A 72,089-nucleotide genomic window follows, 5' to 3' on the forward strand; every position below is an offset into this window, starting at 1 on the left:
TCGTTACAGTTATACACGAAAGTATATTACATTCTCCCCTCACAAGTGGTTCAAGGTCAAGAACCAAATAATTTTATCTTATTATTATTGATGTGCAGTGTATATTTTAATTAACACCATAATGCATAAAGATGAGTTCCCAAAGTTGAGGATGCAAGTTAGTTTTTCAAACATGAGAGGAGACAGGATAAACAGTTGAGAAAAAGTTACGTAGAATGAATTATTATTTCTATATCTAGATCTTCGAATAAGATAATATGAACTTGAAATTCATAAAAATATAATTCATCTGCAATATATTGCAAAGTATACAAGACGCATTTGCTGACCCAAAGAAAGTAACTATATTCTCACTGAAAATGCTCTTATTAGAATAAGTCCTAGAAGGACAAAGTCTATGGTACGTTTAAAGCGTATAGACAAATCGGTTTCAAATAAATTTCTTGATAAAGAAGATGAGGAAATGATCAAAATGATCATATTAAGGAGACTAGTGATCTAGAAGATCATATGACATAATACTTCATAAAATCTCAGGAGAGATTCAGGTACTTGAAAATATGAATGAAGAGATCGTTATGTTTTTATGAAAAATAGAGGTTGGAATTGATATAAAATATTCGTCGACTACATCTATGATAATTCTAATGCTAAATATATATGGAAGACATGTAGTTTTTGATATGCAGTTCAAACACTTGAATGTATAAAGTCAATGGTGTGTGCAATCACATTTATCTATCTTAGATGTCTATCATGACATGAAAACTTGATATGCATCTAAAGTCTATTTATATGTCTTATATGACTTAACTTATATAACAATCCTGGAGGATTTAAATCGCTTAAAGCATATACAATTCTTGGTCCTGAAGTACCACATCCTAAGTACAATTTGTGCACATATACATCTTGCTATATCTATAAGCATGATAACATGATAGCGAGAATCTTTATGGAGGTATTGAAAAGGCCTTTCCACGGTATTTTATGAAAATATTACATATCTCTCAAGAATGATGATTTCAAGGTGCAACATATTCATTCAAATTAATATGGCTGATTTATTTATCAAATCTATACCAACGATCTTTTGAAGATGGTGCACAAGATTGGAATGTGAAGGCTCAAGGATGTGAATTGATACTCTCATCAGGGGGAGTTAATACGCGTTGTACTCTTATACCCTTACAAGGTTTTATCCCACTAGGTTTTCCTTGCAAGGTTTTTAACGAGGCAACCAAAAGACGTATTGTTAGATATGTGTACTCTTTTTTCTTCTCTAGAATTTTTTCCCACTGCGTTTTATTTTATTTAAGATTTTAATGAGGCACATTATCTGTTGAATAGACATTCAAGGTGGAGTGTTATAAATAGTATTTTATTTATGGTGAATGTCTATATTTTAGAGAGATTTTAGGGCTGTTACTTGGTGGCTAAGTCACTCTTCCCCTATAAATAGAGGGGTTATATTTCATTGTAATTCATCTCATATCAATAAGAATTCTCTCTATGTAATATTCTTCTTTTTCTTTTATTGTTTCGTAACAATTTTAAATAATGTGCATTTTTAATCTTTATAGCCATTGTTTGGAAATATGGACCGCATGTCCTCTATGCTACAAGAACGCGGAATTTTCATCCAGTGAACCACCTTAATTGTAACATTGAATAATAAGAAGAGATTCATAAAACGCACTATTGTGTTTCAATTTATATAAAAAATGAGATTGTTATACTATTCATTAATTGATAACAAAATTACATTGTGATGCATGCAAATTTATAATTGGCAAAGATATCTTTAGGAAAAATTAATACCAAAGGGATTTCCTTCGATGATATCATTTAGTGTTTAATCCGATTAAGGAAATTTTTTGTATCATTATTATCAGTTACCATTTAGTTAGTTATTTAAAATGGAAGAATTTCGAAAATTTCCTTTCACATGAATTTCTTTTAAATCGTAAGAGTGGTAGGTTGAGCAAAATGGCATCCCAGTTTATAAGTAGTAGTGATATATAAACACGTAATTGTTTTCCCCAAGTACATTTTTAATTTTAACCTCAACTATCGAAGTTGATATGTCGTTGATGATGGTCCTATATATGCGGGATTTGAGTCCAAAGAACTGCTTATTAATAAATTAAGTAAGCTTAAATGAATGAGATTGTCTTATAGTATTCAATCACATACTTATATTGTGATCCATAAACAGATTACAAGTAAAGATAATTCCAGTAAGAAATTTATGTCAGAAAGAATACCTTCCATATTCTTTAAGTATGATCCGATTAAGAAAATCTCTTGTACCATTATTTATACATCATGTGGTTCCCCAAATGTTTCATCCAAGAAGAAAAAATAAAAAGGTTGACAAGTTCTTATCATGGCATCATCATCAACAATGGGAGAGGAAACAATGTTGACATTGAAGAGTGGTGATAATGAAGAATTTCACCTTGAGGAATCTTTGGTCTTACAGTCTGATCTTATCAAGACCATGGTGAAAGAGGAACGTGTTTCCACCATCCCATTGCCTAGCATCAAAAGCAAGACGCTGGTTAAAATCATTGAATACCTCAAGAAACATGCGGAGCTCACTGCTACCTCGAACAAAGAAGACTTCAAGAATTTCCAGAAAGAGTTTGTGAATGTTGTCTTAGAAGAACTGCTTGACATAACCGTGGCAGTAAATTATCTTAAAATCAGTGGTTTGCTGGAATTCTGTTGCCAGGCTGTGGCTGACAGAATAAAGGACAAGAGCGTTGAAGCCATTCAAAAGATTTTTAAAATTGAAAGTGATTTCACCTCAGAAGAAGTGGCAGAGTTTAAAAGGGAAACTCCTTGGGCCTTTGAAGGTGACCTTGATGATACCACCAACTAGGGTTTTATGGTAGTGAAGGAAGCATTTATATTTGATCTGAATAATCCTATAGATTTGATTTCTTTCATGTACCGATTTGGTGGATATGTGTTTGATTTTTGAAATAAAGCTTTATGTTAACAAAAAGGTAGTATCTGATATAGTGAAGGGTGTTTGATAGTATTTATCTATTCCTTAAAACCTTTGTATTCGATCATAATTTATATGCTATCTATAGCTACTTTTGTCTTCGTGTTGGTTCGAGTGATATTTGAAATTAATCATAATAGATCTCTTTCTTGTATCGATCAAGCTAATATCATTTGAATTTTGAAGAAAAAAAAGTTATGCTAATAAAAGAAAATTCATATATAATTCTTAATGAAGGATGGTTAAAAATATTCAAGTCCAGAAAACCTTTGATATGTTCAGTATTTCATGTTGGTTCGATTGATATATTTGAAGTAGCTATCATTTGATAATGATTAAGTGTCAATATATCAGCTTGGTGTTAATTCCACCCACACCATCTAGCTATTTCGGCATATAAACCTTTTGTTTTTCTTGAATTTCTCATATTATTGCATGAAAAGGTTTTAGCATATATCTTTCATCAAAGGCAACCAGCAGGTAGTTTATTATGGATATCTACGTGCCATCAAGTAAGTTTCCTTTTAAATGAATTGTTGTAAAATAATCATGTCACGGCCCAATTTACCATGATGTCGCCCAACGTCGCTTTTAGGCAAGCCAACGGTGAACTACCCATTTAATTTCTCATTTTTAATAACTTTAAAGTTTTTAATTTTTATTAAATGCGAAAACAAATAGTAAGTGAGCGTAGTAATGTAAAGTATAACTAAACGGGTAAATAAAATAGTGGATTAAATAATCAAAACCCGTGTGTGTCTATTAGAATTCCAAATATCCGGTGTGCACGAGTATCTAGTAGAATATACAAAACTCTCGTCGGCTAGGAGAAGGCAGAAAAGAAAAGGATAACACTAGATCAAGAAGGAAAGGTGGGCGTTGGTATGTATTTATAAGGTTTGTTTAGCTTTGGTGAAACTTTAACTTTTTCCCCCTCCTCCTCTCATTCTACTAAAAATCAAGTTATGCCTTTCTCACAATTATATTCCTCCCAGAGCGGCATCCGAACACCTCATAAGAAGAGTATGCGAAACTTTGAGGCAAGAAATTGAAGATTCAGTCTTCATTCATAGCTCAGAGACTCAAACTCTCTCTTTTCCCTTGGTCTAATTTTCGATTTGTTCACTCTTCTCTTAGGAAAGTATTTACCTGCACGACTTAAGCTCTTCGTGTATTTGCTCTTTTTTCGCCCACTTTTCTTACTATCTGAGAAACTACAGCAACAACACATGCACTTGAAACTATTGCCTGTGCTACCCATTATATGGATACCACCTCTGCTCCGGTTCCAGTCGTCCTGACCGGGGATGAAGCTATGTGTGGCCAAGGGTAGTTAACTAAACACTCTTCGCCGATAAATTATACTGTGTATAGGATAAATATTATTTGTTATTAATCAAAAAATAGACTTTGAGCACCCTTATATATTACTTGTTATGAATTTTATGGGTTCGCCCGCTGGACTCCTGACATTTGCCAATTAGTCACATTTGTAATGTGTCAAACATTGAAATTTTCAAACAGTGGCAAGAACGTGTTTTTTATTCACTATTCTATATCCATAATGTTGCACAACTCATTGTTCACCCACAGCTTAATTAATGGTGTCCAAGCATGTTTTAGTTCCAACAAAAAGTTTCCTTTAATGTCTATTATAAGTTTTAAAACCCAAAGCTATAGAACAAAGCTTATAAAGAAAAAACAAGAAAAGAATCTTATACCTCAACGGGAAAACTTTAAAGTTAAAGCCTACTTTAGAGAGTCGTCCATATCTCCTTCAAAGACCCATGCATGTTCCTAGAAAATCGTTTTCTTTCTCTTGCTTGAAATCGCATGTAATATTGAATATCATCTCATCTGTATAGCCTCATGCAACTTGTCCTTCATCCTATCTGCAACTATCTCCAATTAGCTTAGGCAAGTAATGTGGCAATAATTCGAGTAAGATGGTGCAATAACAGAAAGTGCTACTTACATGAAACCAATAACTAATGAATGTATTCAAAATCCAAACTAAATGTTTAATATTTATATACTTGCACAATATATCTATTGTGATCTGGCAGACCATGGAATCAGTGGTATAGTGATGTTTGACTATAATTATATATTTTTAGTGCATTACTTACCTTACATTTAGGCGCTTTAATGCTAAATCGTATTATATGTGTGCTTAATTGAGTTTTTTTTATGTGTAGCTACTTTGGAGATGAAATTGGGAGCGAACTAGAGATTTTATATGTATTTTATACACTACAAGATCGGGTTCATGATTATTTAATTATTAGACAATGATTGAAGTTTAGTATTATAAAAGAAGACAAAAGAAAGACAATAACAAATTGAAAAAGAAAGGAACAGAATGAGAAATTAAGGAATGCAAAGTTTAGCAGCTAAGCACAAAGTAAATAAAACTCGGGCAGAAGTCAGGCGACGCGAGGCAATTATCTCGCGTTTAAGCTCGCGTCGCGCAGTCGAGAGCGAGATGCTTCGCTCATTCCGCGAGGCGACGCGTGGTCTGGGTTTCAAGTCTATTTTGTCTTCTTTTTGGCTTTGGATTTGGTTATTTCGTCTACGCCTTTTTCTTAGACCTATAAATAGTCTTTAAACACCATTTTTACATAAGAGTTTTGGGACGAATGGAGAGCACATAGCCGGAATTCATCAGATTCCATCTTTCTTCCATTAAACTTAGTAAACTTTACGTATCTTTGGATGAATTGTTGTTTTTCTACCATGTCTATATGGAGCTAAACTTCGCGTTCTAGGGTTGTGGTTGTCATGAATATTGAAGTTTATTAATTATATTACCGTTAATTAGAGTTATCATCTTTGGTTGTTTCTCTAATTCTGTGCATAATTGCTTAATTGTTTGGTCAGCCGTTGAGTTCTATTTACTATCTATGCTATGCTTGGGAAAGCCGTGTTTAGATTAGAGTAGAATTAGAGAGAGCTTATTTTTGAACCCGTGGCACGGGAAAAGATTTCGCGGTTAGGATATGAATATACCTAACAGTCTTGCTTAGTTGAATACCGTATTATATCCGTTCATGATAGATTCAAGACCATAGGAATATAGGGTTGATATATTATGGATAGATGGATAGTATTGTGAGAACATGCTATTTATATAAACGATCCGGTCAACTAGCAATCATAGATAATGTGGATTAACATGTGTAATTACGAACCTAATAGGATTGACAAACCGACTACAACCCTGGAATCTTCATCTCCTTTGATTAAAATTCAACCACAATCGCTTGCTCCTAATTAATTTAGCTAATTACGTATTTAAATTTCGCAATAGTAGTTGTAATAGGAAAACCAAACTTTTGATTATCTTGCACAGTTAATTGATTTTAGTTTGCTTAGTTAACGATTAATCTAAGTCTCTGTGGGTTCGACATCCGACTTTCGAGTCACTTTATTACGTAACGACCATATATACTTGCGTGTACTTGGGGAACCAATAAGTTTTTTGGCACCGTTGCCGGGGACTTAGTTCTTGATTGTTTATCTAAGTTAAACTTTTAATTGATTTCTGTTCAAGTTTTTAATTTTCCTTATTTGTTATTTTTCTAGATTAGACTTTTACTTTTATCTTTACAAGTTTTGCTTATTTTTTCTTTTTGTAAATATTTTTATTTATATAACAATTTAATTTTTCTCTTAGTGTGTTCATAGTTCTCTCAACATGACATTTGGGGATAAAATATCCAGAGGTAAGGTTATTGATGAAGACGCTTGGTTGACGAAAGACTTTTATGGCCCGTCTTTTTGGGCTTGTCATGACCTGAACTCTGGGAGGTCTCAATTTGAATATGGGAGTAAGGGTTGGTATTGGGACGGATATTCACTATTAAGAGAATATGAAGAACGACGTTATCTTCTAACAAAGTTAGTGAATAATTGATCGAAGGAGAGAGTTGTTCTTGCACAAGAAATTGACAAGTTTGGCTTGGCTTTGCACAACTTGGATGCATATTTGAGTGCAAAGGTTGATCTGTTCAACGCTCAACAATTTAATGATGAGTTGTGTGAAACTGAAAAAAATCTTCTAGACCAAATTGAGGAGTTAAAACGAGAACACCAAGCATTAGACCATATCTTTCTTGAGGATGCCAATGTCGAGAAGAGTGTTCTATAGTCATGTGAGGAAGTAGATAATGTTATATCTGAAGACTCTAGAGTAGGTACATATGAGGATGCAAATAGTGACGCAATTCTAGAGTTGGAACGCATTGGTCCTCATTGCATCCATTTTTCAACATTGTGTTTGGATGATGATATGTGAATTGAGTCATTCGAGCCTTTGGAGGAGTCAACGGACGAGGAACAAGGTGCTTACATTCTGGAACTTATTGTGCCAGAGAGAAAGAATTACATACCTCATCCGAAGGCCAAGAAGTATAGATTGTGAAATTGGTTACTTGGCCTGATTACATTTGTCCCACCACCCCGAGAGCATAGCAAAAAGCATGAAGCCAAATTGGGGGCGCAATTCACAAGTTCAAGATGGAGACAAAAAATGGTTCAAGTCGTGCCGCGATATTAAATCAGGCGCTTGTTGAGATGTAACCCAACTTTATAACTTTTTTTATTTTTTTAATTTTATTATATTATTTTTGTAATGTCTGTTTTTATTTTGTAGGATAAGCATAGGAAGCAAAGCCATTGGAAGAGTGCAAAAGCAAGCTAGATGGTGAGAACTAAGTGGTTGGGTGCCCACACAAAGGACCATGCCTGGAGGAAGTCTGAGTACCCCGTGAGCCGCTATTTCTTTGGCCGTTGGTCTTTTAGGGAGTTTCTTGTCCACCCTCGTTATTATTTTACTTTATTTGTTCATTGGGGACATTGCACTTTTTTAAGTGTGGGGTGGAAGAATTTCTCTAGATAATTAGTAGTAGTATGTTAGAAAAATATTAACTTCTTATTTTGATTTTAGCTTCTTATTTTTGTTTTCATAGTTGTGTAGTATTTTAGTAGCTCCTAATTTTTTTTTTAAAATATGAAAAATAAAATAAAACAAAAAAATCGAATTTTTTTTAGAAAAATTAGACTTTTCCCGATGATGGATCTCCTAGACAGTTTTCTTGAGGGATTAAAGTCTAAACAAAAATTCAAAAATATGTCTTTTAGTTACCTTTAGGTAGTAATAATTCCCCGTAATTTTTCTTTATGCCTCGGTTCTTTTCCATGGGATGAAGTTTGAACCGGGTAGTAGTTTTTTCTTTTCTTTTCTTGTTTTAGAGTAGGACTTAGGAAAAAAATGGAGGAAGAAAGATGAGATTCCTAGGCGCCCTTGACTTGTTTGATAGTAGCATATTTAGGCTTTGGCATGTGTAGTATCTTCCCTATGTGCTAAAATTGCTTATGATGCCTTGATTATTTGGATAGCCTGTTTTGTGACGCATATGTCTCATTTTCTTGACTTATGTTCACTTTGTGCTTAATGCTTAATATCTTGTGGCTCCATGAATACTTGCATTAGTTTGAGAGCCGGAATGAAACCGTCCTTAGTGAGTCATGTGCCATGTGTGAAGTGAGATTTTTATGTAGTCCATGTCATTGTACTTGTATCTAGAACTTGCCCGATATGTAAGTTGAAGCGAAATTTTAGGTGAGACTCTGTTTGAAAAATGATTTTAGGCTGTCTTTATTCTTTTTGAGCTTAATGCTTATCACAGATAAAATCTATTCTTAGTTAACTATTTTGAGCCTATAGACTTTTATTTGGCACCTACATTACAAGCCTATTCCCGTTTGTTCTTAATTAACATTGTTTTGATCCTTTTACATCTTAAAGCACTTTAATTGTGAAATGAGCGCTAAAAAGAGTAAGAAGGGACTGAGTATGAGGTGAACTTTTAAGTGGAACCAATGAAAGGAAGAGATGTGCACTTGTTTTGTAAAAGAATGCACCACTAGTGGAAATTGCAAAAGAGAAAAAAAAATATAGATGAATAAATATCTTATTTTTGCTAGTGGAGTGTAAATAACGTTAGTGCTTAATGAATGAGGGAACATTGTTAGGGATAATTTTAGTTGTGAAATTAAAATTGGGATTGAAGAATTTGCGCTTACAGTTGATTATGTGATGTGTTAAAGTGCTTAGGAGGGTTAACCACTATTCCTAAATATATCCTTCCCATCCCTTAGCCCACATTACAACCATAAAAAAAGTCCTAATTGATTTTAGATCGAGTGAGCTTACATTAGTAGAGATTTACATTAAGGACAAGCCTATGGTACCAATTGCATGCATGTGACTTCTTTTGTGAGAGTGAGTGATATTCTTTGATATATATGAGTCCTTAAAATATATTTGAGCATTTGATTTAAGTGTGTGGATTCAACTTACTCTTTTGTTCTTGTTGTGAGGGCACATGGTTTCATGAGGGATCTGTAATGTTATTAAACTTCTCTAGGATGTTGAGTGTTCAAGCCATGATTGCATTGTGATACTGAGTCGGTTTAGAGGCTAGGATTGTTATAAGAATATCGTCTTTGTTGTGAATATTTTTGAATAATGAAATGAGTTAAGGGAAGTGTAAGTGATTGTATATGCTACACTTTAATTATTTCTATCAACCATGGGCGGTCATTAGTGTAGTGTGCCTCGATTGTGTAAATATAAAATGTTCAAGTATAGTGTGAATTGTTGGTTGACTCAAGGACGAGCAACGTTTAAGTGTGGGGTAGTGATATTTGACAATAATTATATATTTTTAGTGCATTACTTACCTTACATTTAGGCGCTTTAATGCTAAATTGTATTATATGTGTGCTTAATTGAGTTTATTTTATGTGTAAGTACTTTGGAGATGAAATTGGGAGCGAACTAGATATTTTATGTGTATTTTATACACTACAAGAATGAGTTCATGATTATTTAATTTTTGGATAATGATTGAAGTTTAGTATTATAAAAGAAGACAAAAGAAAGACAATTGCAAATTGAAAAAGAAAGGAAAAGAACGAGAAATTAAGGAATGCAAAGTTTGGCAGCTAAGCACAAAGTGAATCAAACTCGGGCAGAAGTTAGGCGACACGAGGCAATTTTCTCGCGTTTAAGCTCGCGTCGCTCAGTCGAGAGTGAGATGCTTCGCGCATTCCGAGAGGCAACGCGTCGTCCGAGTTTTCAAGTCTATTTTGTCTCATTTTTGATTTTGGACTTGGTTATTTCGTCTAGGTCTTTTTCCTTCACCTATAAATAGTCTTTAAACATCATTTATACAGAAGAGTTTGGAAAAAGGAGAGCACAGAGCCGCCGTGGATGCCGAAATTCATCAGATTCCATCTGTCTTCCATCAAACTTAGTAAACTTTACGTTTCTTTGGATGAATTGTTGTTTTGCTACCATGTCTATGTGGAGCTAAACTTCCCATTCTAGGGTTGTGGTTGTCATAATTATTGAAGTTTATTAATTATATTACCGTTAATTCGAGTTATCATCTTTGGTTGTTTCTCTAATTATGTACATAATTGCTTAATTGTTTGGCCAGAAATTGAGTTCTATTTACTATCTATGCTATGCTTGGGAAAGCCGTATTTAGATTAGAGTAGAATTAGAGAGTGCTTATTTTTGAACCCGTGGCACGGGGAAAGATTTTGTGTTTAGGATAGGAATATACCTAACAGTCTTGCTTAGTTGAATATCGTATTATATTCGTTCATGATAGATTCAAGACCATATGAATATAGGGTTGATATATTATAGATAGACTATCACGACCCGAAATTTTAACCTTCAAGACCATGGTGACGCCTAACATTTTACTTGTTAGGCAAGCCAACGTTAGAATAATATTAGCCATTTAAAAAAATTAAATTAATTAATAACAAAGAAACAAATGCAGAAATAAAGTCTGAAATCAAGTGAATAATCCATAATAATAGCGATGTCTAAATACCATCCCAGAACCGGTGTCACAAGTGTGTGAGCTACTAGAATAATACAAATAAAGGTCTGAATAAAAATAAAGGTGTATGAAAGAAGTACATAGCTATGATAAAGTGGAATGGGACTTTAGAACTGCAAACACCATGCAACTATACCTGAAGTCTCCTGCAAATAGCTGAATCCGAGCAAGTCTACTGTGCGCCGCTAGGATCAACTCCGGTATCTGTACAAGAAGTGCAGAGTGTAGTATGAGTACAACCGATCCCATGTACTCTATAAGTGCCGAGTCTAACCTCGACGAAGTAGTGAAGAGGCTAAGGCAGGTCACTTAAATTAACCTGTTGTCACGACCCAAAATCCGTTAAAGGTCATGATGGCGCCGGACACCACTGTCAGGCAAGCCGACACTAAATAGTTAATTAAATTCTCATTTTAATATTTTTGAAATCGTAAATTTAATTCAATTCAACTAGTAAAAGATGAATTTACAGAATAGATACAATGTTTTCCAATTTCAATACCGAACATCCCATAATCATCCCAGAACCCGATGTCACAAGTGCATGAGCATTTTCTAGGAATTTAAAATAAAATATAATAACTGTCCGGAATACAAATTTGGACAGGAAAGAAAATACAATACTCTGAAGGAGACTCTGCTGGCTGTAGATCGTACATAAGATGCAGCTCACCTAAGTCCCCGAAATAACCACGCCTTTGCGCCCACAAGGCCACTAGTCATATATGTACCTGCACAAAACGTGCAGCAAGTGTAGTATGAGTACGTAAATCAACGCGTACCCAGTAAGTATCCCGCCTAACTTCGAAGAAGTAGTGACAAGGGGTCGACTTCGACACTTACTATGTGCTATAAGTAAATAGACTAATATCATTAAATTAGACATGCATTAATTAATACGGTTGCAAGCCCATTATTCTGCAGTAAGTAAGCAGTTCTTTAATAATTAAGAACTCTCCAAATTGATTTCCCATTATTTAACAATTTATCTCAGGCCGAGAAGGAAATATCAATTATTATAATTTCCAAATCAATTAATTAAATCATGCGCAAATCATGCCGAGATCGTACGGACCGATCTAACATAATATTAAACTGTGCACTGTCGGAGGGTCGAACATCGCGAACCATAGATGCATCTATTTAATCTGCCGAGATGTTCGGCCCGTTCCACAAAAGATAAACACATTCAGACAGCCAAATCAAGGATTTATTTAGGTTTGAAGTCCAAAGAAATATCAATTCTCATTAACGGTCAAGTGACTCGTCCAAAATTCAAGTAGGTGAAGTCTAACCTTTGAAATTCCTTTATCAAGTTTCAATATGTTTTGAATGGTTAAAATAACAAGTAGGATGCACGCATCGCAAATATAACGTGATATGGGTCCTAGACTACCCGTACATAATCATAATAGTAGCTATGAACGGACTCTCATCACCTCGTACGTACGTAACCCCCACAAATAGAAGTACATATTAGATTTAATTCACCTATGGGGTTAATTCCCTCTTATAAGGTTAGAAAGGAGACTTACCTCACTCCGAAACTCCTTAACCGGTTCCCAAGCCCTTCCGACGACTCAAACCGATGCCCAACGCTCCAAAACTAGCCAATAAATATACAAACCCATAAATATATACTCTAATACTCATTATAATCCAATTTATAATAATTTCTAACCCCGATCGAAAAGTCGATAAAAATCACCCTCGGGCCCACATGCCCGGATTCCAAAATTTTTCAAAGATAAAGTTTACCGATAGCCTCACGAACTCAAATATATAATTTTATGTCCAATTCCATACTCAAATTCGCGGTAAAAATCCAAAAATACCAAATTCTAGGTTTCCTACCAAGAAGGAGAAGGAGCTCCAAACTCGCTCCAAGACCGGCTCTCATGGAGGAAATGGGGTGAAAATGAGCCAAGCCCTCGTTTTTAAAAGAAGACACTCCCCAGGCTCGTCCTTCGCACATGCGGTTCAAATTCCGCTCCTGCGCAATAGATGCACAAGTGGTAGCTGCCTCGCGCCTGCGCACTCGCAGGTGCGCTTCTCCGGTCCACTTCTGCGGCTCCCCCAGCTCCAGTCCTTTCTCGCTTCTGCGAGCAAATCCGCCGCACCCGCGATCTCGCACCTGCGGCTAAAGTCACGCAGGTGCGATTACACCAGAAGCATTAAGCTTCAGAAATTCTTAAGTCCAAAAATCGATCTGTTAACCTTCCGGAATCCACCCGAGGCCCTCGAGACCTCAACCAAATACACCAACACATCCCAAAACATGTTACGAACTTAGTCGAGCCTTCAAGTCACATCAAACAACGTCGAATTCATGAATCGCACCACATTCCAAGCTTAATGAACTTTAGAATTTTAAACTTCTACATTCGATGCCGAAACCTATCAAATCACGTCCGATTGAACTCACATTTTGCACACAAGTCATAATTGATATTACGGACCTACTCCAACTTCCGGAATTGGAATCTGACCCCAATATCAAAAAGTCCACTCCGGGCCAAACTTCTCAAAATTATCTAAATTTCCAACTTTCGCCAAATGACCCCAAAATGACCTACGGACCTCCAAATCCGCTTTCGGATGCGCTTCCAATACTGGAATCACTGTACGGAACTATTTCCAGACTCGGAATCCCAAACAGACATTGATAACATTGAAATACACCTCAACCCAATTTTCATGAAATTCTTCCAAAAATGCTATCTTCCACAATAGGCGCTGAAACGCTCCCGGGTTACCCAAAACCCGATCCAGGCATACGTCCAAGTCCTAAATCAGCATACGAGCCTGTTGGAACCTTCAAATCCCGATTCCGAGGCCGTTTACTCAAAAATCCAATCTTTGTCAATTCCTCAAACTTAAGGCTTCCGAAATTAGAAATTTCTCTCCAAATCAACTCCGAACTTCCCGAAATTCAATTCCGACCATACGCACAAGTCATAATACTTGAAGTGAGGCTGCTCATGGCCTCAAACTGCCAAACGACGCGCTAGAGCTCAAAACGATCGGTTGGGTCATTACACCTGTACGCATTAATAATAATAATAACATAAATAGAAGTAAGACCGGTAAATCATATAAAACATTAAAGTCAATTCAACAGTTATAATCCCTCAATTTATTTCTATTGCGGCATGCAACCCGCTCTAACAATATAAACTAAAAATAAAATCTGTTGCGGTGTTCAACCCGATCCAACAATATAATCTTTTAATTAAATTCCGTTGCGGCGTGCAACCCGCTCCAACAATATAAATAAAAAACTCTTAAATATAAAAATACTCCAATAAATACCACATTTAATAAGAAATTATTAGGCAACAAAGCATACAATTATTATGATTTATTTAGGAAAGAAGTAATGACAAGTAGCAATTAATTGTGGAAATTAAGGATGAAATAGGCATTTTAATAATTAGTATGCTAAATATCAAGTAGAAATTAAATCACATAAATCAAATAAGCATGTAGCAATTATAGCATGGATTCAAGGCATGATATTGAGCAAGGAATATGAGAGAAACAGTTAATATAATAATTAATTCATAATTTGAAATGATTTATGATTTTTCAAGTAATTATGCAAAACAATTAACTTGACGACGTATAAGCACTTGTCACCTCGCCTATACGTCATTACACATAAAATTCTATTAACAATTAATTTAAGGGTTCTATTCCCTCAAGTCAAGGTTAACCACGACACTTACCTCGCTTTGCAACCAAATTCAAGATTCCAATAAACCTTTGCCTCACGAATTAGTGTCCGGAAGCTTCAAATCTAGTCACAAACAATTTAATATACTCAATACGATTCGTAGGAATTAATTCCTTATGAAATTACTAATTTTTTGGGATTAAAATCTGAAATTTATTTTAAAAATCGACAGTGGGACCCACGTCTCGAATCCCAGAAAAACTCACGAAATACAAACACTCGTTCCAATACGAGTTCAATCATACCAAAATTATCGATTTCCGACATCGGATTGCCTTTCAAATCCTCAATTAAAGTCTTTGAAGATTTCTACCATTCCCAACCCAATCTTTACCCATTTGAACTCAACAATCTTCCCACAAACCTTATTGGTACAAGCATGTATAACTAATACTCTCACATCCAAGAATCATCTTACTAATTACCTATTTCTAGTTGGCTTTCGAAATTGAGGAAATAAATTCTTACTTCTTTGAAGCCTTAGCAACCCTTTGATGCGATTTCAAGGTTTGATTCAAGGAAGAGTAGTGAAATCTTTAGTTCTCCCCTTCCCTCTCACTAGAATCGCTCTCCCTTCTCTCTAAAACACCAGAAATTTCCCCAAATATTAACCCCAATCGAGTTAAATAAAATGGGGTTCGGGTCATAAAAACCCGTTATTGTATAGCCGCAGCGCGCGGGGCGGGGCGGCTATGCAAAAAGTGTCTTGAAATGAAATTTTAGAGCGTTTAGGAATTTCCTACAGGCACGGCGCGCCGGGCTGCGCGGTAGTACAAATTCTGCCAACGTTTGGTAATTTGATCATAACCTTTGTAGGAGTGCCCAAATGACCAACGGTTTCAAGCGTTAGAAATTAAACTCGAAGATATTTCATTTGATAGGTTGTCCATCGCATAACGCCCTATATAAATATAGATATGTTTGTCCAACATTTGGTCCTGTGCGTATTCATTTGGAACTTTAGTCTATTATGAAAATTTCCAACTTGGCTTAGACTTAAGACTTTCCTTAGACCCCATATCACTTATAATATGCCCCGTACACTTATTATCATATCAAATAGGTATCCATCATGTTAATAGTCCTCGAATGGGAAGTAGAATCCGCCCCCAAATACATAACATAACTTATCTCTTCTGTCATCCATTTCAATTTCCCGAATTTTTACTAACTCTCGAAATTTCCAAAAATTTCGCCAGAGTTTCCTTTGTAACTGGGCCTATCCACCTGCCAGAGAATCCTAGAAACCAATCCTAGCAACACATACATAATCCAATCAACTTAACACAACATGAAAACAATACTAACAGTGGCATCATAAGCAATATATTACTAGAAAAAGAACGCCATTAACATCCACTATTCAGGTAATACGTAACTCATAGCAGGTAAGCTCTCAACATCTTCATAGAACACAGAAATGAATGTTTAAATTAAAGATGACATTTTTGGGTCATCACATTCTCCACCTCTAAACAAACGTTCATCCTCGAACGTAATTAGAGAAGTACCTGAGCTGGTGAAAAGATGTGGATATTTGCTTTGTATGTCCGACTCAGACTCCAAGGTAGCTGCCTCAATTGGCTGACCTCTACATTGTACCTTAACTGAAGGATAACTCTTCCTCATAAGTCAAATCTTTGTCCAATTGAACTGAGCTGAAGTCTAACACATGGGACGGATCACCATGATATTTTCGGAGCATGGATACATGGAATACCGGATGAACTGCTGATAAACTAATTGGTAGTGCAAGCCCGTAGGCTACTTCACTCACCATTTCAATAATTTCAAAGGGTCCGATATACATAGGGATCAACTTTCCCTTCTTTCCAATCATATTACACCTTTCATGGGTGAAACTCGAAGCAATACTCTTTCTCCTGCCATGAATGCAACGTCACGAACCTTACGGTCGGCATAACTCTTTTGCCTAGACTGAGCTGTGCGAAGTCGATCCTCAATAATCTTGACCTTATCCAAGGCATCCTGTACCAAATTGGTACCCAACAACCGAGCCTCTCCTAGTTCAAACTAGCCAACTCATGAACGACATCGCCTCTCGTATAATGCTTCATATGGAGCCATCTGAATGCTCGACTGGTAGCTGTTATTATAGGCAAACTCCGCAAGTGGTAAGAACTGATCCCAAGAACCTCCTAAGTCTATAACACAAGCGCGAAGCATATCTTCCAATATCAGAATAGTACGCTCTGACTGTCCGTCTGTCTGTGAGTATCCTGAACCTGTGGGTAATACCAACACTGGCGCCATAGTCAAAGCAGTCTTAAGCTTCTGAAAGCTCAACTCACACTCGTCTGACCATCCAAATAGAACACCTTTCTGGGTCAGTCTGGTTAATGGGCTTGCTATAGATAAAAACCCTTCCACGAACCGGCGATAATAACCCGCCAAACCTAGAAAACACCGTATCTCTGTAACTGAAGTAGGCCTAGGCCAGTTCTGAACTGCCTTAATCTTCTTAGGATCTACTTTTATGCCTTCGGTCGATACAACATGCCCCAAAAATGCAACTGAGCCTAACCAAAATTCACATTTTGAAAATCTAGCATATAACTGATTATTCTTCAATGTTTGAAGCACAATCTGAAGATGCTGCTCATGCTCCTCTTGGCTGCTTAAGTAAATAAAGATATCATCAATGAACACAACCACAAAGGAATCCAAATAAGACTTGAACACCCGATTCATCAAATCCACAAATGTTGCTGGGGCATTTGTCAGCCCAAATGACATCACTAAAAATTCGTAATGCCCATACCGAGTCCGAAAAGCTATCTTAGGGACATTGGATGCCTAATATTCAACTAATGGTAACCAGAGCTCAAATCGATCTTCGAAAATACCTTGGCACCCTGAAGCTGATTGAATAAGTCATCAATTCTTGGAAACAGATATTTGTTTTTGATAGGCCTTATTCAGTTGCCGATAGTCTATACACATCCGCATAGAGCCACCTTTCTTCTTTACAAATAGTACTGGTGCACCCCAGGACAAGACACTGGGTCTAATGAATCCTTGATCAAGCAAGTCTTGTAATTGTTCCTTTAATTCCTTTAGCTCTGGCGGGGCCATACGGTATGGTTGAGTAGAAATGGGCTGGGTGCCCGGAGCCAAATCAATACAAAAATCAAAATCTCTGTCAGGTGGCATCCTTGGAAAATCTGTAGGAAATACATCTGGAAACTCACGGACGACTGGGACTAAATCTATAGAAGGAACATCCACACTGGGATTGCGAATATAAGCTAAATAAGCTAGACACCTCTTCTCGACCATACACCGAGCTTTTACCTACGAGATAACCTTGCTGATCGAATGGCCAGTAGTTCTTTTCCACTCTAATCGAGGTAACCCCGGCATAGCTAAGGTCACTGTTTTGGCGTGACAATCCAATAAAACATGATAAGGTGACATTCAATCCATATCCGAGATGACATAAAAATCTACCATATCAAGAAGTAGAAGATCCATGCTAGTTTCAAGACTCCTAATCGTAACCACACATGAACGATAGACATGATCTACAGCGAGAGAATCCCCACCGTCATGGACACGTGTATATAAGAACTCAAAGAATCAAGAGACACAACCAAATATGAAGCAAAGTAGGAGGACACATAGGAATAAGTAGATCCTAGATCCAATGAAACTGAAGCATCTCTATACATAACTAGAACAATACATGTGATCACAACGTTCGATGACTCGGCCTCAGGCCTAGCAGGAAAAGAAAAGAATCGAGGCTGGGCCCCACGACTAGGAGCTACATCTCTGGGACAACCTCTAACTGGCTGGCCTCCTCCTCTAACAACCTGACCTCCACCTCTAGGTGTCTGACCCCTACCCCTAGCTGGCCGGGCGGGCGGTGGAGAAATCGGTGTCAGTATGATGGCACGAAAATCCTGCTGGGATCTGTTGCTTGACAACCTAGGGCAATACATCCTGATGTGACCAATGTTCTCATACTCATAACACCCATAATGTTGTTGTGGCTGCTAAAGCTGAAGCTGGCCCGAACGGGCCGGATAACCGTTGTAGTGATTCTGGAGCGGTGGTGCACTGATAAGAGCTGGATGTGCACTAAATGTCGGTTGCCCAGAGTAAGGCATAATAGGACCATGACTCCCCGAAGCACCGTGAGATTCCGGAAGTGCTGAATAAAATGGCCTGGGAGGATGACCCCTACCATAAGTACCCCTGCCTCCAGTTGAGGTGCCTATGAAATTACCGGAATGACGAGGCCTCTTATCAGACCCCTGCCCTCTCTCATGTACAAGAACCATCTCGATCCTCCTAATAACATTACCAGCCGCCTGAAAGGAAATCTCACTTTCTGTCTCTTTGGCCATCTGAAGCCTGATAGGGTGAGTGAGTCCATTAATAAACCTCATCACTCTCTCCCCTTCAGTAGGAAGTAAAAGGAGCGCATGATGGGCTAGATCCATAAAACGGCTCTCGTACTGAGTAATAGTCATACTGCCCTGCTGGAGACGCTCAAATTGCATGCGGTAATCCTCTCTCAATGTGATAGGGAGGAACTTCTCTAGAAATAGCCGTGAGAATTGTTCCTAGGTCAATGCAGGTGATCCAACTGGTCTGGTCAATGTATAATCTCTCCACCACCTCTTGGCAGAACCCGTCATCTAAAATACAGCAAAATTGATCCCATTGGTTTCAACTATACCTATGTTCTGCAACACCTCATGGAAGCGGTCAAGATAATCGTGTGGGTCCTCAGAAGGTGTACCATTGAATTGAACTGGAAAGAGATTAGTAAACTTGTCCAGTTTCAATAAGGCCTCAGAAGACATGGCAGGCCTATTACCGGCCTGGGCCACAACAACTGGCTGAACTACCTCAACTGGTGGGGCTGCTGGAGCCTGATACTAGGGAGCCATCTGCTCCGGAACAGGAGTAGTGGGAGTATGTGCTCCTCCCCCAGCTTGTGAGATGTCTGGTACCACTGGAAATGTACCATTTTGAGCCACGCCCTCCATAAGACTCATCAAACGAACTAGAGCGTCCTGAAGCACTGGAGTAGCTATGAATCCTTCCGAAAATTGAACTTGTCCAATCGGTACAGTCTGAACTAGAACCTCCTCCTGAAGATCCACCTGAGGTTATACAACAGGTGCTACTGCTCGAGCTCTATACTGAGCTCTACCTCTGCCTCTGTCTCAACCTCTAGCTCGGCCTCGACCTCGACCTCTACCCCTGGTCATAGTTGCCACCGGGGGCTCTGGCCCTTGTCCGTCGGTAGATGTATTACGCGTTCTCGCCATCTGTGAGAGAATAAGAATAGAATGATTCAATCATCAATGATAGAATAAAATCGCATGACATAATAAGAAAGAAGTGATATTATTCTTAAACTTTATAGCCTCTGAAAGACAAGTACAGACGTCTCCGTACCGATCCTTCAAAATCTACTAAGTTTGCTCGTGACTTGTGAGACCTATGTAACCTAGTGCTCCAATACAACTTGTCATGACCCGAGATTCCCACCTTCAGGACCGTGATGGCGTCTAACATTTTACTTTCTAGGCAAGCCAATGTTAGAATAATATTAGCCAATTTTAAACAATTTTAAATTAATTAATAACAAAGAAACAAATGCAGAAATAAAGTCTGAAATCAAGTGAATAATCCATAATAATAGTGATATCTAAATACCATCCCAGAACTGGTGTCACAATTGCACGAGCTACTAGAATAATACAAATAAAGGTCTGAATAAAAATAAAGTTGTTTGAAAGAAATACACAACTATTATAAAATGGAAGGGGACTTCACAACTGCGAACGCCATGCAGCTATACCTCAAGTCTCTTGTGAATAGTTGAATCCGAGCAAGTCTACTATGTGCCGCTAGGATCAACTCCGGTATCTTCACAAGGAGTGAAGAGTGTAGTATGAGTACAACCGACCCCAATGTACTATGTAAGTGCCAAACCTAACCTCTACGAAGTAGTGACGAGGCTAAGGCAGGTCGCTTATATTAACCTGTACGCATTAATAATAATAATAACAGGAATAGAAGTAAGACCGGTAAATCATATAAAAAATTGAAGTCAATTCAGTAGTCATAATCCCTCAATTTATTTTCGTTGCGGTGTGCAATCCGCTCTAACAATATAAACTTAAAATAAAATCCGTTGTGGCGTGCAACCCGATCCAACAATATAATCTTTTAATTAAATTCTGTTGCGGCGTGCAACCGGTTCCAACAATATAAATAAACAACTCTTAAATATAAAAATACTCCAATAAATGCCATATTTAATAAGAAATTATTAGTCAATAAAGCATACAATTATTATAATTTATTTAGGAAACAAGTAATGACAAGTAGCAATTAATTGTGGAAATTAAGCATGGGATAGGCATTTTAATAATAAGTATGCTAAATGTCAAGTAGAAATTAAATTATATAAATCAAATAAGCATGTAGCAATTATAGCATGGATTCAAGGCATGATATTGAGCAAAGAATATGAGAGAAATAATTAATATAATAATTAATTCATGATTTAAAGTAATTTATGATTTTTCAAGTAATTATGCAAACAATTAACTTGACGACGTATAGGCACTTGTCACCTCGCCTATACGTCATTACAAATGAAATTCTATTAACAATTAATTTAAGGGTTCTATTCCCTCAAGTCAAGGTTAACCACGATACTTACCTTGCTTTGCAACCAAATTCATGATTCCAATAAACCTTTGCCTTGCGAATTAGTGTCTGAAAGCCTCAAATCTAGTCACAAACAATTCAATATACTCAATACGAATCGTAGGAATTAATTCCATATGAAATTACTAATTTTTCTGATTAAAATCCGAAATTTATTTTAAAAATTAACAGTGAGACCCACGTCTCAAATCCCGAAAAAACTCACAAAATCCGAACACCCGTTCCGATACGAGTTCAACCATACAAAAATTATCGAATTCCGACATCGGATTGCCATTCAAATCCTCAATTAAAGTCTTTGAAGATTTCTACCATTTTCAACCCAATCTTTACCCATCCGAACTCAACAATCTTCCCACAAACCTTATTGGTACAAGCATGGATAACTAATACTCTCACATCCAAGAATCATCTTACTAATTACCTACTTCTAGTTGGATTTCGAAAATGAGGAATTGAGAAAAAAATTCTTACCTCTTTGAAGACTTAGCGATGCTTTGATGTGATTTCAATGTTTGATTCAAGGAAGAGTAGTGAAATATTTAGTTTTCCCCTTTTCTCTTACTAGAATCGCTCTCCCTTCTCTCTAAAACATTAGAAATTTCTCCAAAAATGAACCACAATCGAGTTAAATGAAATGGAGTTCGGGTCTTAAAAACTCGTTTTTGTACGGTCGCGGCGCATGGGGAGACTGTGCAAAAAGTTTCTTGAAATGAAATTTCGGAGCGTTCTGGAATTTTCCACCGGCGCGGCACGCCGGGCGCCGTGTGGGGCGTTGCGGTAGTACAAATTCTGCCAGCGTTTGGTAATTTGGTCATAACTTCTTGTAGGAGTGTCCAAATGACGAACGGTTTGAAGCGTTAGAAACTAAAATCGAAGATATTTCATTTGATAGGTTGTCCATCACATAACTCCCTATATATATATGTATATATGCTCGCCCAAAATTTGGTCGTGTGAGTACTCAATTGGAACTTTAGTCTATTATGAAATTTTCCAACTTGGCTTAGACTTAGGACTTTTCTTAGACCCCATATCACTTATAATATGCTTTGTATACTTATTATCATATACAATAGGTATCCATTATGTTAATAGTCATCGAATGAGAAGTAGAGTCCGCCCCCAAACACATAACATAACTTATCTTTTCTTTCACCCATTTCAATTTCCCGAATTTTTACTAACTTCCAAAATTTTCAAAAATTTCGCCAGAGTTTCCTTTGTAACTGGGCCTATCCACCTGCCAGATAATCCTAGAAACCAATCCTAACAACACATATATAATTCAATCAACGTAACACAACATGAAAAGAATACTAACAGTGACATCATAAGCAATATATTACTAGAAAAAGAACGCCATTAACATCAACTATTCAGGTGATACGTAACTCATAGCAGGCAAGGTCTCAACATCTTCATAGAACACAGAAATGAAACATTTCAATTTATAGACGGATAGTATTGTGGGAATATGCAATTTATATAAACAATCCGGTCAACTAGCAATCATAGATAATATGGATTAACATGTTTAATTACGAACCCAATAGGATTGACAAACTGACCACAACCCTGGAATCTTCATCTCCTTTGATTAAAATCCAACCACAATCGCTTGCTCCTAATTAATTTAGCTAATTACGTGTTTAAATTTCGGAATAGTAGTTGTAATAGGAAAACCAAACTTTTGATTATCTTGGACAGTTAATTAATTTTAGTTTGCTTACTTAACAATTAATCTAAGTCTCTTTGGGTTCGACATCCGACTTTCGAGTCACTTTATTACTTGACTGCCACGTATACTTGCGTGTACTTGGGGAACCAACATGTATAGTAGCCATATAGTGTGAAGGTGTTCAATTGAACACCCTTTATCGAAAACTTATACTACGCTATATAAAATATTATACTGTGTATATATGTAAAAATTAATTTTAAATATATGTATTAAACTTTGAACACCCTTTGTGAAAGTCCTGGCTTCACCACGGGTTGGAACTAAGTTGCTGTAGAAACCATCTTGGGACTTTCTAAATCTCATTAGCAATAGTCAAGGATTGAGAGACTTCATGTGCAATAAGTGTCCTTACGTACTAAGTAAGGTGATTTTTCTAAAGCAACACCTTTAGCACTATTCGAAGTAGAAGATGTGAAATTATAAGTTTGAAAATACTTTCTTAAAGTGGCAAATATTCAGCTTCTCCCTAATAATGCATTACGCATCAGCTAGCTATCCCTCGCTGCCTAACTATATAGGCACAATTCTTTTCTTAACCCTAATCATGCTTAAGACATAGAACTGAATGCTTCTAACCCCAAAGTCAATAATAAATAGAAGAATAGGAAGGAATATTTTTGGTAAAGCAGGGCTGATTAGTTCATCTACTAATTGTCGGGTACTTTTTATGGAACCTTTTCATTACTGGGATTGGTTTCACTTTCCCTTAATGCAGTATCCAAACATAATATATATTAAGATCAATAAAATCTTGATTTTAAATAATGCTCATTTCTATTCTTTATAGCCTTTGTTTGGAAATATGGACCACATGCCTTCTATGCTACAACAACGCAGAATTTTCATCCACTGAACTACCTTAATCGTAAAATTGTAATAAATAATAAGAAGAGATTCATAAAACGCACTATCGTGTTTCAATTTATATAAAAAAGGAGATTGTTTTACTATTCATCAACTGATGACCAAATTACATTGCAATGCATGCAAATTTATAATTAACAAAGATATCTTTAGGAAAAATTTATACCAAAGGGATTTCCTTACATGATATAATTTAGTGTTTAATCCGATTAAGGAAATTTCTTGTATCATTATTATTATTTACCATTTAGTTAGTAATTTAAAATGGAAGAATTTCGAAAATTTCCTTTCACATGAATTTCTTTTAAATCATAAGAGTGGTAGGTTGAGCAAAATGTCATCCCAGTTTATAAGTACGTATTAATATATAAACATGTAATTTTTTCCCCACTATTTAGTACATTTTTAATTTTAACTTCAAATATTGAAGTTGATATGTTGTAGATGATGATGACCCTATGCGGGATTTGAGTCCAAAGAACTGCTTATTAATGAATTGAGTAAGTGTAAATCTTTTAGAGCACAAAACTCAGGAAATTAATAAAATGAATGAGATTGGCTTATAGTATTCAATCACATACTTATATTGTGATCCATAAACAGATTACAAGTAAAGATAATTCCAGTAAGAAATTTATGTCAGAAAGAATACCTTCCATATTCTTTAAGTATGATCCGATTAAGAAAATCTCTTGTACCATTATTTATACATAATTTGGTTCCCCAAATGTGTCATCCAAGAAAAAGAAATAAAAAGGTTGATAAGTTCTTATTATGGCATCATCAACAACGGGAGAAAAGAAAATGTTGACATTGAAGAGCGGTGATAACGAAGAATTTTATGTTGAGGAATCTTTGGTCTTACAGTCTGATCTTATCAAAATCATGGTAAAAGAGGAACGTGTTTCCACCATCCCATTGCCTAGCATCAAAAGCAAGACGCTGGTTAAAATCATTGAATACCTCAAGAAACATGCGGAGCTCACTACTACCTCGAACAATGAAGATTTCAAGAATTTCCAGAAAGAGTTTGTGAATGTTGTTTTAGAGGAACTACTTGACATAACCGTGGCAGTAAATTATCTGAAAATCAGTGGTTTGCTGGAATTCTGTTGCCAGGCTGTGGCTGACAGAATAAAGGACAAGAGCGTTCAAGCCGTTCAGAAGATTTTTAAAATTGAAAGTGATTTCACCTCAGAAGAAGTGGCAGAGTTTAAAAGGGAAACTCCTTGGGCCTTTGAAGGTGACCTTGATGATACCACCAACTAGGGTTTTATGGTAGTGAAGGGAAACATTTATATTTGATTTGAATAATCCTATAGAATTGATTTCTTTCATGTACTGATTTGGTGGATATGTGTTTGATTTTTGAAATAAAGCTTTATGCTAACAAAAAGGTAGTATCTGATATAGTGAAGGGTGTTTGATAGTATTTATCTATTCCTTAAAACCTTTGTATTCGATCATAATTTATATGCTATCTATAGCTACTTTTGTCTTCGTGTTGGTTCGAGTGATATTTAAAATTAATCATAATAGATCTCTTTCTTGTATCGATCAAGCTAATATCATTTGAATTTTGAAGAAAAAGAAGTTATGCTAATAAAAGAAAATTCATATATAATTCTTAATGAAGGATGGTTAAAAATATTCAAGTCCAGAAAACCTTTGATATGTTCAGTATTTCATGTTGGTTCGATTGATATATTTGAAGTAGCTATCATTTGATAATGATTTAGTGTCAATATATCAGCTTGGTGTTAATTCCGCCCACACCAGCTAGCTATTCCGGGATATACACCTTTTGTTTTTCTTGAATTTCTTATATTATTCCATGAAAAGGTTTTAGCATATATCTTTCATCAAAGGCAACCAGCAGGTAGTTTATTATGGATATCTAAGTGCCATCAAGTAAGTTTCCTTTTTGTTGAATTGTTGTAAAATAATCATGTCACGGCCCAATTGTCACTATAGGCCATGATGTCGCCCAACGTCATCGCTAGGCAAGTCAAAGGTGCACTACCCATTTAATATCTCATTTTTAATAACTTTAAAGTCTTTGATTTTTATTAAATGCGAAAACAAATAGTAAGTGAGCGTAGTAATGTAAAGCATAACTAAACGGGTAAATAAGATAGTGGATTAAATAATCAAAACCCATGTGTGTCTACTAGAATTTTAAAAATCCGGTGTCACAAGTGCACGAGCATTTAGTAGAATATACAAAACTCTCCAAGAACTAATGTCTGAAACAAAACAGATAATAATGATAAAATATAACAAGAGGAGGCTCCGGATGCTGTAGAATTGAGCATGGGAAGGCAGCTCACCACTAAGTATTCGCGTAATACGGATATGAGCCCGGACAAACTCCAGATGCACTTGCCTTAGAACCTGCACAATATGTGCAAAAGTGTAGCGTGAGTACATAAACAACATGTACCAGGTAAGTATCTAGTCTAACCTCGAAGAAGTGGTGACGAGGGATCGACTTCGGCACTTATTAGTGGGCAATATACATAATGTACAAAATTATTTAATAAGCATAAAATACAATGGCAATAATGGAATAAAAGGCAATAATTAAATGACTATTTATCAAAATAACAATTAAAAGCCCCCAAATATCACATACTAATCTCAACAAGTAAGGGCTTAACATCCTCAAGTCATGACAGGCATATCAAGTGAAATCGGACTCCGAGTGACAACTCCCACAATTTATGCCGAGGTCGTACGACCCAATCCATAATAATCGTGTACATACACCACTGAGGTTGTACGTGCCGATCCATGGATGCATCAATATATATATTACCGAAGTGTTTAGCCCGATCCGCAGGAATGAGAAAACTCTTCGAATTTCAAATTTCATATTTACAACTCCAAGATAAGTCCATGAAAGAATATAATTTTTCATCAATAATTAAATACTCCGTCAACTCTCTAAGCAGTGAAGCTCAATTCAACATAATCTTTAACCAAATTTTACTTATTAAATACAAGCCATTAAACTACCAAGTTGAGTCCAAATAGTGCAAGTAGTGGAATGATAAAGGCCTATGTCTACCCGAACATAACATGAATTTTAGCTACGCACAGATTCTCGTCACTTCGTGCATACGTAGCACCCATAATTTGGTAGAAAATAGCAATTTAAACACTTATGGGGTTAATTTTCTCCTGCAACGTTAGGCAACACACTTACCTCGTTCCCAGGTCCTCTTTCTGGTCCACAAATCACTCTAAAAGCCTCATGTCGGTGCCGAAGAATCCGAAACTAGACAAAGGTTGTACAAACTAATCAATAATTTCTCAGAAGTTCATAATTTAACTATTAGAGTAATTATCCAACCTAATTTGGAAGATTCCTAAAATTCACCTGCGGACCCATGTGCCCAGATTTCGAAAATGTTTGAAGATAAATGTTAACTATGACCTCCCGAACTCAAATATATAATTCATTCCAATTTCCATAACCAAATTCATGATCAAATCTCAATTTTACTTAAACTCTAGGTTCTTCACAAAACTTTACAAGTTTCACTAATTTCCCATGTTTAATCTACCTATAATTCGCGAATTTAACATAAAAATGAGTAGAGTTTACTTACTTTGTGATGTTGATGAGAATCCCCCACAAAAGTTCTCTCAAAATCTCCCAAGACCAAGTGAAAGTGTGGAAAATAGGCTATGTCCCGAATTAAATGCACATTGCTCAGGTCTGCCTTCTTCGCAATCACAGACAAGCTCTTGCGATCGCGAAGGAAAAATTCGCGAACCCAGAAATGTCTTGTTCATGAACGAGATGAACTGAGCCGCCCACTCATCGCGAACGCGTGACTCCATTCGCTAACGCGAAAGGCAACGGAGCTGCCCAGGCCTAGGTCTTCTATGCGAACGCGAAGAGTCGACCGCGAACGCAAGGCCACTGGTTCCAAGCCTCCGCGAATGTGACCCTTTCTTTGTGAAAGCGAAGAGAAAAAGCGTCCAGTCCAAAAATCCTTCATCGCGAACGCGAGGGGCCTTACTCGTTCTCGAAGAAGGAAAACAGAACCACCACACCAGTAGTTCTGGACTTAGCTCCGGGCGGTCCGAAAAGCACCCGAGCCCCCCAAGACCCAGTCCATACACACCAACAAGTCTATATACATAATACAGACCTACTCAAGCACTCAGAATACGTAAAACAACATCAAAACAAAGAATTGCACCCCAAAATCAAGTTGAATCAACTTATGAACTTCAAACTTCTTAACTTCAAACGCGTTGAATCATACTTAGACTACTCAGAATGACACCAAAATTTTCGTACAAGTCAAAAATTACCATACAGACATATTTCCAGGCTCAGAATCTTAAACGAATCTCGATAACACTAAAGTCTACTAAAAAGAAAATTAAAAAAATAGAAAACCTTCAATGAACCAACTTTCAACATTAAGCGCCGAAATATTCCCGGATCACCCGAAACCCTATCCGAAAAAATGCCCAAGTCCAAAATCATCATACGAACTTATTGGAACCATCAAATCCCAATTATGAGGTTGTTTACTCAAACGTTGACTAAAGCCAAACTTGGTCAAACATGCCACTATTAAAGAACTAAGTATTCCGATTTCAATCCGAACCTTTTCAAACCTAAACCAACCATCCCCGCAAGTCATAAAACAGTAAAAACACATACCGGAAGTCTTAATTAGGGAAACATGGATCTAGAAAGCAAAATAACCGGTCGAGTCGTTACATTCTCTACCTCTTAAACAAACGTTCGTTCTCGAATGGGTCTAGAATCGTACGTGGAGTACTAAATATGTGGGGATATCTACTCTGCATGTCTTCCTCAGTCTCCCAAGTTGCCTCATCGACTGGTTGACCCTTCCACTGGACCTTTACCGCAAAAATTTTCTTAGACCTCAACTAGCAAACATGCCTGTCAACAATAGCAACTGGCTCCTCCTCATTACCCAAACTCTCATCTAGCTTAACCATGTTGTAATCTAACACATGTGACCTGTCGGCATGGTACTTTCGGAGCATAGACAAATGGAAGACCGGATAAACTTCTGATAGTGTGGGAGGTAAATCAAGCTCATAAGCAACCTCCCCAACTCACCTCAACAATTCAAATGGGCCAATAAACCTTGGGCTCAACTTGCCCTTCTTCCCGAACTTCATGATACCCTTCATCGGCGAGACTTTCAAGAGAACCTTCTCGCCTACCATAAATAATAAATCACGTGCCATCTGATCCGTGTTACTCTTCTGTATGGACTGTGTTGTGCAAAGCTGCTCCTCAATCAACTTTACCTTCTCCAAGGTATCCTTCACTAAATCGGTGCTATATAACTTAGCCTCACCGGGCTTAAACCATTCGATGGGAGAACGATATTGCCGACCATATAAAGCCTCAAATGGAGCCATCTCGATGCTGGACTGATAATTGTTGTTATAAGCAAACTCGGCCAAAGTCAAGAATCGATCCCACTGACCTCCGAAATCAATCACACACGCTCTGAGCATATCCTCTAGAATATGAACTGTCCGCCCCGACTACACGTCGGTCTGCGGATGAAGTCTGTGCTGAGCTCTACCCGGGTGCCCAACTCACTTTGTACTGCTCTCCAAAAATGCGAAGTGAACTTATTTGAAATAATGGACACAGGCACATCATGCAACTGGACAATCTCCTGAATGTAAATCTGGGCCAATCTCTCTGAAGAGTGCGTAGTCACCACCGAAATAAAGTGTGCCGACTTGGTCATCCTATCGATAATGACCCAAAGGACATCAAACTTCCTCAATGTACGCGACAACCCAACTACAAAGTCTATAGTGATCGACTTCTATTTCCACTCTGGTATAACCAACTGCTGGAGTAGGCCACCTCGCCTTTGGTGCTCATACTTAACTTGCTGGCAATTTATACACCTCACTACATACTCAACTATGTCCTTCTTCATCCGCCGCCACCACTAATGCTGCCTCAGGTCGCGATACATCTTCATAGCACCGGAATAAATAGAATACCAAGAATTGTGTGCCTCCTCTAGAATCTTGTCCCTCAAGCCATCAACATTAGGAACACATAAGCAACCCTGGAGTCACAGAACCCCATCCTCGCCGATAGTAACCTCCTTGACACCACCTCGTAGTACCGTCTCTATAGAATCAAAAGGTGCAGATCATCGTATTGACGAGCCTTAATCCGCTCAAATAATGAAGACTAAGACACAACACATGCAAAAACTCGACTAGGCTCTGAAATATCCAACCTCACAAGTCTTTTAGGTAAGGACTGAATGTCTAAAGCCAATGGGCTCTCCTCTGCTGAAATAAATGCCAAACTACCCATACTCTCGGTCTTTCTGCTCAAGGCGTCCACAATCACATTCGCCTTGCCTGGATGGTAAAGAATGGTAATATCATAGTCCTTTAGTAACTCAAGCCACCTGTGCTACCTCAAATTACGATCCCTATGCTTAAACAAATGCTGCAAGCTACGATGATCGGTGTAAACTTCACAAGACACCCCATAAAGAAAATGCCTCCAGATCTTGGGAGCATCAACTATCACGGCCAACTTCAAATCATGTACGGTGTAATTCTTCTCGTGGGCTTTAGCTGACGTAAAGCATATGCAATAACTCGCCCCTCCTGTATCAATACAGAACCCAGTCCAATGCATGAAGAGTCGCAATACACAGTATACATCCTCGAACTGGATGGCAACACTAAAATCGATGTTGTAGTTAAAGCTATCTTGAGCTTCTGAAAGCTCGTCTCGCAAACATCAGACCATTGGAACGGAGCACCCTTCAGGGTCAATCTAGTCAAAGGTGCTGCAATAGATGAGAAGTGCTCCACAAACCGACGACAATAACCTGCTAACCCCAAGAAACTCCTGATCTCGGTCGTTATGGTAGAACGAGGCCAACTCTAGACTGCCTCGATCTTCCTAGGGTCCACTCTAATTCCCCCACCTAATACAACATGCCCCAAGAATGCCACATAATCTAACTAGAACTCGCACTTGGAGATCTTAGCATATAGCTTCTGTTCCCGCAAGGTCTGAAGCACAACTCTTAAATGATGCCCGTGCTCCTCCATACTACGTGTGTAGATCAATATGTCATCAATGAGGACAATGACGAAGAAGTAAAGATTTGGCCTGAACAATCGGTTCATCAAATCCATAAACATCGTCGTGACATTGGTCAAGCCAAAAGACATCACCAGAAACTCATAGTGGCCACACCTAGTCCGGAACCCGTCTTTGGAACATCTGAAGCACGAATCTTCAGCTGATGATACCCAGATCTAAAGTCGATCTTAGAGAACACTCTAGAACCCTGCAACTGGTCAAACAAATTATCAATACGCGACAGCAGGTACTTGTTATTAATGGTAACTTTGTTCAACTGGCGGTAATCAATGCACATCCGCATAGTCCCGTCCTTCTCTTTCTCAAACAACACTGGTACAACCCAAGGCGACACACCCAGCCTTGTTGACGGCCAATTTTGACACTCCCTTTTAAAATTAATTTATTCACGCTTAACAACTTACAATAAATACTTTGGAAGTATTTTTCTATTTATGAATATTTATTTTTATAAATTAATTAAGTATTAGTTTAAAAATTAATCACATAGTACTAATATTGTGTAATTACAAATGTATTTATTATTATAAAAATAACTTTTGTATATGGATTACATAGGTTTTATAATTTGACAAAATTACACTTATCCAATGAATTAGGTTACTATGTTAATATTTTGAAATTAGTGCTATAATTCGAAATATGTGTCATTTATAGATAATTAATTAAAATAATTAGTAACATATAGTAATTATTATTTCACCATATTTTTATTGAAATTGTTAAGTTTATTTAAATAGATTTAAAAAGGGTTAAAGACGAAAAGGCTACAATTAAAATTCTTGAATGAAATGTAATTTGGCAATCTTTTAAATTAATTTTGGCCCAAATGCAAGCCCATGTCCGAAAATACCCAACCCAAACAATCCTCTCAATCTCCGTTGGCAATACTTGCCGTTACCTCTCAACCAATCACGACATGCCACGTCACTCGTCTCCCACACTCACAAAACAAACACAAATCATCTGTGCAGTCCATTTTTTAGATCAACGGTCCACAATTTTAAATCCATTTCCTCTTTAATTTTAAAACGACTTAATCCTCATAGTTGGATCAATAAGATCTAACGGACACCAAAACTCACCATAAAAATTGTAAAATCGCTAAATATCAGGACCGTTGATCCAAAAGATCAACGACGCAGATCAAATCTCTCAACCATAACTTAGAGACAACCAACCCCCATCTCTCAAAACCCTAATCATTTTCCCTTTGGACCGCCGTCCTTATTTCCTTTTTTTCTCTCTTCTCTCGTCTGCCCTAAACTCCATCAATCAACAGACCTTGCACAAATTAGTGCAAGGTTGTAAAATCAATCACAAATCATCTCGTTTGCCTCCCATATCCACAATTCTCGCTGAATCTTTTCCTATTTTATCACCGAAAATCAAAACTTTCAAATCCAAATCCTAACCTCAGAGATGAAACTTCAAATCGCTACTGACATGTCAAATCCATGGCATGCATGGTTGTTCCTTTTGTTCCTGCACTCTTGGTCCCGTCGTTCTTTCCATTTTCTCCATTCGATCTCAAAACCTTAATTGAAGAAATCAGACCAAAAAATGTAAAACTTCAAACTCTCCTGATTTCTTCTTTCGTCCTTTCAAATCAAAGCAAACAGGAGAAGTTAGCTGGCTTCATCATCAATAATCGACACTCAAAGGTCAAATGCAATGACCTTTGGGTATTTGGGTTTTAAGCGATGGTTCTTTTTGCTTCAACGTTCAGCCTCTCATACCTCTCCACTCACTTAAACTCAAATACTTATTTCTCTTATGTTCTCTCTGATTTTACCCGACTATGCTTACATCATCAATTCATCGTCAGTCTCCACTATCCTGGTTTGAATATTGAAACTCTAAAGCCTTAAATGGCACTATAAATAGTAGTCTTCAATGCACTCACCTAACATATACCAACCAAGAGAACCTAACACCGAACACACTAGGCACAAAAACACTAAGCATATTACGGTTTCTAGTCATAGATTTTCTTACTGTCTTCCTCTCTTTTGTTTAGTTTTTTGCGGGTTCAAGCTTGAAGTTTTCTGGGATCTTTGAGAAACAAAAGAATTCATTTGGTATGTTTCCCTTAAGAAGGTTAGCACCTTTATCTCCCTTTTCTTCTCTCTGAATGATTTAGATATGTTGAAGTTATGTTTTTGTAGATTATAATTATGATGGATATGTTTGACATGTTTGATATTTACGTTTTTTTAAGTACGACAACCTTTTATGATCAACTTGTTCTATTATCAATTAGGTAAATGGCAATTATTGATCTTTGTTCTGAGTTTTTCTACTCTTTCCATGCCTGAATTCTTACATGTTTATGTTCAATACAAACTTCGTAGTTCTCAGTAACTTACAATAAACTCACCTCTGTTTATTGCATTTCTGTAATTTTGTGAGTTTTGGAAACTAAGTTTACTACCTGATAGTTATTGCTAAGATGAAACCTGAACTTGTTCAAGACGTATATCTCTTTACCTCTTAAACTTGAGACTAAACTTGAAGTGTTTCTGCTTGTGTTTGTCCAATTATTTTACTGAGTTATCACCATAGTCTTTTACTTTGTTTAGCTATCATTATTGTTGAATCAATCATGCTCAACTAAACTTCATGCCTTTTTCCTTCATTGATGATTCTGCTGAGATTTTATCTTGTTTCCCTACACCTTATTTTCCTTATGGTTGATTTCATTATTTGGTAACCTTAACTGATATACTCCTGAAAATCCAATATGCCAATATCACCTAACTAAGTTGAAAGAACTCAAGTGTTTAGATGCTTCTCTTCTCTAAATGTGTATCCACTGACTCTGGGAGTAATTTCTGGGCTATCACTATAACTTTCTCATGATCATGCTCAATTGTTGTATGCATAGGAAACTATCTCATTTGCATCAAGTTGTTTTCTTCTCATGAATCTTTGCTGCATGTATATTCTGTAAGGTTAAACTATATTCCTCTTCTCATAGTAAGTCATGAATTATTTGGATAAAGTCAACTAGTAATTGCTGCACAACTAAGCTTGTTCGTTCCATAGTCAGTTGAGATTTTCACACATATGTGCAATACATCTCTGTCCTTAATCTCTTTGAGCCCCTGTTGAATTTCTGTAAAGTCTGCACACATCTAGCATTAGCTTATCCTCCATGAAATTTGGATTTAGACATACTGTTATAGTCAATTGATAGTTTTAGGAATTGAATCATGGTCACTCCATACTTACTTGTTAGGTTAGACCTATGTTTGAATTGAACTTGTTTGATACAATTTTTCCATTTCATTTCTTGATTTGCATCATCAATTTGGTTCTGTAATGTGTATGAGATCACTATCTCACTTATCTTACCTATGAAGAGTTGACTGATTGTTGCTAGCCTCCTTGCTTAACTCTATAACACTATGTTCTGATTTGAGTGATGCATAGTCCTCCTCTTTATTATTAACCTGAAGTTGAACTTGACTCTTACACCTTATGAAGCTCCTTTGTTGTTATTATTTGAACACATTGACTTGCTAATACTGTTAGAAACATGACCTTGTTGTGAGCTTAGGAGTCCCATATTTGAACGTATGAAAATGCAATCATGATAAGAGTTCAATCCCATGACTTTGATAACCTTTCTATGGCACTAGGTGACCATGACTGTTGGTTTGAATCTTCCTTGATGTCTTTAAGGTGCCAAGTAATGTTATCAATACCTATTTGAATATCTTATGCTTTAATGATTCACTCCTGTAATGGTGTGATTATGAAGCCTCTTTTTATCTGTGTGTATTCTGGACTCAGCCCCCCCCCTTTAGGTCTCCTTGATATTTTGTTCCCTATTTTGTATTAATAGTAATTTGTACTTTCTTGTGTTATTTTCATTAAGAGGTAAATATATATTTTGTAAAAGTAATACTTTAGTACTTAGTTTGCATTGGAAGTGCCTCATTGACATTTAAACCCTTAAGGAAAATATGTAGTTAGTGATTAAGGGTATTTGGTAGCAGAGTTCGACTCTAGGTTGGGCTGCCCTCCCCGGCACAAGCATTGCCTTCGGCCTTGAGTCCCTTGGGAACTTTGAAATGTCGGGGGATTCAATGGGAGAATCGGCCTCGAGAAGGGTTCCCTCCCTAGCTCTTAATTTATTGACGCATTCAGTTCTTTAAGGGTTTAGTGTTTAATGACAACGAAAGCTTTCCAATGTGAATTATTTACTGAGTAAAGCCACCATATTCATGTATAATTTTCTCTACCATATTAATCTTATTCTTGCTTCAACTATCTATTTGTGTATTTGTTATGTACATCAAAATATTATCCGTAATTAGAATAAGTTATATATATATATGGGATATGTGTCTAATGACCTTCTTATTTTTTGACATGTACATCTATTTGGTCCTCTGAGTTCTTAATGAACTCATGCCCAATTCCAGCATTATTGAATCGCGTCTAGGAGTCCAAAGTCAGCTGTGTTTGCTTTTGTTTACTGCTGGGCCTACCTTTTTAAGTCCCAATCACGGATTCTAGTCCTCTTTCCCTCAACTCCTTTATCATTATTACTGCCTCGTTAATTTAGTTTACTGCTTCTACTAATTTAATGTTTAATGTATTTGTTATGCCTTTATTGTTGTTTTATCTTTTATGTATATAACACTCATATATTAGATCACATACCTTTCTTTCATGCCTTAGTATAATATGAACATAGGCAAGCCTTAAACAATATAGGATTTCAAAGGAAAATTAGTTAGAAGTAGACCCTTAACTCACTAATTATAATCTGCTTGCTAATCATTTTGTTTTTCACTCACCCTTCTTTCTTTTAATGATTCGAAGTCCAGAACTTGGTAAAACATTAGCTCTATTTCAAAAAAGGAACAAATCAGATTTCAGCTTCATTTTCAAAAGGAAAATGAGAACTCCGAAGAATTGTTACCTTTAAGGAATTTTTGGTAAATAACCCTTCTTTGAAAATCCTCCGAATCTAAGGTATTTCTAGATACACTTTCTTAGAAAACATCCTTATAGAATTGTGTAAATAACCACCCCCAAATCAAAGTATTTTCATAATTGACTCCTATTTTATAAACTTATAAAATCTAGACCACTTATATACCAATTTCAAGACTCTTTTAAGATCTCTTATGAACCTCTTCATAAAGTCATATCCCTTTAGGACCTCACATTCTTTCTATCAATATCATACTCAGGTATATAGTAAGCAACATTTCTTATCACTAGGCAATGCTTTTTATAAGTAAATGATCCAAAACTTAGTCTTAATCATATGATGCTACCTCGGTAGATTTTAAGGGGTGCCTAACACCTTCCTCTTAGAAGAACAAGAACCCTTACTCATAATCTCACCAGTTAGTAGACAAATAAAAACATGACTTAGTAATTAAATAGGTACCCTAGTATACCTCTAAATATTAGATGGCGACTCATTTTCATCAACAACAGAGAAACCACAGGTTGAATCCTGTCTTAACCAGTGCAAAATAGGATGCAACAATATGGCGACTCTGCTGGGGATACACACTTAGGTTCTGACCTTAGCAGATTTAGACTAATTTGGCTTCTAGATTTTGTTGTACATTGCTTTGATTATGATCAAAACTACAATTACATGCTTATATACCTTATTTGCTCTTTATAATTACCTGCTCTCTATGAACACTTTGTTGTATTGCTTCTACACACTTGCTTGCTACTGCTTTATATATACTGTCATCTCATCTCTTCTAATCAAGTCTTTGCCATACATTATCACACACAATGGCACACGAAGGTTGTCTTTTACACCCCTCAAAAACCTTCTTTTCAAAACTCTTTAGTTTTAGAGAATGGCTTTGTCGGGTCAACCGACGTAACTTCTCGCAGTTCTCAGTCCAATTCAAAAGTAGGAAACACTCAACTCTAGTAAAATAGGTCATACTATATAAACCCTAGGTTAGTTGGTCCCAAGCACCAACACACAATTATGAAAGCCACCCTGATGACAACGGGTCATGCACCCAGCGACAAAATTTCTGCGGAAAGACAAACAAACATGACAAGACACTTACGGATCTGAACCAAACACTTACCCAAATATTTTTATTCTACCCACCACAAAAAATAAAAATCAACCAGAACATCCCTGAAATTAGCATGGTAATGGGAGCACCACATAAGCTCAAACAGTGGTGGAAGAATATTTGTCTGGAACACAGAGATGAAGTTCGGATACACCTAGGGGAATTAACCGCATTGATGAACATCCGAGAAGACAGAGTACTCACTCACCTGTTGATAGAAATTTGGGATCCGACTAAAGTGGTATTCAAATTTGCCGACTGTGAACTGGTACCAACATTGGAGGAAGTCACAACTAAAGAAAGCCAGTACTGCCAGTTACTATGTCCGACTATTGGTTCTTGGATGATCTAGGTCCAATAACAAAAGTCTCAGAAGTATCGGGTGAGAGAGCCTCGACCAGATGTTCGACAGGTTTGGGCATCATGAAATCTACGAATGGTATTAAGGGGAATTCCAATATGACCAGGTGACATGGGAGAGCCTCAGGCCTATCACTTTTGCAATGGCACTGCTGAGATTATTGGTCTTTCCACAGCGAAGGGGACGTATCAACATCAACTTGTTAACAATGGTCCTGGCTACCTTCCGCATCAATCTTAAAGCTACCTTGGTACCGATGGTATTAGCCGAGATGCTGAGAGCTTTATCCGCCTGTGTACGAGGATACAATTTCTTCAAATGATGTAACCCACTGCTGCAGATTTGGGCTACTGAACACTTTTTTTAATGGGAGGCTACTATCGACTACTTCGTAGGTGTTAGTAATATGATCCACATCTACAATGAAAGAATGAGACACTCGATCTCCCCACATGGGCAAGGAGAATGGAGTGAAACACTGACCAATCTGACAGGAGAATGGATCAATTGAAAACTCTCTTGGTTAGGTGGAAGTGTTATTTTGAGGACTCCCCAAAAGTAGTTCATTGAGTTGATTGGATTAGAAGGCATTCAACTATACTCACCTCTACGGGTCATCAAATAATTTGGCATGATCCAAGATGTGCCCCTTTGGACGAGGACGACTACAATGGCTAGATCCCAATTCCCAGGATAAGGAAACTGTAAGAAGAGTGGAATGACCTAGTAACATTGTCTGTGGGTCAAAATTCATGGTGCACCCCCGAGTACTACGTCTAGATTAGCGAAGAAGAACTGACCCGCCCGAGCAGAGAGGGTATAGCTTGGTTAGAGGATGCAGTGGTTGATTTACATATTTACCATGAGATCCTTCCACACTATCTTGTAACCACATCAATGCATCGTCAGGTGATCCCGAGATCCATTGACCATATGTTGCCACATGCTAAAGAGGATGATCGGGTGGTAGAATGCATCAAGATAGAGTCAAGCACAGAACCAGAAGAAGATCCACATGAGGAGTCAGAACTCAATGATGATGAGGAAGAGTTTGAGGAAGACCCGTAGGAGGATCCAGAAGATGATCCAGAAGAATAAAATGGTAGAGGAAGTGACTAAGGGGATGGTTATTAGAATTGGTTGATTTCCCCTTCTTTCCCCAATTTGTACCCTTATTCCTAGTTCTCTCTTTTACTTTCCAAAAGGGCGAATTGTCTAAGCCCATGCAACTCTATGATGTAATCCTTGTTCCCAATTGTATCAGCCTAAATTATCAATAAAAAATGAAATTGCTTCGGATCTAAATGTGTCGAGTCTAAATGTCTGTCAAACATCCGCTAATTAGGCCTACCTCCAGAAATGAGAGGTCAATGGGAATTTTAGGAACATGCTAGCTGTAATGCATGAATTATCTGCTCTATGTGATTTCGTGCTCGTATAAATGAAGAAACTGACTCTTTCTATTTTTCTTTTCTTTCTTCATATTTTCTTTTGCTTTATTATTTCCCCAAAAAAAGAAGAAAAGAAAGTTGGTTTGAGTAGACTAAAATTGGCGAAGCCACCATATAATCTAAGGTCTAAGGGAAAGATGTCAGCTGCAGAAGATCCAACTGAACATGCTCTGGTCATAGTCGACAGCCCGGGGCGATCGGGGGAAAAAGACAATAATAGAAATGATGAGCATGTGGCCCGAATGGCCCGTGAAATGGAATCCCTAAGAGAAGAGGAACAACATATCAGAAAATTGGCGCACCTAGCCACGACAACACTTCCTCAACCACCCAGATTCCCTTTTTTGGATTTACTCCTAGATCATTTTCCTTCAACATCATTCCAAAACAATAGCACTCCAACCTCAACCTCACCACTCAAGTTATGCCCCCAATAACACTCGCTAACCCTCCAAACCCACTATTCACACTCCATACGTACCACAATATCCTCAGACATCACAAAACCCACCTATTACTACTAATGCAACTACCTTTCTCCCTGACGGAGTCACTTTCACCACCAACTAGCACATACCTATGGCATATGCTGCTACTCATGAGCGGTATGTTCCTCCTATATATGTAATTATCGAACCTCCCTTTAGAACACCCGTCACGGTCAGGGTGCCATATGAAATCAATTAGTACGTTGAGATGGAGAGATGCCATGCGTAAGGAAGAAAAGTTGGTATCTGAGAATTTGCAAATGTTGAGAAGGAAAATGAAGAGTCTCCAAGTTTCCCGAGGAAGTGAAAGCCTTATGATAGTAGGGTAAAAACCCCCAAAGTTCGACACCTTCGATGGGACGGGGGACCCTCACGCACATCTGACGCCTTATTGCGACAAGTTGGTCGGAGTGGGGAGGAATGTGAAACTAAGGATGAAATTGTTTTTAAGGAGTCTGGCGGGAGAATCACTAACCTAGTATACCCGACACGAATTACAAAATTGGAGACTTGGCAAGATATGGCGGAGGACTTCATGAACCATTTTCGATTTAATACAAACATCACTCCTGATAGGTACGTGCTAGTGAACCTGCAAAAAAACCATCTGAGTCGTTTAAAGAATATGCACGACGGTGGAGGACAGAGGCTGCTAGTGTGTAACCACCGATGGACTACAGTGAACTAACCAAGTACTTCATCCGAGCCCAAGAGGCAATATACTTTGAAAGATGATGGGAATGATGGGTCAAAAGATCCCCGAGCTGGTTAAGATGGGAAATTTATTAGAAGAGGGCATAAAATCTGGTAAGGTGCACCTATGGTAGCACTACAAGCGGCCAGCAAGTCCATCCCGTTAGGATCGATTGGTAGCAGAAAGTAAAATAAAGAATAGGTCTCAGTAGTCGTCCCCTACTATCAAACTAACCCATCTCATGAAAGCACTTCTTATTCCCCAAACAACCACTCGACGCCATCTACTTACGCTCCAAACTATAATACCCAACCATACTACCACGCTCAACCACAATACAACCCTCTTCGAGCCAACAACAACCAAAACCCACAACGATCATATGCTCCTGTCCAAACCACTACTCACCAAAATTGGTATGTGTATGTACCGCGTCCTCGTCCCAACTTTGAAGAAAGGGGTCCTAGAACCTATGCCCCGATTGCTGAGCCTCTGGCCCAATTGTTTGAAAGTTTGAGAAGAGAAGGATTGATATACCCAATTGAGGGAAGGGTTATTAAACATCCCTCCCAATAATTGATGCCACTAAGAGATGCGTGTATCATTCTAATGTATCGGGGAACGATACTGGAGACTGTTTCAAGTTGAAAAATAAAATTTAAACCTTGATCAAGAGTGGAGCCATCCAGTGCACTCCAGCATTGCCTAATGTGAACCGCAACCCATTGCCAAATCATCGAAACTAAGGAACCGATATGATCACATTAGACAAAGAATATGACCTGCAGGGAACTATTATCACTATAGGAAATGCAGAAGCCGCAAGGATTCCTCCTCAAAAGGCTCCCATCATTACAGTACAACTAAAGCCTACAGTGACAGTTCAAACTTATCCGCAGCAACCTGCCGGTGCTACTTAGGGTGAAGAAGATTGGGAATACAAAACTGTCCCATAGACCTATCAGCAAAAGGGAAAGGCCAAAATGACAGACTTTGCCGCAGCCCATGATATGACTAGGTCTAGGAGATGCTACGCCCATAAAAAGGTCAATCGAGGAAACCCGGGGAGAGAAACAATTCCAAAGAGGAGCATAATGGACCCAGAAGCTGCTTAATTCTGGAAGAGAATGTCAAGGAAAGAGTTTTCCGTGGAAGAACAGTTGAAGAAAACTCCAGCATAGATATCCATCATGTATCTATTAATGAGTTCGGATAGCCATAAGGACGCTTTGTTGAAAGTGCTAAGTGGGGTAAGTGTACCAAGTAACACAACCAGTGAGGCATTGGCTGCGACAATTGGGAAAATGGTAGAAGAAAACATGATCACTTTCAGAAGAGATCAACTTCTGTTGAAGGCGCAAGTCACAACAAGGCTTTTCATATCACTGTCAAATACGAGGACAAAGTGGTATCTCGAGTGTTGGTCGATGGAGGATTAGGAGTCAACATTTGTCCGCTCTCCACCCTGTGGGAGTTGGGAATTCATTTGAGGGAGGTCAAGGAAAGCCACGTAAGGGTGAGGGCCTTTGACTGTTCGTAAAAGGATGTTATTGGGTAAATTGATCTAACCTTGCAAATTGGGCCGGTCAAATTTCTAGTGCTATTTCAAGTGATAGACATCTCCTCTTCCTACAATTTGCTGCTAGGTGGGCCTTAGATACATATGGTAGGGGCCGTACCGTCTACCTTACACAAATGTATAAAATTTGTGTGGGGATGCCAGGAGATCTTGGTCCACGGTGAGTGGGATCACTTCACCTATTTAGAGTATATTGTTCCATTCATTGAGGGACTAGACGGAGTCGCCTTCCACGATGTAGAAATCATGCAGACTACTGAGGTATATCGTATTGAAAAAAATCTGGGGATGCATTCGCCGTACAGATCCAAGATTGTCATAAGGGAGATGATGAACTATGGATACAATCCAGGAACAGGGTTGGGAGCCACGTTAGATGGGATCAAATAACCAATTTAACACAATGGGCAGAAAAGAAGGGTTGGTATAGGATATCATCCTCCAGAAGGGAAAACTCGTATCGTTGACTCTGGGAAAAAGGTTTTTGTGCTAGATCATGTTTCAAGTCTGGACAAAGTTAAACACCAAGATGATATCATCGACGAGATGGGAAAGCTATTTGTGAATATGATTGAAGAATATTGTGAAGGAACTGGCATCAAGACATCGACTATCAGGGATGTTGAACTAGGAGAAGAGCTGCAAAATTGGACAGACAGTCCATCTTTGGTTCGCCGGGAGTCTTTGTATTATGGAACTATAAAGGTTTTCTTTTGAAAAGAGCATGGTCAATTGAGTCTTGTACCATGTGTGTACCCTTTTGTTATTTTCCTCTTATGAACGCTTAAGGTGTCCCTCCTTTGATGAAATAAAAGAATCTTTTTCCTAAATATCGCAACTCTATTTTGCTACTTTATTTATACCTAGTTTTTCTTTTCAGTAATCAAACCGATAAAAAAATGCGTCCTGCGATTATGACATGTAACGAAAATGCTAAGCGCAATGATCCGAATTGCGAAGAATATGATGAGAGTATGATGCCGGACAATATCGCGCAAGAGATCAAACAGTTTGAGAGTCAGAAGAAGCCCAACCTCAAGGAAACGGAGCTAGTCAATCTTGGAAGCGAAGAAGACGTGAAAGAAACTAGAGTCAACATTCACCTATAAGCCGAGCAAAAGGAAAGAATGATTGAGCTCCTCCAACAGTACGTCAATTTGTTTGCATGGTCCTATGATGACATATTGGGATTAAGCACCGACATTGTTTTGCATCGACAACCTACTGACCCTGCCAGACCGCTGGTCAAGAAGAAGCCCAGGAAGTTCAAACCTGATTTAAGTTTGAGGATAAAAGAAGAGGTGACCAAACAAATAGAAGCATATGTGGTGAGGGTCACCAACTATCCAAGTTGGTTGGCCAACATTGTCCTAGTGCCCAAAAAGTACGAAAATATCAAAATATGTGTGGATTACCGAGATCTTAACAAAGCTAGCCCAAAGGACAGTTTCCCCCTTGCCAAATATCCATTGTGCGAAGAATGAACTACACGTGTTTGTGAATTGTTTTGCTGGATACCACAAAATCCTAATGCACGAGGAAGACGCAGAGAAGACAACTTTCACTACTCCTTGGGGAGTCTACTGTTATAGGGTTATGTCTTTCAGTCTCAAGAATGTCGGCGCCACCTACATGAAGGTCATGACGACCCTCTTTCATGACATGATTCATAAGGAGATCAAAGTGTACGTGGATGATGCCATCATAAGATCTCGAAAGAGTTTAGATCACCTGGATGATTTGAAGAAATTTTTCAAATGCCTGCGAAGGTATAGTTTGAAGTTGAACCCAACAAAGTGTGCATTCGGAGTCCCAGCTGGAAAACTATTGGGTTTTATTGTAGGTAGGAAAGGGATAGAACTGGACCCGTCAAAAATCAAAGTCATCCAGGAATTACCACCACCAAAGAGAAAGAAAGATGTCATGAGTTTCTTGGGAAGATTGAATTATATCAGTCGTTTCATAGCCCAGTCCACAGTATTCTATGAACCTATCTTCAAGCTATTAAAGAAGGATGCTACCATGAAATAAAAGGAGAAGTGTCAGAAAGCTTTCGACAGAATCAAATAGTATCTTTCAAACCCGCCAGTGTTGGGTCCCCCTGAACTAGGGTAGCCATTTTTGGTCTATTTGTCAGTCATGCACAATGCCTTAGGCTGTGTGTTGGGGAAACACAACAAAACTTGGAGAAAGGAGTAGCCCATCTACTACTTAAGCAACAAGTTCACACCGTGCAAGGCCAAGTACACTTTGATAGAATGTACTTGTTGATGGTTGACATGGATTGCTCAAAGGTTAAGGCATTACATGTCAGCATACACCACATATTTCATATCTCGGCTCGACCCACTCAAGTACAGGTTTCAGAAACCAATGCCTACCGGAAAGCTAGCTAAATTGCAAATTCTCCTTAGCGTATTTGATATTGTATACATAACTCAGAAGGCTATCAAAGGACAAGCTTTAGCCGACCACCTCACCGAGAATCCAGTGGATAGGGATTACGAGCCGCTTTCCACGTATTTCCCCGATGAAGAAGTACTATTTGTCGAGGAAGATATAGTAGAACAATACCCTGGGAGGAGAATGTTTTTCAATGGAGCAACAAATTTCAAAGAAGTCGGGATTGGGGCAGTCTTGATTTCAAAATTTGGACAACACTACCAAATGTCAGCAAAGATAAAATTCCCTTGTACCAATAATATGGTTGAATACGAGGCATGCATCCTTCGAATCAGAATGGCAATCGACATGAACATCAAAGAACATTTGGTCATAGGAGATTCTGATTTGTTAATCTGCCAAGTCCAATAAGAATGGTCAACCAAGCATGTCAAGATAATGTCGTACCTGTACTGCGTGAAAGAGCTATGCAAGAAGTTCAAAAAGATAGATCTCAAGCATGTCCCCAGAATTCAGAACAAGTTCACAGACGCCCTTGCAACCTTATCATCCATGATTCAACATCCGCAAAAGAACTACATCGACCCCATCGAGGTAGAAATCAAATATCAACATGACTATTACTTCTATGTGAATGAAGAACTAGATGGTAAACATTGGTATCACGACATTAAGAAGTTCTTGCGATCCAGGAGTACCCAAAAATGCTACTAATGGTCAAAAGCGAGCCCTCGGGAGGTTGACAAATAACTTTTTACTCAACGGGGAAGTCTTGTACAAGAGGACCCCAGACTTAGGTTTGCTGAGATGTGTAGATGCCGCCGAAGCAACCAGACTGTTGGAATAAATACATGCAGGGATGTATGGACCCCACATGAATGGGTTCATGTTAGCCAAGAAGATTTTGAGAGCTGAAAACTTTTGGATGACTATTGAAAGTGACAACATCTGCTATTTGCAAAAGTGTCACCAATGCCAGATTCACAGAGATTTCATATGGGTTCCCGCAAATGAGTTAAATATAATGGGTTAACCCTGGCCTTTCGCCACCTGGGCATAGACATGATAGGACCCATATAGCCTGCGGCGTAAAATAGACTATTTCACTAAATCGGTCAAAGCATCTACTTATAAGGTCATCACAAAGAACGTAGTGGTAGATTTTGTCCGGAACAACATCATCTGCAGATTTGGGATACCAGGGTCTATCATCACTGATAACTCCGCAAACCTCAATAGCGACCTCATGAGGGGAATCTGCGAAAAGTTCAGAATCGTCCACCGCAATTCCACAGCCTATAGACCACAAATGAATGAGGATGTCGAGGCAGCTAACAAGAATATCAAGAGGATTCTGCGGAAGATAGTGGACAATCACAGATTGGTATATGGCACCGAAGCAGTGATACTCGCATAAGTCGAAATACCATCCTTAAGAGTCATTCAAGAAGCAAAATTGGACGATGCAGAGTGGGTACTCGTCAGGCAAGAACAACTCATGCTCATTTTCGAAAAAACAATGGATGCAGTATGTCATGGATAGCTATACCAGAAAAGGATGGCTAATACATTTAACAAAAGAGTGAAGCCTCGCCAATTCACATCGGGTTAGTTGGTTCTGAAGAAAATCTGTCCTTATCAAGAAGAAGCTAAAGGGAAGTTCGCACCGAACTTGCAAGGTCTATACGTGGTCCACAAAGCATTGTATGGTGGAGCTTTAATCTTAGCAAAAATGGATGGAAAAGTCAGCATGAAGCCAATCAATTCGGACGCAATCAAGAGATATTATACCTGAAGACAGGTAGAGTTAGGATTTTGATGTAACAGAACTACGTTCAACCTGACTTCCCACGGAGGGATACATAGGCAACCCTCGTATTGTTCGGTTCCTCTCCTCCTTTCTCTTGTAATATAAAAACCAAATGTCATTTTTTTTATGTTGTTCAGGAACTATGCCGACTTAATTTCCTCAGAAATGAATACGTAAGCAATCTTCATTGGATTCAGTCATATTTTGCAATTGAACTATGTTGTGGCCTCATTCCACTTGGATACGTAGGCTGTCTGAGTCAGACTCAACCATTTTCATTTATTAATCTCATCATTTTGCATATGTTGTAATTGAACTGTGTTCTGACCTAATTCTGTTTTGGATACGTAGGCTGCCTAGGTCAGGCTCGATCGTTCATCACATTTCATCATTATACCGCGATCTACATTCGGACTTGATGCTGTTTTGGATACGTAGGCAACCTGAAAGGGTTCATTCATAACCTTAGAAAACCTCTGTAATGCATTAGCCTTAATTAGGACGCAGTTGCAACAAAAAGAAGTAGCATTGTGAGAGACACCATGAAAGATCGACATCAACGGGATGAAGTTCACATAGAAATATGATTTGCGTGTAGAGATCCTTTCGTAACATGTCATAATCCGTAACGACGGCATTTTCCTTAAAGAGAAACAAGTCTTTTTAAAATATATTCTAAGAAATATATATAATGTAATCTGTTCCATCTACCGAACTTTGTGGCGCAATCATGTTGAAGGCTAGGGCAAATCAAAACCATGGTCGATGCAAACCAACTTTTCCTCTCCCCTACTAAGAAGTTTTCTTTGAATGCTCGATCAGTAGGGACTAAAAGAATCGCGGAGACCACACTACAAATGGACCCACCAATTGCCTAAGATTATCTCTCCTCCTTTTGCTTTACATTTCCAAGAATAACTAAGGCTAACCCTTGACTCCTTTGTAGGTGCTTCGGAATCAAACATCTGACATAGAAATCTGTAAATACCAAACCATCTGCTCAATCAATCATAGAACCCTGTACAATATGCATGACGGCTTTGCTCATCGAAGTCATGTAGATAGAAAACCGTCTGCTCAATCAATCGGGGCATCCTTTACAAATTGCATGTCAGCTTCAACAATCAAATCCTGGTATATAACAAACCATCAGCTCAATCAATCGGAGCACCTAGTACGAATCGAACGTCGGCTTCGCCAATTGGAACCTTGTATATAGCAAACTGCAAACTTAGCCAACGAAAAACAATCTGCAGTACCGCTCTGTCAATCACGAATTCCAGAATAAACAATCGTAAACCTCATCACCAACGTTCTACCAATCGATGGCCACAACATAGCTTCGCAGTAAAGAGTATCTCTTGGGCATGCTTATATTTCATTTCGTTGTTACCTTGAATGTTTTAACATTTTGTTCGTGCAACTCTAGGCATGATTTAGATCACTCCCGAGCGGAGAATACTTTATATTTCAATGCAAGGATCTCCTAATAAGCTAAGACGCACTCTGCAAATCAAGCTCTCCCAACAACCAGAGATATTTCTCAGTGCAAAGCTCTCCCAGCAAGCGGAGACGCACTTTAACAATCAAGCTCTCCCAACAAGCGGAGATAAGTTTCTAATGCTCCGACAGCTATGGAACGGTACACAGGGGCTAACAAATTGAGTCAGGATCAAGTATCCCATCATCCCAATCCCAAAAATGGCTCGCCGGCAGCCACGCATCGTCATTCCTGCATCATTTACATCGCATCTTAATATAGTCTACATTATAATATATTGGCATGTGTGTATTTCATTTTGTTTGGTAGAAAAAAAATACCGCAGTGTGGAACTACTTCTTGGCAACAGACCGAACTACTACGGTATGGGGATAGCCAACCCAGTAGGGGCCCAATATCTCAGCTCAAGATGACCAGTGAGCTCAAAATTTCGAATCATTCAAATCAGGCCGCAAATTCAAGCCATCCTGAGTGACCAATCTTCCATCTCGTCGTATCGTCACAATACGATACTGGGGCAATTCCTGCAAATGCCGCTTCACCAAAGTCCCTACTCCATAACTACATGAGGCCTGATCCTCGTTAAGCCCGAGGTATGTAAGCAATTCAAAGTCAGAATTCTGCCCCAATATTCCTAAATACTTCCAAATTCTTCCTCTATTCAATCCTATAATTCACAATCCTCATTTCCTGCAATACATGCCTAAAAGTCGGGACAAAATTGGCGTTGGTTCAATTTTCTTGCCCGAAAACTCTTTCATCGTCTCCGGTCAAAGAGGGGCAACTGTTGACGACCATTTTTGACCATCCCTTTTAAAATTAATTTATTAACTCTTACCAATTTACAATATATACTTTAAAAGTATTTTTCTATTAATGAATATCTTTTTTATAAATTAATTAAATATTAGTTTTAATTAATCACATAGTACTAATATTGTGTAATTACAAATGTATTTACTATTATAAAAATAACTTTTGTATATGCATTACATAGGTTTTATAATTTGACAAAATTACTCTTTAATTTCCAATGAATTAGGTTACAATGGTAATTCTTGAATCAAATGTAATTTGGCCATCTTTTAAATTAATTTTGGCCCAAATGCAAGCCCATGTACGAAAATACCGAACCCAAACAATCCTCCCAATCTCTGTTGGCAATCCTTGCCATTTTCTCTCAACCAATCACGACCTGCCATGTCACTTGTATCCCATACTCACAAAACAAACATAAATCATCCGGGTCATCCATTTCTTAAATTAACGGTCCATTAGTTTAACTCCATTTCCTCTTTAATTTTAAAACCATCAAAAGACTTAATCCTCACTGTTGGATCAATAAGATCTAACGGACAACAAAACTCCCCATAAAATTATAAAATCCCTAAATATCAGGACCGTTGATCCAAAAGATCAACGGCCCAAATAAAATCTCTCAACCATAACTCAGAGACGACCAACCCCCATCTCCCAAAACCCTAATCATTTCCCCTTTGAACCGTCGTCCTTCTTTCCCTCTCTTCTCTCTTCTCTAGTTTTCCCTAAACCCACCAATCAACAGACCTTGCACAAATTAGTGCAAGGTCGTCAAATCAATCTCAAATCATCTCGTTTTCCTCCCATATCCAAGATACTCGTTGAATCTTTGCCTATTTCATCACCGAAAATCAAAACTCCCAAATCCAAACCCTAACCTCAGAGATGGAACTTCAAATCGCTACTGACCTTTCAAATCCATGGCATGCATGGTTGTTCCTTTTGTTCCGGCACTCTTGGTCCCGTCATTCTTTCCATTTTTGCCATTCGATCTCAATACCTTAATTGAAGAAATCAAACCAAATGGTAAAACTTCAAACTCGCCTGATTTCTTCTTTCGTACTTTCAAATCAAAGCGAGGAGGAGATGTTAGCTGGGTTCATTATCAATGTTCGACACCCAGAGGTCAAATGAAATGACCTCTAGGTATTAAGGTTATGACTGATGGTTCCTTGTGCTTCAACATTCAGCCTCTCATACCTCTCCTCTTATGCAAACTCAAACACTAATTTCCCCTCTGTTTTCTCTGATTTTACCTGTATATGCTCACATCATCAACTCATCGTCACTCTCTATAATCCTGGTTTGAATACTGAAACTCTTAAGGCCGTAAATGGAACTATAAATAGCAGTCTTAAATGCTCTCACCTAGCATATACCAACCAAGAGAACCTAACATTGAACACACGAAACACAAAAACACTAAGGACATTACGATTTCTGGTCTTAGTTTTTCTTACTGGCTTCCTCTCTTTTGTCGAGTTCTTTGCTGGTTCAAGCTTGATGTTTTCTGGGATCTTTGAGCAACAAAGGAGTTCCTTTGGTCTACTGCCCTTAATAAGGTCAACACCTTTCTCTCCCTTTTCTCTTGTTCATCTCTCTAGATGATTTAGATATGTTGATGTTAAGTTTCTGTGGATTATAGTTATGTTGTGTGTGTTTGACATGTTTTATATTTATGTTTTTGTTGGTCTGACAACCTTTTATGATCAACTTGTTCTATTATCAGTTAGGTAAATGACTATTATTGATCTTTGTTCTGAGTTTTCCTATTGTATCCATGCCTAAATTCTTATAGGTTTATGTTCAATACAAACTTCGTAGTGCTCAGTGACTTACAATAAACTCACCTCTATTTATTGCACTTCTGTAATTTTGAGAGTTTTGGAAGCTAAGTTTACTACCTGATAGTTATTGCTAAGATGAAACCTAAACTTGTTCAAGACTTATATCTCCTTGTCTCTTAACCTTGAGCCTAAACTTGAAGTGTCTCTGCCTGTGTTTGTCCAATTATTTTACTGAATTTTCACCATAGTCTTTCACTTTGTTTTAGCTATCATTATTGTTGAACCAATCATGCTCATCTAAATTTTATGCTTTTTCCTTCCCTGATGATTCTGCTAAGATTTTATCTTGTTTCCCTACACCTTATTTGCCTTATGGTTGATTTCATTATTTGGTAACCTTAACTGACATACTCCTGAAAATCATATATGCCCATATCACCAAACTAAGTTGAAAGAATTCAAGTGGTTAGAGATTCTCTAAATATGTATCCACTGACTATGAGGGTAATTGTTAGGCTATCACTACAAATTTATCATGATCATGCTCAATTGTTATATGCATATGAAACTATCACATTTGTATCAAGTTGTTTTCTTCTCATGAATCTTTGTTGCATGTATATTCTATAAGGTTAAACTATTTTCCTCTTCTTATAGTAAGTCTTGATTTATTTGGATAAAGCCAACTAGTAATTGCTGCACAACTAAACTTGTTGGTTCCATAGTTAGTTGAGATCTTCACACATATGTGCAATACATCCCTGTCCTTAATCTCTTTTAGCCCCTGTTGATATTCTGTAAAGTCTGCATGCATCTAGCATTAGCTTATCCTCCATTAAAGTAGGATTTAGACATACTGTTATAGTCAAGTGATAGTTTTAGGAATTGAAGCATGGCCACTCATGCTTCTTAAGTTAGACCTATGTTTGAATTGAACATGTTTGATACAAAGTTTCTATTTCCTTTCGTCATTTGCATGATCGTTTTGGTTTTGTAATGTGTATGAGATCACTATCTCACTTACCTTGCCTATAAATAATTGACTGAATGTTGCTAGCCTCTTTGCTTAACTCTGTAGCACCATGTTCTGATTTGAGTGATGCTTAGTCCTCCTATTTACTGTTAACCTGAAGTTGAACTTGACTCTCAAACCTTATTAAGATACTTTGTTGATATTATCTAAACACATTGACTTACTAATACTATTAGAAACATGACCCTGTTGTGACTTCAGGAGTCCCATATTTGAACCTATGAAAATGCAATCATAGTAAGAGTTTAATCCCATGACTTTAATAACCTTTCTGTGGCACTAGCTGACCATGACTGTTGGTTTGAATCTGCCTTGATGTCTTTAAGGTGCCAAGTAATTTTATCAGTATCTATTTGAATATGTTATGCTTTAATGACTCATTCATGCAATGGTGTGATTATGAAGCCTCTTTTTATCTATGTGTATTCTAGACTCAGCCCCTCCCCTTTTAGGTCTCCTTGATATGTGGTTCCCTATTTAGTGTTAATAGTAATATGTACTCATTTGTGTTATTTTTATTAAGAGGGAAGTATATATTTTGTGGTAAGTATTACTTTAGTACTTAGTTTGCATTGGAAGAGCCTCATTGTCATTTAAATCCGTAAGGAAAATATGTAGTTAGTGATTAAGGGTATTTGGGAGTAGAGTTCGACTCTAGGTTGGGTTGCCCTCCCCGGCACAAGCATTGCCCTGGACCTTGAGTCCCTTGGGAACTTTGAAGTGTCGGGGGATCCAAAGGGAGCATCGACCTCAAGTGGGGTTCGATCCCTAGCTCTTCATTTATTGAGCATTCAATTCTTCAATCGTTTAGTGTTTATTGACAACGAAAGGTTTCCAATGTGAATTATTTTCTGAGTAAAGCCACCACATTAATGTATAATTTCTACCTTATTAATCTTATTCTTGCTTGAACTATCTGTTTGTGTATTTGTTATGTATGTCAAAGTATTATCTGTAATTAGAATATGTTAAATATATATGGGATAAGTGTATAATGACCTTCTTATTTTTTGACAAGTACATCTATTTGGGCCTCTGAGTTCTTGATGAACTCAGGTCCAATTCCAACCTTATTGAACTGCGTCAAGGAGTCCAAAGTCAGTTGTGTTTGCTTTTCTTTACTGTTGGGCCTACCTTCTTGAGGCCCAGTCACAGAGTCCAACCCTCTTCCCCTCAACTCCTTTATTATTATTACTGTCTCGTTAATTTAGTTTACTCTTTCTACTAGTTTAATGTTAGTTGCTTTTTATGTCTTTATTGTTGTTCTATCATTTATGTATATAACACTCATATATTAGAATACATACCTTTCTTTCATGCCTTAGTATCATATGAACTTAGGCAAGCCTTAAACAACATAGGATTGCAAAGAAAAATTAGTTAGAAGTAGATCCTTAACTCACTAATTATAATCTGCTCGCTAATCATTATGTTTTTCACTTACCCTTCTTTCTTTTAAAGATTTCGAAGTCTAAAATTTGGTAAAACATCATCTCTATTTCAAAAAGGAAAAAAATCAGATTTTACAGGAGCAACTCTACGATGCCCTCATCCTCTAGCAGGAGTTGGATCTCTCCCCAGGCCTCTGCCTCGGCCTCTAGCAATATAGGGAGCAGTTCCTCCACCGCATGGTACATCCGCCACTCACGTTCTCACCATATGTGAGAGAGAGATACTTAGCACAACATCAAATGCATGACAGGAGATGAAGAAAGAGAAGTTTCATAACACCCTATAGCCTCTCGAAGATAAGTACGGACGTCTCCGTACTAATCCGCAAGGCTCTATTAGGCCAGCTCATGACTTGTGAGACCTATGTGAACCTAGAGCTCTGATACCAAGCTGTCACAACCCAATTTCCACTATAGGCCGTAATGGCGCCCAACGTCGCCGCTAGGCAAGCCAATGGTGAACTACCCATTTAATTTCTCATTTGTAATATTTTTAAAATCTTTGATTTTTATTTAAATGCAAAAACTAAACAGGTAAATAAAATAGTGGATTAAATAATCAAAACCCATCAGTGTCTACGAGAATTCCCAAAATACAGTGTCACAAGTGCACAAGCATCTAGTAGAATATAAATAACTCTCTGAGAAGTACTGTCTGAAACCAAATAGACAGAAATGCTAACACATAACAAGAGGAGGCTCCGGGTGATGCAAAATGGAGTATGGGAAGGTATCTCACCACTAAGCCTCAGAGTAATGCGGATATGAACCCGTACGAACTCTAGATGCACCTGCCTCAGAACCTACACAATATGTGCAGAAGTATAGCGTTAGTACATAAACAATATGTACCCGGTAAGTATCTAGTCTAACCTCGAATAAGTAGTGATGAGGGGTCGACTTCGACACTTACTAGTGGACAATATACATAATGTACAAAATTATTTAATAGGCATGAAATACAACAACAATAGTGGAATTAGAATCAATAATTAAATGACCATTTATCAAAATAACAATTAAAAGCCCCCAAAAATCACATATTAATCTCAACAAGTAAGGGATTAACATGTATTATAAGTCCTCAAGTCATGACAGACATATCAAGTGAAATCAGACTCCACATGACAATGCACACGAGTTATTCTGAGGTCGTATGGCCGATCCATGGATGCATCCCATATTATATATATATATATATATATATATATATATATATATATATATATATATATTGCCGAGGTGTTCGGCCCTATCCACAGGAATGGAAAACTTCTTCGGATTTCAAATTTCATATTTACAACTCCAAGGTAAGTCAATGAAAGAATATAATTTTTCATCAATAATTAAATACTCTGCCAACACTCTAAGCAGTGAAGCTCAATTAAATATAATCTTTAACCAAATTTTACCTATTTATTACAAGCAATTAAACTAGAAGTTGAGTCCAAATAGTGCAAGTAGTGGCATGATAAAGGCCTAAGTCTTTTTTTAGGCACTTAAATTTCTTTTGTATTAATCACCAAAGAAAGACTGTACAAAACCATAACCATGCTAACTCAACTGGCTATCTCATAGCTGAAAGACAAAACAAGGCGTACCTATTTACAAACAAACTATTCAATCTACTTTATTACTAGCCAAAACTATTGTATGTAACTCCTACCTCGAGTAGCTACTCTAGCATTGCATATGTGTGCTATTTCCCGCACCAGGACATCATTCCCTTAATACCTTTGCTCAAATATAAGTGTGTTTCTTTCTATCCATATTGCATGTGAAATCTCAACATAGATCATTTTGAAGATGCTAGCCTTTTGGGACTTACTTTTTCCTTGTTTGATGATCCACTGAAGATGTTGATCCCAGCAAGTGGCAAACATATGTGATCTTTGGACTCAAGACATTACTTTCTTCCATATTTCTATAGTTTATGGGCATGTAAAAAAAGGTGCTCCCTTGATTCATCCTAAACTTGACACATGACACATTGAGAGGTAACAGTTATTCCCCAGCTAGCTATCCTATATTTAGTTGGCAATCTACCATGGAGCAACAACCACATAGTGAAGACTGTCTTTGGCCTAGCAGTATTCTGGAAAATCAAACATTTCCAGCTTACTCTTGGTAAATCACCTAGGAGCTGCAGGTATATTTGTCTAATGATACTTTTCATGTTGTCATGTATAATTTGTGTCTGCAGCAGAGTTGCTCTGGATCCTATTATTTGTCTCACAGTCTAACTGGCTTGCTAAGGTATAGGAATTTGTTGGAGTTGTTGGTGTTTGATATAATATGTGTTGATCCACCCAATCCATAGCTTGTCCTGTTTATGTGCTAAGTCCCAGTAAGATTTGGCAATAGCTACTTTGTTCCACCGAGGAAGGTTGATGAGGTTAAGTCCACCAGCTGACTTGGGAGTATAGATCTTTTCCCATGCTACTAAGGACTTCTTGGTTATTGTATTAGTTCCAGACCAGATGCAACTTCTACAAAATGCCTCTATCATTTTCAGTACCTTAGCAGGTAAAATTAACAATTGAGCCCAATATGCTTGTATACCAAAAATTACATATTGGACCAGCTGCACACGACCAGTATAAGACAACTTCTTAGCAGTCCAGGAAGAAATCTTGGTTGTGATCTTTTCAATCAATGGTTTCCACTGTATTAGAGTTATTTTCTTTGTAGACAAAGGGATGCCTAGGTACTCGAAGGGTAAGGATCGACATGTAAATCCCAGGTATGTCAATATCTGGTCCTTCACACCTTGCTTTACACCACCAAAATATACTAAGCGTTTTCGTAGATTAGCCTGTAAGCCTGATGCCTGAGAGAATTGAGTAAAGCATTTGTAAAGTGTAGCCACTGAAGAGAGATTACCCTTAGCAAATAATAGAAGGTCATCAGCAAAACTCATATGTGTGATGCTAAGCTTCCTACATCTGGGATGATATTGGAAGTCATGCTCCTTCTTAAGTCCATGCAGTGATCTACTCAAGTATTCCATCATTATAGCAAAGATAAAAGGAGAGATAAGATGTCCTTATCGAAGACCCTTGGCAACATTGAAAGGTTCTGTGGTTTTCCCATTCACAAAAATAGTATAGTTGACAGTCTTAATACATTCCATTATCCATCTGATAAACCTTTCAGGAAACCTAAGCTCCTCCATAACATGTTGTAAGAGGATCCATTCTACTGAATTGTAAGCCTTCTGAAAATCAATCTTTATCATACATCTAGGGATATCTGAGCTCTTGTGTAGGATTTGACTAGCTCATGAGCTAGAATGACATTATCAACAATCTTTCTACAAGAATGAAGCATGCTTGAGCCTCACAAATGATGTAAGGTATTACTTTCTATAATCTAGAAGCCAAGATTTTAGAGACTATCTTGTGGAGGATTGAACAACAAGCTATTGGTCTGTACTCTTTGACTATGGTAGGTTTATTCACTTTAGGCACCAATGTAACAGTAGTGCAGTTTATGGCCTTATAGAGTTTTATAGTTGAGAAGAACTCTTTCACAGCATCTATGATCGGCATATTGATAATGTCCCAAGCTTTATTGAAGAAAATTTCATTAAAGCCATCAATGCCTGGAGCTTTATCATCACCAATTGCTTAAGGCTCTCAAAAATTTTATTAAAGCCATCAATACCCGGCCGGTCGTTTTGGGCTCTAGCGCATCGTCCGACAGTTTGAGGCCTTGAGTAGATTCACTTCAGATATTATGATTTGTACGTGTGGTCGGAATTGAATTTCGGAAAGTTCAGAGTTGATTTAGAAAGAAAATTCTAATTTCGGAAGCTTTAACTTGGAAAAATTGACTAAGGTTTGACTTTTGAGTAAACGACCTAGGAATCGGGATTTGAAGGTCCCAATAGGTTCTTATGGTAATTTCAGACTTTGGCATATGTTCGGGTTGAGTATCGGGTGATACGGAAGCATTTCTGCGCTTATTGTAGAATGTTGGCATTTTAGAAAGTTTAGAATTTCATAAGTTTGGTTTGAAGTGGATTTTGATGTTATCGATGTCCGTTTGGGGTTCCAAGCCTTGGAATAGGTTTGTATCATGATTTTTGACTTGTGCACAAAATTTGGCGTCATTCCGAAATGTTCTGATATGGTTCATACACGTTCGTCGCAGTTTAAAGGTTTGAAGGTTTAAAGAAGGGTTTTGATTGTCAATCCGTAGTTTAGATGTTGTTTGGCATGATTTAAGGCTTCAGCTAAGTCTGTTTCATGTTTTGGGATGCGTTGGTATGTTTGGATGGGGTCTCGGGGGCGTCGGGTTTGATTCGGATTGAATCGGAGTGATACTTTGGCCTTATGCAATTTTTGGTGACAGCACATCTGGTGTAACTGCACCTGCAAGGTTTTTCCATAGGTGTGGAGCCGCAGAAGCGCCCAAGAGGGTCACAGAGTTGGGCGGTGGTCGCAGGTGCAAGAACATTTCCGCATCTGCGATGGCGCAGATACGGCGTCCTTGAGCGCAGAAGCAGAATCGAGCGTAGAAGCGAGAGGACTGCCGCACCTGCGATGTCGCAGGAGTGGGGCCTTTTCTGCAGGTGCGAAGGGGGAGGCCTCAAGTGCTTTCTGTAGAACTATATTTGTTGCCGCAGAAGTGGCCTTTGGCTTTGCAGATGCGAGATTTCGGCTGACAGAAGGGTTTTTTAAAATCGAGACTTAGATCTCATTTCTCTTATTTTCAACTTGGATGGCCGAATTTGGGGAGCTATTTTGAGGAGGTTTTCATTATGAAACACAAGGTTCGTAATTTCCCACTTGTTTTAAGTTTATTTCATGGATTGTATATGGATTTAAACATGAAAAATTGTAGTAATTGTGGGATTTTTGACGAAACCAAGAAATTTGGTAATCTTGGGAGCGAGGGCATCTGTTTGAGGTGTTATAGTGGTGTTGGAGCCAGTTATAGAACTTCAGAGTGAGGTAAGTCTCCTGTCTAACCTTGTGAGGGGGAAACTACCCCTGGGTGATGTGATTGATATGTGCTACTAGTTGTGGGTGCTACGTACGAACGAGGTGACGAGAGTCCGTACGTAGCTAAAGCATGTTTATGTCCGGGTAGACTTAGGGCTTTATCATGTAATATTTGAATTATTTGAACTCATTCTGTCGGTTTAATTAATTGAATTTATAATTGCAATTGATTTAGAAATATATATATATATATATATATTAGGCCTAGCCGTATCACCTTGAGTTATTGGCAAGTTATTTGAGAAACGGTAAAGGTTATATTCACTCTGTTCTCATGTACTGTACTGTAAGCACGTGTCTCCTAATTCGGTAATTTCCTTCCTTTTTTGTGGAGCAGGCCGAACACCTTTGCAGTATAATATATGCATCTATGGTTTGTGTCGCTCGACCCTCGGCAATGTACACTTTATTCTTGATCAGGCCGAACGACCTCAGCATAATCGTGCGTTATTTCACTGGCAGTCCGAATATTCACGAGATTATCCTTCACTGGTGCCTGGAATTTTATATGGTCTTTATTATCCGTTTGATACTGGTACTCGATACATTTGAGCTGTTGAGGTAGAATACAAGACTGAGAAATTCATACCTTTAAAAGAAATTTTTGGAAGATTATGTAACATACATATTTACCGTATTATTGTTGTGTGCTTCATATCTGCTTATAATTTATTATATTGCTTTATTGGACCTCTAGTAAGTGTCATTGTAGACCCCTCATCACTACTTCTCCGGGGTTAGGCTAGATACTTACTAGGTACGTGTTGATTTACGTACTCATGTTGTACTTCTGCACTAAATGTGCAGGATCTGACAGGTTTATTTGGTGGTTAACTTGGCGCATAAGCTCAACTACTGAGGGGACTTTATGGTGAGCTACAAATTCCAGGGTACGTATCACAGCCCATAGAGTCTCCATCGTATTACTTACTATATCATGTCTTATTTATATTCCGGACAGATGTTGTATTATTATTGTACTCCTTAGCAAATGCTCATGCACTTGTTACACCGAGTTTTGGGATATTCTAGTTGATGACTACAGATTTGTATATTATTATCACCTTTCATTTCCTTTTTCAAACTACTAGTTATGTACGTACCTATGATTTTAGAGGTGTAAACCTCCTTACTTAATTACAATTATGATTTTCAAAATAATAAAATGAATAATTAAGTTGTTAGTTCACTGTTGGCTTACCTAACGATGACGTTGGGCGCCATCGCGACCTATAGTGGATTTTGGGTCGTGACAACTTGGTATCAGAGCTCTAGGTCCATTGGGTCTCATGAGTCATGAGCAAATCTAGTAGAGTCTTATGGATCGGTACGGAGACGTCTGTACTTATCTTCGAGAGGCTACAAGGCTGTTAGGAGCACTTCCCTTCTTGATTTCTCATCGTGCGATTTGATTCCATCGAGGCTTATGCCTTCATTTCCTTCTTGCTAACTCTAACACGATGTTGAGATCTTGTTATCAATAGGGCATCAAAAATTTGTAGTGGTACTACAGATGTAGTGTATGATGTATCTCTCTCTGTATTCGAGCGAGCTATTGTCATCGTCCTGTGGAAGGGTGTTCTGTCGTTTCAGCCCTGTATTAGTATTGCATATGGTTTTGAGGCTATGCACGGATTAATATGATGTTCGTGAGTGGTTATAGCACATTGTTGATGTAAATGGTAGGGTGCTTATTTATGGATCACGGCAGTGAATGCCTCTAAAGAAGGATTTCTCAGTTCATGGGTTAGAGGTTCAACATTTAATTCCAGCGGAGGAAAGGCAATCAGACTATGGATATTCAGGTTTCGGTTGATGCAGTAATGAGACTTGATATTTTCGAGCATGGTGGAACTCTCACTTGTGATGTGGTGTCATCGTCCTTGTTGAATGCATTAAGGCTCACCAGTGTTATGGTCTTCTTGATTTGCCTTGTGGCAGGGTGTTGTGAAATGGTGCCTAAGAAACTGTTGTTAGAGATGGCGGTATGTAGCGGTTTCAGAATCAAATCGGTGTTTCTAATGTTGATGGCTCGAGAAAGATGATATTCGAGGAGTCTTAGAGTTTGTAGCAATTTATTAGTTCAGATGCTACAAAAATAGATTTTGATTTGAGGCAGCATTTGGGTAGCGAAGGATGAGGAAGAACATGGTGGGAGGTGTCTTGCGGTGGTTGAATTGCTAGCGGCTCAAGTATGAAAAGCAGAGGTCGAGAAGTTTCTTAAAGGAGATGGTTTAACCGAAGTGGGAGTGGCAGAGTAACATATGGATTCTGTGGTAGGATAGCCACATATCTTGAGAAACGTTTTGAGCAATATCGTTGGAAGATGTCGAAATGGAACCCCATAAGTGGTCATCAATCCTTGGCAACAGATACTTGTTCTTGATAGTGACTTTGTTCAACTGACGATAGTCTATACAAATCCTGATCGATCTTTCTTTCTTCTTCAAGAACAACACAAGCGCACCCCAGGGCAAGACACTATGTCTAATGAAGCCCTTATCAAGAAAATCTTGCAACTGCTCCTTCAATTCCAACTTCGGGGGCCATACGATCCAGTGGAATAGAAATTGGTTGAGTTCTCGGAGCCAAATCAATATAGAAGTCAATATACCTGTCGGGTGGCATCTCCAGCAGATCTGCAGGAAACACCTCTGGAAATTTACGAACAACTGATACTGAATCCATGGAAGTAACCTTCGCACTAGAATCATGGAGATAGGCCAAATAAGCTAGACAGCCTTTCTCGACCATACATCGAGCCTTCACATAAGAAATAAATCTGCTGGTAGAATTTCCAGGAGTCCCTCTCCACTCTAATCGAGGTAACCCCCGCATGGATAAGGTCACTGTCCTTGTGTGACAGTCCAATATAGCATGATAAGGTGACAACCAATCCATACCCTAGATAACATTGAAATCTACCATATCAAGAAGTAGGAGATCTACGCTAGTCTCAAAACTCCCAATAATAATCACACATAAGTGATATACACGATCTATAACAATAGAAACTCCCACAGGTATGGACACATACACAAGAGCAATCAAAGAATCACGAGGCACAACTAGATATGCAGTAAAATAGGATGACACATAGGAATAAGTAGATCCCGGATCAAATAGAATTGAAGCATCTCTATGGCAAACTCAAACAATACCCGTGATAACGGCATCAAATGACTCGACATTAGATGACTCGGCATCAGGCCTAGCTGAGAAAGCATAGCATTAGGTCTTGGGCCCACCACTCTGAACCACATCTCTGGGATGACCTCTAGCTGGCTTGCCTCCACCTCTAACGGCCTGACCTCCACCTCTGGCTGCCTCACTCCTACCCCTGTCTGGCTGCGCAAGTAGTGGGGAAACTGGCACCGGTATTATGGAACGAGAACCCTACTGAGATCTGCTACTCGACAATCTAGGTCAAAATCTCCTGATGTGACCTATGTTCCAATACTCAAAGCACCCCCTCGACTGCTAAGGTTGCTGAAACGAGGACTGACCCTGACAGTCCGAATAACCGCTGTAGTAACTCTGGAGTGGTGGTGCACTGATAGGATCTGAATGTACACTGAATGTTGGCTACCCAGAAGGATACCCGTAAGAACCACGACCACCCGAAGCACCGTGGGCTAGCTGAAGAGCTGACTAAAATGGCTTAGGAGGATGGCCTCTACCAATGAAACTCCTTGCGATGGCCCAATATGTCATATTTAAATTTAATAATCATTTATGTGTTCGTAGACCTCGAATAACACCTTTTAACATTCCTCGTCTTGCGTGCGCAGTCCGTCAATTTGTCCGGAATGTTTTTATATGAAAAATGTGAAATAGTGCTTTAAAACTCACTTAAGTTGACTTTGGTCAATATTTTTAGCAAATGTATCCGGATTAATATTTTGATTATTTCAATAGCTCTGCATCGTGATGTTGGACTTAGGAGCGGGTCCGAAAAAATATTTGGAAGTCAGTAGCTAAATTAGGCTTGAAATGGCTAAAATAGAAATTTAAGTTTGGAAGTTTGACGGGGGAGTTGACCTTTTGATATCGGAGTCGGAATCTGATTCTGGAAATTTGAATAGGTCTGTTATGTCATTTATGACTTGTGTGCAAAATTTGAGGTCAAGCGGACTTGATTTGATAGGTTTCGGCATCAAATGTAAAAGTTGAAAATTCTTAAGTTCCTTAAACTTGAATTCTGGTATGATTCGTGGTTTTAGTATTGTTTGATGTGATTTGAGGTTTCGACTAAGTTCTTATGATATTTTAGGACTTGTTGGTGTATTTGGTTGAGGAACCAGGGGCCTCGGGTGAGTTTCAAATGGTTAACGGATTGAATCTTGGATTTGGAACTTTGCTTGAATTTTTCTGATGCTCTGTTTGGTTTCCTTCTTTGCGTTCGCTAGAGAGGTCTCGCGTTCGCGAAGGGAAACTGGAGGCAGGCGAGTTTTATTCTTTGCATTCGCAAAGAAGGGACCCCGTTCGTGAAGGGTTGATGGAAGTGTTCATCATGAACGCGTGAAGGCGTTTGCGTTCACATAGAAGGGCGATGCCAGGATGGGTAATGGGCACTAAAGCTTCACGTTCGTGAAGGGAATATCGTGTTCGTGAAGGCCAAGCTTGGTAAGGCATCACGTTCGCGAGGTTGCCTTCACGATCGCTAAGAGTAATTTTTGGCAATATAATTTTTGTGCTTCACGAACGCGAGGGACCTGTTGCATTCGCGAACAAGAAATCCCTGGACAACAGAACTTAAGTTCTGGAAATGAGATTTCGTCCCATTTTTCATTATTCATGATTTTGAGCTCGGGTAAGGCGATTTTGGGCGATTTTTACGAGAAAACATTGGGGTAAGTGTTCCTTATCCTATATTGATTGTATTTCATGATTCCATATTCATTTATATCATGATTCCGTGAATTAATGGAAGAAAAATCATATTTCTATAAAATCTTCCAAAAATGTAAAATGAAGATTTGATGGTCAATCCGATGTCAAAATTCGATAATTTTTATATGGTTGAACTCGTATCGGAACGGGTGTTCAGATTTTGTGTGTTATTTTTGGGATTTGAGATATGGGTCCCACTATCGAGTTTTAAAGTAAATTTCAGATTTTAATCTGAAAAATTAGTAAATGCATATGGCATTGATTTTTACGATTTTTGTTGAGTATATTGAATTGTTTGTGACTAGATTTGAAGCTTTCGGAGACGAATTTGCGAGGCAAAGGTTTATTGAAATCTTGAAATTGGTTGCGAAACGAGATAAGTGTTGTGGTTAACCTTGACTTGAGGGAATAGAACGCTTGAATTATTTGTTATGTGAAATTCATGTGAACGGCGTATAGGCGAGGTGACGAGTGTCTATACGTCTTCGAATTAATTGTTTGCGTAATTATTTCAAAGTCATAAATTGATTTAAATCATGAATTAATTATTATATTAATTGTTTCTCTCATATTCCTTGGTCAATATTATGCCCTGAATCCATGCTATAATTGCTATATGCTTATTTGATTTATGTGACTTAATTGCTACATGACATTTAACATACTAATTATTATATTGCCTATTTCCTCCTTAATTTCCATAATTAATTGCTATTTGTCATCACTTATTTCTAAATAAATCCTAAGTATTGTATGCTTGTTGTCTTATAATTTTATATTAATTGTTGCATTTATTAGAGTAATTTCTTTGATAAGAATTGGCTTGAGGGAATAGAACCCTTGAATTATTTGTTATTTGAACCGGGAGAGGCTCGGTTGTTGGGTACTGATTTGCTACAGGATGCCTTGGATAAGGTCAAGATTATTCACGATCGACTTCGCACAGCTCAGTCTAGGCAAAAGAGTTATGCCGACCGTAAAGTTCGTGACATTGCATTCATGGCTAGAGAAAGAGTATTGCTCTAAGTTTCACCTATGAAAGGTGTAATGCGGTTCGAAAAGAAGGACAAGTTGAGCCCTAGGTATATCAGACCCTTTTAAATTCTTGAAAGGGTGGGTGAAGTAGCCTACAGGCTTGCACTATCACCTAGTTTATCAGCAGTTCATCTGGTGTTCCATATGTCTATGCTCCGGAATTATCATGGTGATTCGTCCCATGTGTTATATTTTAGCTGAGTTCAATTGGACAAGGATTTGACTTATGAAGATGAGCCGATATCAATTCTAGCCCGGTAGGTCTGACAGTTGAGGTCTAAGAGTTATCCTTCAGTTCGGGTGCAATGGAGAGGTCAGCCGGTAGAAACATCTTCCTTGGAGTCCGAGTCGGACATGAGGAGTAGATATCCTCATCTTTTTACCAGCTCAAGTAAATTTTCTAATTTTGTTCGAGGACGAACGTTTGTTTTAGATGTGGAGAATGTGATGACCCATAATGTCATTTTAAATTTAATATTCATTTTTGTGTTTGGAGACCTCGAATAGCACTTTTTACTTTTCTCGACTTGCGTGCGCAGTACGTAAATATTTCCGGAAAGTTTTTATGTGAAAAATGTGAAATAGTGCTTTAGAACTCACTTAAGTTGACTTCGATCAACATGATCAATAGTCTGATTTTTTCAATAGCTCGGTAAGGTGATTTTAGACTTACGAGAATGTCCGAAAAATTATTTGGAAGTCCGTAGCTAAATTATGCTTCAAATGGCTAAAATAGAAATTTAAGTTTGGAAGTATGACCGGGGATTTGAATTTTTGATATCGTGGTCGGAATCTGATTCTGGAAATTTGAATAGGTCTGTCATGTCATTTATGACTTGTGTGCAAAATTTGAGGTCGGTCGGACTTGATTTGATAGGTTTCAGCATCGAATGTAAAAGTTGAAAATTCTTAAGTTCCTTAAGCTTTGATTGGGGTATGATTCATGGTTTTAGCATTGTTTGATGTGATTTGAGGTTTTGACTAAGTTAGTATGATATTTTAGGACTTGTTGGTGTATTTGGTTGAGGTCCCGGGAGCCTAGGGTGAGTTTCGGATAGTTAACAGGTTGTATTTTGGACTTGGAACCTTGCTGGAATTTTTCTGATGCACTGTTTGGTTTCCTTCTTCGCGTTCACGAGAGAGGTCTCGCGTTCACGAAGGGTAACTAGAGGTAGGCGAGTTTTGTTCTTCACGTCGCGAAGAAGAGACCGCATTCATGAAAGGTTGATGGCAGTGTTCATCGTGAATGCGTGAAGGTGTTCGCGTTCGTGTAGAAGGGCGAGGCCAGGGCGGGTAATAGGCACTAAAGCTCCGCGTTCGCGAAGGGGAGATCGTGTTCGCGGAAGCCAAAGTTGGTAAGGTATCACGTTCACGAGGTTCCCTTCGCGTTCGTGAAGAGTAATTTTGGGCAGCACAATTTTTGAGTTTCGCGAACGCGAGGGACCTATCGCATTCGCGAAGAAGAAATCCCTGGACAACAGAACTTAAGTTCTGGAAATAGGATTTCGTCGCATTTTTCATTTATCACGATTTTGAGCTTGGGTAAGGTGATTTTGGGCGATGTTCATGGGTAAACATTGGGGTAAGTGTTCATTATCCTATATTGATTGTATTTCATGATTCCATATTCATTTACATTATGAATACGTGACTTTATGGAAGAAAAATTAAAGTTTTATAAAATCTTCCAAAAATGTAAAATGAAGATTTGATGGTCAATCTGATGTCGGAATTCGATAATTTTTGTATGGTTGAACTCATATCGGAACGGGTGTTCGGACTTCATGAGTTTTTTCGGGATTCGAGATGTGGGTCCCACTGTCGAGGTTTAATATAAATTTCGGATTTTAATCCGAAAAATTAGTAAATTCATATGGAATTGATTCCTACGATTTGTGTTGAGTATATTGAATTGTTTTGTGACTAGATTTGAAGCTTTCGAACTTGAATTCACGAGGCAAAGGTTTATTGGAATCTTGAAATTGGTTGCGAAACGAGATAAGTGTTGTGGTTACCCTTTACTTGAGGGAATAGAACCCTTGAATTATTTTATTATGTGAAATTCATGCGAACGACGTATAGGCGAGGTGACGAGTGTCTATACGTCTTCGAATTAACTGTTTGCATAATTATTTCAAAGTCATAAATTGATTTAAATCATGAATTAATTATTATATTAATTATTTCTCTCATATTCCTTGGTCAATATTATGCCCTGAATCCATGCTATAATTGCTACATGCCTATTTGATTATGTGACTTAATTGCTACTTGACATTTAACATACTAATTATTATATTGCTTATTTCCTCCTTAATTTCCACAATTAATTGCTACTTGTCATCACTTATTTCTAAATAAATCCTAAGTATTGTATGCTTGTTGTCTTATAATTTCATATTAATTGTTGTATTTATTATAGTAATTTATTTTATAAGAATTGGTAAATCATATTATTGGAGGAGCGAGTTGCACGCCGCAACAGAATTAATTGAAATGAATATATTGGAGGAGCAGGTTACACGCTGCAACATAATTGATTGAAAGGATATATTGTGGGATCGGGTTGCACTCCGCAACGGAATTAAATATGAACATATTGTGGGATCGGGTTTCACGCCGCAACGAAAACTGTTTGAAATAATAATTGGTTATGACTGCCGAGTTGGCTTAAACTGTTGAATTGAGTTACCTATTTTATTTCTATTATTATTGTTATTATTATTATGTACAGGTTAATGTAAGTGATCTGACTTAGCCTCGTTACTACTTCGTCGAGATTAGGCTCGACACTTACTGGGTACATGGGGCCGGTTGTACTCATACTACAGTCTGCACTTTTTGTGCAGATACTGGAGTTCGTCCCAGCAGCGTACAGTAGAATTGCTCGGATTCAGATATTCGTAGGAGACTTGAGGTATAACTGCATGGCGTTTGCAGTTCTGAAGTCCCTTTCCACTTTATTGTAGCTATGTAATTCTTTCAGACAGCTTCCTTTTCATTCAAACTTTTATTTGTATTATTCTAGTAGCTCGCACACTTTTGACACCAGTTCTAGGATAGTATTTAAACAACTCTATTATTATGGATTGTTCATTTTATTTCCACATTTGTTTCTTTTTTATTAATTAATTTAAAATTGATAGCTAATATTATTCTTACGTTGGCTTTCCTAGCAAGTAAAATTTTAGGTGCCATCATGGTCCTGAAGTTGGGAATTTTGGGTCGTGACAAGTTGGTATCAGAGCACTAGGTTTCACAGGTCTCACGAGCAAGCTTAGTAGAGTCTGAAGGATCGGTACAGAGACGTCTGTACTTATCTCTCTGAGGCTATGAAGTTCAGGAACAATATCAGTTCTTTCTTATTCTGTCGTGCGATTTTAATCTATCATCGATGATCGAACCATTCTATTCTTATTCTCTTATAGATGGCGAGAACACGTAATACATCTACCGACGGACAAGGACCAGAGACCCCGGTGGAAACTACGACCAAGGGTAGAGGCCGAGGCAGAGGCAAAGCTTAAGCTAGAGTTAGAGTAGCAGCTCCCGTAGTGGAGCCTCACGTGGATTTGCAGGAGGAGGTTCCAGTTCATACTGTACTCGTTGGACCATTTCAGGTCTCGCAAGGATTCATAGCTACTCCAGTGCTTCGGGATGCTCTAGTCCGTTTGCTAAGTCTTATAGAGGGCGTGGCCCAGAATTTTACATTTCCAATGGCACCAGCTATCTCACAGGATAGGGGAGAAGCATAAACTCCCACTACTCCCGCTCTGGAGCAGATGGCTCCTCAGTATCAGGCTCCAGCAGCCCCGTTAGTTAGGTTATTTCAGCTAGTTGTTGCGGCACAAACCGGTGATAGGCCCGCCATGTATTTTGAGGCTTTATTGAGGCATGACAAGTTTACTAAGCTCTTTCCAATTCACTTTCGTGGTAAACCTTCTGAGGACCCAGAGGATTATCTTGACAGTTGCCATGAGGTGTTGCGGAACATAGGTATAGTTGAGACCAATGGGGTTGATTTTGCTGTATTTCAGATAATGGTTCCACCAAGAGGTAGTGGAGAGATTTTATGTTGAACAGGCAAGCTGGGTTGCCTGCACTAACTTAGGAGCAGTTCTCACGGCTATTTCTAGAGAAGTTCCTCCCTATCACATTAAGAGAGGATTATTGCATGGTAATTTGAGCGCCTCCAGCAAGGTAGTATGACTGTTACTCAGTACGAGTCCCGTTTTGTGGATCTAGCCCGTCATGCTCTCATTTTACTTCCTACTGAGGGAGAGAGATTGAGGAGATTTATTGATGGACTCACTCACCTTATCAGGCTTCAGATGGCCAAGGAGACCGGAACTGAGATTCCCTTTCAGGCGGCTGCTAATGTTGCTAGGAGGATCGAGATGGTTCTTGCACAGGAGAGAGGGTAGGGGTTTGATAAAAGTCCTCGTTATTCCAGTAATTTCAGAGGCGCCTCATCTGGAGGCAGGGGTACATATGGTAGGGGTCATTCTCCTATGCAATTTTATTTAGCACTTCAGGCATCTCACGGTGCTTCAGGGAGTCATGGTCCTATTATGCCTTACTATGGGCAGCCGACATTTAGTGCACATCCAGCTCATATCACCGCACCACCCCTCCAGAGTCACTACAGTAGCTATCCGGCCCGTTTGGGTCAGCTTCAGCTTCAGCAACCACAATAACAGTATGGGTGGTATGAGTGTGTGAACATTTGTCACATCAGCAGGTATTGCCCTAGGTTGTCGAGCAACAGATCTCAGCAGGATTCTCGTGCCATCATACTGGCACCGGTTGCTCCACCACCCACCTGGCCATCTAGGGGCAGGGGTCAGACAACTAGAGGTGGAGGTCAGATTGTTAGAGGTGGAGGACAACCAGTTAGAGGCCGTCCCAGAGATGTAGCTCCGAGTGGTGGGGCCCGACCCAGATTTTTTGCTTTTCCAGCTAGGACTGAGGTCGAGTCATCTGATACCGTGATTGCGGGTATTGGCTTCAGGCACCCAGCCCATTTCTATTCCACCATACCGTATGGCCTCGTTGGAGCTAAAGGAATTAAATGAGCAGTTACAAGACTTGCTTGACAAGGGATTCATTAGACCTAACGTCTCGCCTTGGGGTGCACCAGTGTTATTTGTAAAGAAGAAAGATGGTTCAATGCGGTTGTGTATAGATTATCCGTAGTTAAACAAGGCTACTTTTAAGAACAAGTATCCATTTCCATGAATTGATGACTTATTCGATCAACTTCAGGGTGCCAAGGTATATTCAAAGATCGAGTTGAGGTCTGGTTATCATTAGTTGAAGATTAGGGCATCCGATGTCCCTAAGACAGTTTTTTGGACTCGGTATGGGCATTACAAATTCCTAGTGATGTCATTTAGGCTAACAAATGCCACAGTAGTATTTATCGATTTGATGAACTGGGTATTCAAACCCTATTTGGATTTTTTGTGGTTATATTCATTGATGATATCTTGATTTACTCCAGCAGTCGAGAGGAGCATGAGCAACATCTTCGGACTGTGCTTCAGACATTGAAGAATAATCATTTGTATGCCAAATTTTCAAAATGCACATTTTTGTTAGACTAAGTTGCCTGTTTGGGGCATGTTATATCGACAGAAGGCATAAAAGTGGATCCTAAGAATATTGAGGCAGTTCAGAATTGGCCTAGACCTACTTCAGCTACAGATATCCGAAGTTTCCTGGGTTTGGCAGGTTATTATCACTAATTTGTGGAGGGGTTTTCATCTATAACATCTCTATTGACTAAATTGACCCAGAAGGGTTTCCCATTTAGATGGTCAAATGAGTGTGAGTTGAGCTTTCAGAAGCTCAAGACTGCTTTGACTACAGCGTCAGTGTTGGTATTACCCACAGGTGCAGGATCTTATACGGTGTATTGTGATGCATCTCGCATTGGGCTTGGTACAGTATTAATGCAAGATGGCAGAGTGATTGCATATGCGTCGCGGCAGTTGAAAGTTCATGAGAAAAATTACCTTGTTCATGACTTAGAATTGGCAGCCATTGTTCATGCGTTGAAGATTTGGAGGCATTACCTTTACGATGCCTCGTGTGAGGTATTTACTGATCATCGTAACCTACAGTATTTGTTCAAACAAAAAGATCTTAATTTGAGGCAGATAAGATGGTTGGAACTGTTGAATGACTATGATACCCCCATTTTGTATCACCTCGGAAAGGCCAATGTGGTGGCCAATGCTTTGAGTAGAAAGGATGTGAGTATGGGCAACCTTGCGTATATTCCAGTTGATGAGATTCCATTAGCTGTCAATGTTCAGACTTTGGCCAATCAGTTCACGAGGTTAGATGTTTCAAAGTCCAGTCGGATTCAAGCTTGCACAGTCTCTCGGTCTTCCTTGTATGAACATATCAGAGAGCGACAATATGATGATCCTCATTTGCTTGTCCTTAAGGACAAGGTGCAGCACGGTGGTTCCAAGCAGGTTGTTGTGGGAGATGATGGAGTTTTGCGAATGCAGGGTCGTATATGTGTTCCTAATGTGGATGGCTTCGTGAATTAATTCTTGAAGAGGCCCATAGTTCCCGGTATTCTATTCATCCGGGTGCCACCAAAATATATCAATTGTTTCGGCAACATTATTGGTGGAGAAGAATGAAAAAGGATATAGTTTCATATGTAGTTCGGTGTTTAAATTGTCAGCAAGTTAAGTACAAGCATCAGAGACCTGGTGGTTTGCTCCAGAAGTTAGAAATTCCCGAGCGGAAGTGGGAGCATATCACTATGGATTTTGTTGTTGGACTCCCACGAACTCAGAGAAAGTTTGAGACAGTATGGGTCATTGTGGACAAGTTAACCAAGTCAACACATTTCATTCTAGTAGCAGTTACCTATTCTTCAGAGCGGTTAGCAGAGGTTTACATCTGTGAGATTTTCCGCCTTCACGGTGTGCCCGTGTCTATTATTTTAGATTGAGGTACGCAGTTCACCTCGCACTTCTTGAGGGTTGTACAGTGTGAGTTGGGCACGTGGGTTGAGTTGAGCACAACATTTCATCCACAGACAGACGGACAGTCAGAGCACGCTATTCATATATTGGAAGATATGCTTCGCGCTTGTGTTATAGACTTTGGAGGTTCTTGGATTCAGTTCTTGCCACTTGCGGAGTTTGCCTGTAATAACAACTACCAGTCGAGAATTTAGATGGATCCGTATTAAGAATTATACGAGAAAAAATGTCGTTTTCTAGTTGGCTCGTTTGAACTGGGAGAGGCTCGGTTGTTGGGTACTAATTTGCTACACGATGCCTTGGATAAGGTCAAGATTATTCACGATCGACTTCACACATCTCAGTCTAGGAAAAATGTGTTATACCGACCTTAAAATTCGTGACATTGCATTCATGGCAGGAGAAAGAGTATTGCTCCGAGTTTCACCTATGAAAGGTGTAATGCGGTTCGAAAAGAAGGACAAGTTGAGCCCTAGGTATATCAGACCCTTTTAAATTCTTGAAAGGGTGGGTGAAGTAGCCTACAGGCTTGCACTATCACCTAGTTTATCAGCAGTTCATCTGGTGTTCCATATGTCTATGCTCCGGAATTATCATGGTGATCCGTCCCATGTGTTAGATTTTAGCTGAGTTCAATTGGACAAGGATTTGACTTATGAAGATGAGCCGATATCAATTCTAGCCCGGTAGGTCTGACAGTTGAGGTCTAAGAGTTATCCTTCAGTTCGGGTGCAATGGAGAGGTCAGCCGGTAGAAACATCTTCCTTGGAGTCTGAGTCGGACATTAGGAGTAGATATCCTCATCTTTTTACCAGCTCAAGTAAATTTTCTAATTTTGTTCGAGGACGAACGTTTGTTTTAGATGTGGAGAATGTGATGACCCATAAATTTTCATTTTTGTGTTTGGAGACCTCGAATAGCACTTTTTACTTTTCTCGACTTGCGTGCGCAGTCCGTAAATATTTTTGGAAAGTTTTTATGTGAAAAATGTGAAATAGTGCTTTAAAACTCACTTAAGTTGACTTCGGTCAACATGATCAATATTATGATTTTTTTCAATAGCTTAGTATGGTGATTTTAGACTTAGGAGCATGTCCGAAAAAAGTATTTGGAAGTCCGTAGCTAAATTATGCTTCAAATGGCTAAAATAAAAATTTAAGTTTGGAAGTATGATCGGGGAGTTGAATTTTTGATATCGCGGTTGGAAACAGATTCAGGAAATTTGAATAGGTCTGTCATGTCATTTATGACTTGTGTGCAAAATTTGAGGTCAATCGGACTTGATTTGTTAGGTTTCAGCATCGAATGTAAAAGTTTAAAATTCTTAAGTTCCTTAAGCTTTGATTGGGGTATGATTCATGGTTTTAGCGTTGTTTGATGTGATTTGAGGTTTCGACTAAGTTAGTATGATGTTTTAGGACTTGTTGGTGTATTTGGTTGAGTTTCTAGGGGCCTAGGGTGAGTTTCGGATAGTTAACGGGTTGTATTTTGGACTTGGAACCTTGCTGGAATTTT

At 38.4% G+C, this 72,089-nt stretch overlaps 4 protein-coding genes across 4 annotated transcripts; 3 read left to right on the forward strand and 1 right to left on the reverse strand.

Annotated features, from left to right (window-relative positions):
- Positions 1-2,389: 2,389 nt before the first annotated feature.
- LOC104096124 (SKP1-like protein 1) lies at positions 2,390-2,887 on the forward strand. Its single transcript, XM_009602435.3, has one exon. It carries the CDS (start codon positions 2,390-2,392, stop codon positions 2,885-2,887), a length of 498 nt encoding a protein of 165 aa, XP_009600730.2.
- A 21,892-nt stretch (positions 2,888-24,779) lies between these two features.
- Positions 24,780-25,274, forward strand: LOC104096126 (SKP1-like protein 1). Its single transcript, XM_009602436.1, has one exon. It carries the CDS (start codon positions 24,780-24,782, stop codon positions 25,272-25,274), a length of 495 nt encoding a protein of 164 aa, XP_009600731.1.
- A 3,651-nt stretch (positions 25,275-28,925) lies between these two features.
- Positions 28,926-29,429, reverse strand: LOC138892054 (uncharacterized). Its single transcript, XM_070175745.1, has 2 exons — positions 29,122-29,429; positions 28,926-29,019 (listed from the first exon to the last, which is right to left on the reverse strand). The coding sequence occupies exons 1-2, from the start codon at positions 29,427-29,429 to the stop codon at positions 28,926-28,928; spliced, it is 402 nt and encodes a 133-aa protein (XP_070031846.1).
- A 13,521-nt stretch (positions 29,430-42,950) lies between these two features.
- LOC138892055 (uncharacterized) lies at positions 42,951-43,307 on the forward strand. Its single transcript, XM_070175747.1, has one exon. It carries the CDS (start codon positions 42,951-42,953, stop codon positions 43,305-43,307), a length of 357 nt encoding a protein of 118 aa, XP_070031848.1.
- The last annotated feature ends 28,782 nt before the right edge of the window (positions 43,308-72,089 follow it).

This window comes from Nicotiana tomentosiformis, chromosome 5, assembly GCF_000390325.3.
Source record: "Nicotiana tomentosiformis chromosome 5, ASM39032v3, whole genome shotgun sequence".
NCBI lineage: Eukaryota > Viridiplantae > Streptophyta > Magnoliopsida > Solanales > Solanaceae > Nicotiana > Nicotiana tomentosiformis.

Excerpts from the sequence above, each read along its gene's own strand:
- LOC104096126 (XM_009602436.1), top strand. The coding sequence starts at position 24,780 with ATGGCATCATCAACAACGGGAGAAAAGAAAATGTTGACATTGAAGAGC.
- LOC138892054 (XM_070175745.1), bottom strand. The coding sequence starts at position 29,429 with ATGGCTCCATTTGAGGCTTTATATGGTCGGCAATATCGTTCTCCCATC. Across the intron at positions 29,020-29,121 it reads GGCCCATTTGAATTGTTGAG|GTCACATGTGTTAGATTACA; the intron begins GTGAGTTGGGGA and ends CCATGCCGACAG.
- LOC138892055 (XM_070175747.1), top strand. The coding sequence starts at position 42,951 with ATGATTGAGCTCCTCCAACAGTACGTCAATTTGTTTGCATGGTCCTAT.
- LOC104096124 (XM_009602435.3), top strand. The coding sequence starts at position 2,390 with ATGGCATCATCATCAACAATGGGAGAGGAAACAATGTTGACATTGAAG.